Source organism: Gossypium raimondii, chromosome 7 (genome assembly GCF_025698545.1).
Source record: "Gossypium raimondii isolate GPD5lz chromosome 7, ASM2569854v1, whole genome shotgun sequence".
NCBI lineage: Eukaryota > Viridiplantae > Streptophyta > Magnoliopsida > Malvales > Malvaceae > Gossypium > Gossypium raimondii.
The window spans coordinates 28,225,992-28,298,080 of NC_068571.1; the positions used below are offsets into that span (position 1 = coordinate 28,225,992).

Sequence of the window (72,089 nt, forward strand, 5' to 3'; positions counted from 1 at the left end):
AATCAGAACCCTTACCGGAGCTCACACAAGTGTACTAAACGATAGTCGAAACCATCCATTTTCTTTAATCGATGGTTGAAACAATCCCTTTTCATATTCGATGAACACTGTAAAGATGATTGAAACCCTGGTACACGTCTCATATTGTGCCATAGTCCAACTATGGTCTTACATGTGCACTGTCACGGCCTTGCCATGGTCTTATGTTCATAGTGCCATAACTCAGTTATAGTCTTATCATTAGAATGCCATAGCCCAGCTATGGTCTTACATATATATACACTGCCATGGTCCAACCATGGTCTTACACCTAAAAAAACTTCCATAGCTTCGCTATGGTCTTACGTAAACATTGCCATGGTCCAACCATGGTCTTGTACATTTTTATGTTGTGTTGCCATAGTATCTTTCAACCTTGGTTTTATTCGTTTCCTTCAAGCTGACAAATTTGATTCACATATATACACAAATAGATAATAATTTATTGAAACGGTAATTAATTGTACTAACCAAGTTACGAATTTACCTAGCTAAATTACAGAAATGACAAAGATAGGGGTATTTTGTTAATTTTTTATTCTCCTCGACTTTCCACTCAATCTTGATCTAAATTAATAATTTTATTCAATCTATTAATTTAGATTGTAAAATAATGAATTTTATGCAATTTAATCATTTTTGACATTTTACAAAATTACCCTTAAAATTTTACTTTTATTCAATTTAGTCCTCGAGCGTAAAATATGCAAATCAACCATTTTTATTGAAATTTTACACTATTCGAATATTCATAGCCTCCCTTTCAGCCTATTTTTGCAACAATTTCACATAAAATCCTTGTACTTTTATTATTTTAGCAGTTTAGTCCCTAATCGATAAATTCATCAAAAACCACTTAACAAAATACTTTTAAATAAAACTAATATTTAAAATTAATCATTTAACATAAAAAATCACTAGATTCATCAATGGAAACATTCAAAATCTTTATCATTTTAAAAATCAAAGGTATGGGCTAGCTAAACCTAGTTGCAACGATCTCAAAAACATCAAAATTACTAAAAATCAAGTAAGAATCACTTACCATACAAGAGAAAATCACCATGGTCGAAAGCTTCGTCCTTAACTCCATGCCACTCAGTTCCAAAATAGAAGAAAGATGAAGAATATTCACTTATGTTTTATTTTTATTATGTTTTCATTATTATATTAACCTTTTATTTTATTTTATGTTTTATTAATTAAAAGAAATTAAAGCATCAACCATCCCACTAACTTTAGGATGGCTAATTTACTCAAAAATGTCATCCAATTATAATTCTTTAATCAATTAACATCTTTAAACTAATAGCGATTGACTTTATCAACTTTTACGATTTAGTCCTTTTCGTTTAATTAACTATCGAAACGTTAAAATTTTTCAAAGAAACTTTACTACCACCTTAATGACATTCCGTATATATTTACAAAAATATTTACGGCTCAGTTTATAGAAACGAGGTCTCGATAACTCATTTTTTAAAATTACTTGACCTTAGGGTTTTACCACTTAAACTTAATTAATCGCTTAAATAACATAAATTATCAAATCAAAAACTTTTTTAAAATTATATTTGACTTGTAAATATTAAATAATGATATTTACGACCTTACTCGTCGGATTTGGTGGCCTCGAAACCACTATTTTCGACACCACTAAAAAACGGGTTGTTACACTAGATGTCAAATTGGTGTAATGGTTGGATTCGTGTATCCGTCCGAGTCCAAGTCAAGTTAATAGCAAATTAAAATATGGAAGTGAAACGAATGAAATCGTGAATAGATTCAGTATGAAAATTTACTATGTTGATTGAAATGGAAAGTTTGAAATTTAAACAAGAAATATGATAATAAATTATTGAAGTAACATTTATAAGATAAAATTATCATGTATTGAATTGTGTTTGAACAAGTAGTAGATAATATTGGTTATTATTAATTGACATATGGATCTTATCAACTTAATCTATGTTCTATTATGATTTATAATATAATTTACTTTTAAAATTATAGAAATACCACTGGGTTATACTCAACGTATGGTTTTGTTTTTCATGCGCAAGTTAGGTTCTTTTTGGTTTAACCGTCAACATCAGCATCCAACGACAATCCCAGACTTAAAGTGTTGGTGATATTTCTAGTTGTTAATGACATGTACCTAGGAGGGTTATACGTTTATATATGTTATGCTTTGGATGAAATTGACATTTTGAATGTTATATGTATATGTGTATATATATAAGTGTCAGTAATGATCTTTGTAGTTGATGATCTTGTTGAATTGTTTAGGTATGTATACTTAATTGCTTATATGGTGATTAGGCAATATGTCTTTAAATAGGCTTGGTGAAATAAATGGTATGCATATGTTAATTTTGAAGGAATTTCGTAAGGTTTAGTATATGTTTGTATGGTTGATATTGAATCATTATAAGGTGTTATAAATGGTTAAATGTTAAATGCCATGTTGATTGTGTTGATGTGCCATTTGAGGCATATTGGAATGGTTTGAATGTAGCATTTTGGTTGATATATTAATGAGTTATATGCACGTTATAAGTAGGTTTTGTTATGCTCTAAAACATGCTTGTGTATGGAACTTGGTTTAGATGAGTTTTGGGACTTATAGGTCACTTTTGGTGCCACACACGGTTTCAAGACATGGCATTAGGTTGTTACATAGGCTGGCACACACCTGTGTGACCTATTGAATTTGGGCCTATATGGTTGCACACGACCACAGCCTATTACACAGCCCAGCAACACGGTCATATGACAAAATTTTTGAATAATTACACTTTTGACCAACACAGCCTTAGTGAGTTACACGGTTTGTTCGCACGACCGTGTGACTCTAGCTCCACACGACTTTAGTTTGTTGCACGGTCTGCCTACACGGTTGTGTGTCCCATCCTTACACGGCTTCAACCTTTCACACGATCAGGGACACAACCATGTGACCCCTATTTACAAAATTTTCCCATCTTTTTTGTAATTGTTTCAAATTTATCCCTAATTTATGTCGGGTTAATTTAAAGCTTTCGTAAACTTGGTTTAAACTCGAATTTGGTTGTATTGTATATTATACTTGATCATATGTGATTAATTATTATTGAATTGAGACTTTGAACTATGAATTGTATATAAATGTTCTATATTTGTCTGTAGCATTCTATTACTTAAGTTCGGCAATCGAACCGGATAAGGGGTGTTATAGCTTTCATGTTTGGTGGGTATATGGTGAGATGATATTTGGATGCATGAGGTAGGTTGATTAGGATTGATGCTTTAAATAGGATTGTTGAATGATGATTAGTGTTGATTAATGATAATGAAATATGTCTTTTAACATGTGTTAATATAGTTGGCATGCTATAGAATTTTTTTGTGTTAATAGGAGCATTTGGCACTGGTGTGCATTTTATTGGTTGCTTGTGTGCATATATACATATTGGCACTTATGTGCACCTTTATGGAGTGTTAGGGGAAATGTGCTAACATGTTTCAGAGCATTTATGCCCGTTTGGTGCTTGTACGCATCATTGTAGAGTGTTAGGGGAGTCGTCATTGTATCTGATCTTGAATCCATATTTGGTAAATAGAGGTTGTAATTCTATCTGATAATAATGTCTTATTACTTTAAATAATTGAAATATGTGATAAATTGTGAATCATGATAGCATATAAGGTAAGCATGATGATTGAGACTAATGAATGCTAGTAAAAATGATCCTTTGATCTATTAAGGTTGTTGAGTATGACTCCTATTTCAGTCAAATTTGAGAAATAATCTTTCAGTTAAGCTCTGTTTATTTGTTTCAATCAACCTTTGATTAGTCTAGATTATTTTATTATTATTTGACCTATAAATTTAGCCTATAAATAGGCTCTTTTACAACCTTAGAAAACACACCCATTAGAGATTAGAACTCATAACACATTTAAGAGAATTTTGTGTTTACGTTTTGAAGGTTCTTTGTTTTTGGGTTTTTGGGGTTTAGTTTTTATCTCCATCTTTTGTACTCTTCGTTCTTTTGCCATTATAGTAAAATTATCTTTGTCCATGGTTTTTATCCTCTTTGGAGGGGTTTTTCCACGTCAAATTTGTGTGTTCAATTTCTCAATTTATTCCGCTATTTTTTTACTTGTTGCTTAATCGGGTCGATCCCAATAAGTGGTATCAGAGCTAGTTCAATTTTCATAGATTAGCCCATTCAGAGATAGCAGCAACAAGGTTTGAAATTGAGAAGTTCGATGGTGAGACATTTTAATCTGTGGCAAGTTCGGATGATGGCAATTCTAGTTTAAATCGGCTTGAAAAAGGTTGTTACCAGGAAAAAGCCTGAGAATCTAAATCAAACAGAATGGGAAGAGCTTGATGAAAAGGCATTGTCTGCAATCTAGTTGTGCCTAGTGAATACGGTATTGCAGGAGGTACTGATGGAGAAGACCTCATCTACCTTGTGGAAAAGGTTAGAGACTCTTTATGCGACTAAGTCTCTGGCTAACCGTTTAGTGTTGAAACAACGTCTATTTATGTTTCGCATGAACGAAGGTGAGCTTCTTAGAGATCACATCAGTCAATTCATTACTCTTTTAAATGATTTAAATAACGTTGGGGTTCGTTTTGACGATGAAGATCAAGCTATGCTATTATTGTGCTATTTACCCCTTTCATACAAGTCTTATAGGGAGACCCTGATTTATGGCAGAGACAAACTCTCATTCGAAGATGTGAAGGGTCATTTGTTGAGTAGAGACAAACTCGACAATGATTTTGGTTTGGATAGCAAGGAAAATAGGCAAGCTTCTGTTTTGGTAGCATCAAAGAAACGAGACGAAATGTGTCGTTATTGTAAAAAGTTAGGTCACGTCAAAGCAGATTGTTATAAACTGCGAAATAAAAAAGTTGCTGATAGTAACGAGGAAGATGTAGCTGGTGTTAATTTGGCTAATGAAAATGGTGATGATTTCTTGTTAGTGTCAACGAGAGATAACTCCAATCTTACATTCGAGTGGATTCTAGATTCGAGATGTTCTTTCCACATGTGTCCCAATAGAGAATGGTTCTCCACATACAGTTTTGTTGAAGGTGGAGTTGTGCACATAAGAAACGATTCATCTAGTAAGGTAATTGGTATTGGTACTGTTAAAATTAGGATACACAATGGGACGATTAGGACACTCTCAGATGTCAGGTATGTACCTGATTTACGAAAGAATCTCATCTCCTTGAGTATTTTAGACTTGAAAGAATGCAAAATCCACATTGAGTTGAGTGACATTAAAGTATATTGTGGAGCTCTCGTTTTGTTAAAAGGTAAAAGAACTTGCAGTCTTTATATTCTGGAAGGTTCTACAGTGACCAGTGAAATCGGATGTCCCTCATCTGTTACGGAGTCGAAGTCAACTCGTTTGAAGCGGAGGCAACTTGGTCATAGGAGGGAAAAAGGTATGACCATTTCGTTGATGGACGCAGGGTTTGAAAAGTTAGGGCACTGTGTTCATGAAAATCAGACTCGGGTTAGTTTTAATTTGGTAGTGTACAAGTTGAAGGCTAGAAATCTTTCAGTTTCTAAGCATATCGACTCAATTAATTCCTTGCATAGTTCAAGATAGGCCGGTGACGGGCTTTGGCAAAGATGACATTATGGAAATATAAGTCAAGGTGAAGATTTGTTTAGTATGACTCCTATTTCAGTCAAATTTGAGAAATAATCTTTCAATTAAACTCTGTTTATTTGTTTCAATCAAACTCTGATTAGTCTAGATTATTTTATTATTATTTGACCTATAAATTTTGCTTATAAATAGGCTCTTTTACAACCTTAGAAAACACACTCATTAGAGATTAGAACTCATAACACATTTAAGAGAATTTTTTGTTTACGTTTTGAGGGTTCTTTGTTTTTGGGTTTTTGGGGTTTAGTTTTTATCTCCATCTTTTGTACTCTTCGTTCTTTTGCCATTATAGTAAAATTATCTTTGCCCGTGGTTTTTTATCCTCTTTGGAAGGGTTTTTCCACGTCAAATTTGTGTGTTCAATTTCTCAATTTATTTCGCTATTTTTTTACTTGTTGCTTAATTGGGTCGATCCCAACAAAGGTGAATCTTGTTCATATGATGTTGCATATTGTTATACGGTTGAAATTATGGAATGCTTTATACGATTATGTTACATTTTGGCATGCTTGATTGCTTAATGTTTTTATATTACAACTTGGTTATACTAGCACCATTGAGTTTCATTACTCAGCGTGCAAATTGTTTGTTCCATGTGAAAGTTATTGAAGTATTTCTGAATTCTTTTGGCATATCTGCTCAGCATCAAAGGTTTAATGTCTCAATTGGTCACTTTATTTGTAATGTTTCTTTTATGTTCAAATCGAATATGGCATGCACCTAAGTCCCTAGGTGATTCTCTTGTCTAAATGTTTTGGATGACAGTATTTTGAATGTTTTGGTCACTTGATATATGTTGGTTACCTTATGGGTCTCTTGAACACTTTTATGAGGAACTTTCATAAAGGATTATTATGCTGTAGACATGTTTTTACAATTATAAAGTACTTGCCTAGTTATATTTTGATGCATGAGTTGTATGCTATAGAATCTTGAGTTTTAGATTTGTTTCCAAAAGTCAATTATTTGTGTAATGAATTGGTTGGATGTTGGACGTGTTTAAGAGCCTATATGGGATCATTTGCATGCCTTGAAATGTCATTTTTCTACATTTCTGCACTATAGTCACGATACGCCAAGAGCATATCTCGAGACCATATGAGCAAATTCATGCATTTTTGGGCAGAAGTCTTGCGACTTACCATGCAAGTCTTGAGACATAGCCGGTCAGGTCTCGAGATAAAAAAAAACCATCAAAGCAAAAATAATGAAAATTCAAGTTCAAGTCTTGAGACATGGTCCTTATGTCTCAAGACATCCAACTTCGAAGTAAAAATTTGGATACAGGGAAGGCATGTCTCGAGACATGACCTCACTGTCTCAAGACATTGCCATGCATTTTGACCCAGGAATCATAATGTTTTTGACCAATCTTGACTCCAAGCTTTTGTATGTGGGCCCCATTGATGTTATGCTTAATTATTGTCTGAATTGTTTCGGCAACGAATGTGGCATCCTGTATCTGGATCCACCAACTATGACTGAAGTAGGGTGTTACATGCTCCACTTGTCATGTATGCATATGTTTAAAAGGTCCATAGCTAGTGCAGTGTTGCCCACAGATAAAGTTGTAGTCCACGAAGTGGTGGTAGCGAAGCACACTCTAACAAAGTAATAATAACAATATATACAAATTTATAATATTATACAATTACTTTAATAATGATTTAAATATTTTATTAATTAATATTTTGGCACCGATAAACCTTTTTTTATTTTAGGATGGTCTATTTCCTTTCCACACCTGTGTCGTACAACCACCTAAAGCGCTTCACTCTTAGCTAGACGAATGCCCCTTAATAGATTCATAAACCCCTTTTCCAAATCTTGGGATATTCATCTAATCAGGACACAGCTCGGTGAATGGTGGTACCAAGAACTGCAAGAAAAGAGTTTTTCTTTATTCGACAAGCCTGACAGGTTCGTATGGAAATTAACTTTTAATGGAGATTTCACCACGCGTAGTATATATAATCTATTATGGTCTAACTCTCCTAGAAGACCTCTTAAGATATTGGTCTGCTTCTGGAAACTTTGCCATAATTATTTGCCCACAGTTGTGGAACTTCAGAAAAGATGAATAACTGCATCTCCTGCATGTCCAGTTTGTTAGCAGCATAATGAAATTGTGGAATGCAATTTCGCCAGAGCAGTTTTGTTCGGATGCCGATTGTCTCTCCGAATGGTTGATTTCCACCACACAACGCTCCATCAAAAAGTTCAATTCTGGCTTGATACAATTGACCCTACAAGTGACCAAGGGCAAGAATTCTTCACATGCATTCTTGTTGGCTTTTGGACTATATGGAAAGTCCGAAATGAAAAGGTCTTCAACAATGCGCATCCAGATCCTTGCAGAACAGTCATCCGCATCAATAAACTTTCAGCAACCATTCTGGATGCTTTTAACCAACACAAATTTCAACTTCCTCATCCTACTCACGATCCACAGCTGAGAAGTGTTGCTTTCCCCCTTCCTGGAAATTCATATAACAGATGGAAATTCTTCATCGGCATGCATGTCGATAGGTCAACTGGGTTCTATGGTGTAGCTGCAGTGGGTAATGACACAATTGGGAATCAAATTTTACTATGGCATACTTTGGAATGCAGTTCCATACTCCACAGTAGACTATTGTTCCTCCGGCTGCTACTCTTTAAGGATACGAGATCACAATGTGACATCCTGAGAATTGAGAGATAAATCTCGCAAATGGAGTAATATCCTTCTGCAGAAGATGCCTATACACGGGAAGCTCAAGCCTATAGCCCAAGACCTTCAAATCTACTGCAGAACATGAACCTTCAACACCAAACTGGCATATGACCTGTGGCAAAGGCAAGTTAATCAGTTGTCGTCAACAACAGCTGCTAAATATAGGATACATTACTCTTGGCCTTTGTTGTAATCCGTTATTATGTTGTCCATTTGCATTAGTAAATAAAAATATATTAGTAAATAATTAATAATATATCTTTAAATAATTATCAGGTTGATAAGTAAATAAAAATAACTAAAGGCACTTAAATAACTTAATAGAAATATATAAAAAGTTTTAAAATATATATTAAAGAATTATTCACCAATATATTAAAATCTAGAAATAAAAGAATAAGAATATAACCATTAACAATTGTTAAATTAAGCTTTGATGATACGTTTTGATATAACAAACTAAAATGTTTTTGAATAAAAGTTAAAGTTGAACAAAATTGACAAATAATTTCTCAAATGAAGTCTAAGAGATAAAATTTTCAATCTTTACTTTGAACTCTTAGAAATTTTTTGAATCAAATAATAAAATTTTAACTAGTCAAACTATTTTTAAAAACAAATCAGTAAAGCTCCAAGCCAAAATATATTGACACTTTTTGGTCAAGTATTGATAGTTTTCAAAATATCGATGACTATTTTAAAAACATTATTAAATTGACATTTTGTTTTTCACAAATTCAACTAAGTATCGATCCAATATCGAAACTTTTCATATGGTATCGATAAAATTTCTCTGGTATCGATATCTTCAGCTCCAACAGTCACTGAATTCTGTATTTAATGTAAAAATTATCGATACCTATTTAGCCAGTATCAATATTCGTTGTTGCAAGTGAATTAAATGCATTGGTTTTCACATCCCCAACCGTTCTATTCATATATTCAACAACCACAACGGTTGAAAATCAATTAAGGGTATAAATATTAGCTTTCAAAAATCCTACAACAACAAGAGAGATAATTCAAGCCAAAAAGATCAAACAATCAACCTTTGTGCTCAATCTTCATACTTGTAAACATTTGTGAGCTTTTATTGTTATTCTTTCGACTTATGTGAATTCTTGTTTATTAGTATTTAATTGGCAAACAATTCAATCTTGTAAGGATTTTTTCTTAGTTTGCTACTTGTGTTTACTCTTTGAGAGGTTTGTGTCTTAAAGTTTGAATAAAAACCTTAAAAGTTTGTAAGGTTAAACATTGTCCTCAAAGGTTACCAAATTAGTGAATTTGGAAAAATTTTAGTTGTGGAAAGTTAGGGTAGTGGAGTAGGCAATTGGGGTCGGGCCACTATAAATCGAAGCCAATTCACCCCCTATTGGTAATTTCAAGTTAAACTATCGAACTAACAACAATGTTCTCACCTAACCCAATTTTTGTATTTTTAGGTGTAATTTTACTTTTAATCCTTATATTTTTTACACATTTAAAATTTAATTCCTATACCTTTATTTCTAAAATCTAATGTACTCTTTTGATTTAGCGAATTGAACTCCAATTGATAACATCCTCAAAGGACTTATATTAAATTAAATTATATGGCATTTTAAAATTAAAATATTAACATCGAATAACCTTATGATCCTAAATTTAGAGTTGTAAGCTTTATAGTTTCAAATTTAATATTTTTATTTACTTATTTAACTTTTCACGTGTATAATATTGGTCAGGTGATCAAACTTTTTTTTTGAAAAATGCCATATAGAATCCATTTGATGAGATTAAATTTTAAATGCCGGAAGCAATAGAACATATGTTTAATATTTGTTTACAAAAGAAAAATTTTGGTCAATGCAGAACACGTGCAGCCAAAAAGTCCTATTAAAGATCACCTAAGGGAAGAAATCCAGAAAGCAATTCTTTTTACTTTTTAGTTGTTACGGGTTGCGGCAAATCTGTCTGCTACTGCGCCAAATTCCTCTTTCTGTCTCAAATCTTTCTTTCACTCAATTCTATATTCCCAGGTAACTCTCTCCATCTCTTTTCCATTTCCCTTCTATTATATCCCCTCATTGATCTTGTGTGGTGACTTTCATTCAACTCGCAATTCAACATTTTTCCTTTTAAAAAATGAAAAATCTTTATTTGGTTTAGTTAAAAGCGGAATCAAATCCTTTGTCCTTTTTCTTTTCTTTTTATTTTTCAGGGAATAAATGGATTTGGGTTGTTTTAGTTCTTTGTAAGCAGTACTTTGTGTTCATACGATGAAAAGAGTGTTTTAGTTTATAGGAGAGAAGTGGAATTGTTAAAGTGGAGTACTGATAGGAAGAGCTTAGGGTTTTTATTTTCCCTAATTCTAGATGGCTTCTCCTCAATTTGAAGTGGAGGATCAGTTGGATGAGGATTTCTTTGACAAATTGGTCAATGATGACGATGACTTTGATTTTACTGGATCCACCGGTAAGCATGTAGTAGAAGCTGCTGATTTTGAGGAAGTAAAAGGTTTTTCTAATTTGACTATTAGTGAAACAAGTCCTACCGGGGTTGAATCTGGTGGAAAAGATATTGATATTGGTACCGAAGCTGAAAAGGGTGTAGAAGATGCTGCTATTTCGGAATTATTGGCTGCTAATGAGGATAATGTGGCTGCTAAGGAGAGCAGTTCACAGCTACCTAGTAATGTGAAAGAGTGCAGTGTGATGGAGACAGGAGAGGAGGGTGTGTTGGATGGTGGTACCAGTAAGAGTGATGTAGCTTCAGGTATTGGTGTGAAAGAGGTTCAATGGAGCTCGCTTAACTCTGATTCAAATGTTATCAATGCTGGTGGATCTAGGACATTTTCGGAAATATTTAATGATTTGGGGGATAATTCTGAGGACCCTTTTGCTGAAGTGGGGAATAAAGATGATCTGCTGAAGGAATTTAATGGTAGTACAGTTAGTGTACCAGGGAATTCATTTTCTGATTTGGCTTCGTCTAGTCATCCAGAAAATAATGATGTTCAATACTATGGCATGGGGTTAGAACAAAATGTAGATGGGCAGGAATTTAGCAATTATCAGTCCTGGGAAAATCTTTATCCAGGATGGAAATATGATCCAAATACTGCGCAATGGTATCAGGTGGAGGGATACGTGAATACATTTATGAATTCACAGGAGAGCTTTGGTGTGACACATTCAGATAATGGCGATCATTTTTCAGATAGAAAGATGGACGTGCCTTCTTTGCAGAAAACAACTCAGTCTTCTGTGGGAACTTTAGCAGAGGACTTTGGGAATTCAAATACCTCAAACTGGAATCAGATTTCACAAGGCAATGCAGAGTACCCTGCACACATGGTATTTGATCCCCAGTACCCTGGTTGGTACTATGATACAATTGCCCTAGAATGGAAGATGTTGGAGCCTTATACTTCAGCTGTAGATCAGTCAGCAACCATGGATAATGATCAGCAATATCAAAATAAAAATATTGAAAGCTATGAGTTTCAAGCTTTAGGTAGTCAAGACCTTTATATGAATCAGTGTGCATCTGCAAGCAACTACCATCAGCAAAATTCTAATAGTTTCCAAGATTACTCTGTTTCCAAGAACGGAAGAGATTTCTCTTCTGAAACCAAACAATTAGGAAACATTTACAGTCCTGCAGATCATGTAGATAATCATGCAGAGCAAAAAAATGAATTTGACGCTTCTAGATTGGTTGCTCCTTATAAACAGCAAAGTCAGACTTTTCTACATGGTAGTGAGATTTCTAGGTTTCAAAGCTTTATTCCTGCTCAAAGTTATACGCAGTTTAGCAATCAGACAACTGTTCAGCCAGACCAACAGATGCAGTTCATACCTGCTTTCATTGATGCTCAGAAATCAGGAGATCATCCTCAACAGCCACTTCAAATAGGCACCCCATTTTCTTCTTCACCCAATGAGGGAAGGTCTTCTGCTGGGCGCCCTCCACATGCTCTAGTGACTTTTGGATTTGGTGGAAAACTTCTTGTCATGAGAAACAACAGTTTGTCTCACACAACTGCACCGTATGGGAACCAGGTAGCACAAATTATTTTCTTGCTTCATTTGAGGTAGTTCTAGTTTCCTTTTTGTTACAACTCTGTGCCTGGTAATGTAGACATCAAATCACTGCTTTTTTTATTTTATTGGGTGAAGGGCTCTGTAGGAGGTGTGGTCAGTGTACTCAATTTGGTGGAAGTTGTCATGGACAACAGTAATGCTTCTAGCTTTGGGTTTGGTGCCCAAGATTACTTTCAGACATTGTGCCAACACCCTTTACCTGGTCCTTTGGTTGGAGGGAATGTTGGAAATAGAGAGTTGTATAAGTGGATTGATGAAAGGATTGCAAACTGTGAATCTTCAAGCTTGGGCTATAGAGGAGATGTTTTGAGGTTGCTCTTGTCTTTACTGAAAATTTCATGTCAGTACTATGGAAAACTTCGGTCTCCTTTTGGCACTGACCAAACTTCGAAGGTGAATTACTCCTAAATGTTTAATTCCTTTTTTTTCTTGTTACCATGCAACTGTCTCATGGAGACACTACTAGCTTGGACCATCTTTATTTATTTATTCCTTTCTATCCTTTTTTGTTTAACTTTCAGGAGAGTGATTGCCCAGAGTTAGCTATTGCTAAGCGTTTAGGGTCTGTGAAAGGGAAGGGAGTGCAATCAGGCTTGTATAGTGCTGTCGTTCACTGCTTCCAGAACTTGCCTTCGGAAGCACAGATGCAGGTATGGATAGCTTACCCTTTCCGGTTGCTTGTAATTCAAATTTTATATTATTTTCCATACATTTCCCATAAAGAAATTGAGATTTTCTGTGTTTGGCTTCTACTATTGGTTAAGGCTACTGCTCTAGAGGTACAGAGGCTTCTTGTCTCTGGTAGAAAGAAGGAAGCTTTAGAATTTGCTCAGGAAGGTCAATTGTGGGGGCCAGCTCTTGTTATTGCATCTCAGCTTGGTGATCAGGTTATTGTGATCACATTTTACTTATATTTATTGTTCTATTGTATGTATATGTTCAGGATCTACAATGGTTGATCTATTTTTTATTGGCATTGAATAAACCTTCAAGGATTTGAGACTCGGGTTCTGCTTGCTGATAATTGAAATTATGAATGCCAGTTTTATGGTGATACTGTGAAGCTAATGGCACTAAAGCAATTAAAAGCTGGGTCACCATTGCGGACATTATGCCTAGTAGTTGCTGGCCAACCAGCAGATGTGTTTTCCACAGTTTCCCCCAGTAGCAATCTCCCTGGTTATGTAAATACTCCTCACCAGCCTGGACAGGTGAACATAATTTGAGTGCTTGCTGTGAAAATATCATTCTCCTTTTTCTATTTTTGTCTGTAGCTTTCTTGGAGTCTTTGAACCATTTTTTTTCAGCTTGTACAAGTATGTATTGTATGCTGCAGATTGCAGCTAGCATGTTGGATGGATGGGAAGAGAACTTAGCCATCTTAACAGCTAACAGAACAAAAGATGATGAGCTTGTTATTATTCATCTTGGAGATTGCTTGTGGAAGGAGAGGGGTGAGGTAATACAGTTCTTACTGGTTTAAGTCATTCTACCTCTCCCATATCTTGCCCGCTTCTCTTCCTCTCTTTTTTTTGCTCCTTTCTCTTTGTGCACCAAATGATTTCTCTTTGCAACCGAAACCAATTGCACAGGCTGCTGCTGCACACATATGCTATTTAGTTGCTGAAGCCAACTTTGAGCCTTATTCAGATGGTGCTAGACTTTGTCTTATTGGTGCCGATCATTGGAATTGTCCACGAACATATGTTAGCCCTGAGGCAATTCAGGTATCTGAGCATTACTCTTTCTTTTGATATTGGTAGACGCATTTAAATAATGATGCATCCGTAGACCTTTACTTCAGCGCATGCTTTTTACTTATAGCCTTTTCATGTCAGCCACTCTCGTATTGTCTGACATGCAAAAATGTTTTGTACTTTGATCACTTCTCTTGGGTTCTTGTAGAGTAGTTCTTAATTTGGATTTTGACCAGCTATCGGTGTCACATCTAATGTTTCACCTTTCATTTTATCCCTATCTTCCACAGTAGAACTGTTTAACTAGCCTTTTTGATATCTGGGCAGAGGACAGAACTATTCGAGTACTCAAAGACACTTGGAAATTCTCAGTTTCTCCTCCTACCTTTTCAGCCATATAAGCTTATTTATGCTTACATGCTGGCTGAAGTTGGAAAAATGGCTGATTCTTTGAAGTAAGTCTGAGGTGCTTATATTATTTGGTGATGTAACTAAATTAGGTTGAGTCTCTTTTGGTTTTACATGAAATGTCGGTTCAGATACTGTCAAGCCATTTTGAAGTCTTTGAGAACTGGTCGAACAACTGAAGTGGAAACTTGGAAACAAGTAGTGTCATCTCTTGAAGAACGATTAAGGATCCACCAGCAGGTATCTCTTAGTCCTTAGATCTGGTAAATGTTTCTTTCTTTATGGAATTAAGAAGGCAATTTAATGGACAGGGTGGTTACTACACAAATTTGGCTCCAACTAAATTGGTCGGTAAATTGCTCACATTCTTTGATAATACTGCTCATCGTGTTGTTGGAGGCCAACCTCCACCTCTTTCTTCAACATTGCATAGCAGTGTTCATCAAAATGAATTTGCTCATCAGCTGCATGGCTCAGACACATCCAACAGTCAACCTACAATGGTCACGCGATCACTAATATCTTCTCCATCAATGGAATCAATGGCCATGCCATCACTGATGCCTTCTGCATCAATGGAACCCATTAGTCAATGGACTGGTCAGACTGACCTATCAGCAATGCCTAGTAGAAGCATCTCTGAGCCTGTCTTTGGTCAAAGTGACAGAAAGGTAACTGCTTCAATAGCTGTAGATAAAAATTCTTTACACACCCAAACATGCAGAGGAATCCTTTTGCAACTGTTTTTATATGTAATTACTCATGATCCATTTGTCCTCAGTCCATGTGAATCCTTGGAACTGAGATGTGTGCCTGGGTTTTGGGAACTGATTCACAGCAGTGGAAACACCCCTAAAACTTTAGCGTAGGAAAATTTCTAAGAGTGTTGCAATAGTTAGCTCTGAAAGATTTGTTGGGATAAGTTTTATGACAAAAAATTTCTTCTGATGTACTTGAAGTTGATCATGATTTTGTTGGTTTTATGTTTTGCTCATATGACGTAAGATTAGTGTAGTTTGACTGTTACTATAGTTGTGTTTGAAAGATTTTGTGGGATAAGGTATTAGGAGAAGCTAAATATCTTTTTGGCAGCTGGGCTTTGAATTTGGTTGCAAGAAGTTCAATTTAATGATGTTGGTTTCTCTGTTCATATTATGTAAGTCTGTTGTATTTTACCAGTGTGTTGTGGTAGTTAAATTTTGAAAATTTTGGTGGGATACATCTCAAGCTTATGTTACTCAAACTTGGGTGTAAGTGTTGGATATGTGTAGCTGTTAGACATGGGTATGTTTGGTTTTTTTAAAGTTTTTCCGTGTATTTGGTGGGTCATACCCCCTATGCTCATTTGTAAATTTGTGTTAGACATGGATATTTTAAGAAAAATGAAAGAGTAGAAGCAATATAGATCTCAAGAGTCAAAATTTGAAGGCGATATATTCCTTTTTTCTCTGTCATGATGGTTTTAGCTGACAATTATGGAAATAGCGTCTGTGATATAACGTAACGAAATTACTAGAAGCATCATGAACATGGCAAATGCAAATGCCATTTTCTTTTACCCCTTTAAATTTATATGTTATCAAATATAAAAGAGAGAAGATAAGTTATCATTTTCTTTAAAGTGCTCGCCTTTAAAGAAAATGCCATTTTCTTTTTACCCCCTTAAATTTATATGTTATCAAATATAAAAGCGAGAAGATAGGTTATCATTTTCTTTAATGTGCCCTGTAAAGGCGAGTTTGTCCGTCCCCCATTTCCGCACTGCTTTTATTATCTTGTTTGGACAAAGGGTGCAACAAATGGCTGTGGTCTTATGTGTGATTCTTTGTTTTTTGATAAGGTTAATTCTTCCAATGAAGCTAACTCATCTGGAACACAAGAAAAAGCAGCAGTGTCCAGTGGGTCTTCTCGATTTGGCCGTTTTGGTTCACAGCTATTCCAAAAGACTGTTGGTTTGGTCCTAAGATCTCGACCTCATCACCAGGTAATTTGTAGTTAACTGAATTTCTGAAAGTTATTCTTAATACAGGTATCTTTTGTTAATTCAATATTGAGCTTCTACTGCATTCCGTATCTGAACATTGCAGGCTAAACTGGGTGAGAAGAACAAATTTTATTATGATGAAAAGCTCAAAAGATGGGTTGAGGAAGGAGCTGAACCTCCGGCTGAGGAATCAGCTTTGCCACCTCCACCCACTAATGCAGCTTTCCAGAATGGAGTAAATGATCTCAGTGTAAAAGATACACCCAAAATTGAAGGCTTTCACAAAAGTAGTGAAAATAAAAGCTCCATCTCTTCTGAAAGGAGCTCAGGAATTCCTCCAATTCCACCCAGTTCGAACCAGTACTCTGCTCGTGCTCGAATGGGTATCCGCTCAAGGTATTGGAATTTAATTAACTTATTAGGTTGTTATAAGCTCTCAGTATTGTTAAATGCTTATTCTTCTTAGCTTGTAGCTGCCACCATGTTTTCTTGTTACAAATTCTATTGTTAGTTGCTAGTCAATGTTTTAACCAAATTCTTTTTCTCCCTTATCTAATAGCAAACCAATTTGAAATGATTTCAGGTATGTTGATACATTCAACAAGGGCGGAGGCAGCCCTGTAAGTTTATTCCAGTCTCCTGTTCGATCTGCAAAACCTGTGGCTGGTTCAAGTCCCAAGTTTTTCATCCCTTCTACGGTTACCCCTGCTGAAGAGATAGTTCAAAATACTGGGGAAAGCACCCAGGAAGCAGTCATGACCAATGAAAGTCCCGCAACATCTTATCAGCAAGTTTTATCTCCACTATCATCAACATCAACATTAGCACTACCGCCGCCACCACCACCATCATCATCATCATCGAGTATGCAACGGTTTCCTAGCATGGATACTATTGTGCACAAAAGCACTGTAGCAGCGTCAGATGGAAACTCTAGACGTATAGCATCTTGGAGTGGAAGCCTGAGTAATGCATCCAGTCTTTCTACTACTAGGAAGGAAATAAAACCTCTAGAAGGAACCCTAAGTATACCTTACACTGACCCTGATTCTGGGGAAGACCTTCATGAAATCAAGCTTTGAGGTGTGTGAAGGAAAGTTGTAATTATACCCTCATAGCACTCTCATTTTGCCGTGGGGGGAATTAAGGATGGCAGTGGTCTGAGTTGGGTTTTTGGTGAAACCCCTTGATTATCCTGTTTATCATGTGATGTGTAATTTAGGCCAAGAATTGGTCTGAGTGCACTTGGTGTTGCGGCCATTCCCCTCATATGAGAAACCCATTAACGTTGTCCCAAAATGACTTGAGAATTCAGATGCCTGCGTTACTTCTTGTACAAGTAATGGGTCATTCATCATTCACCAAGCGACTCTTCCTCGAATAAATTTGCACTAGTTGCTACTTACTTACCATGCCAACTCATGTTGGAAATAAACTTTTTTTTTTTTTTTCATTTTGGTTTAAGTCTAAACTACTGGTACTAGTATTGTTTTTTAAAAAGAATTTTCTTTTATCAAATTTGAATAATAATAATGGCTTAATAGCATTTATTTATTTTCGGCCTTAGCCCATAGTATGCAAAAAGTCTGGATCAGGGCGAGTCTAATCTTGAAATGAGTCAGTTCGGAGTTGGATTTGAGGAGATCTATGTTGTCCTGAGAAAAATTTTATAAATTTATATTAAAATGTACTCCATTATAATTAATCGTTATATATATAAAGATATATAATATTTTAGATCGATACGATAAAAATATCAAATTGATTTAAAATTTTACATGCATGTTAAGTCCAATATATTAATAAATTTAACAATTGAGTTGTTAAAATATTAATTGTATAGAAAATTGTGAAAATTTTAGATAGATATAAGTGGAATCATAACGAGCAAAAGTTAAGGGAAAATTAGGCACATATGTCGGTTTAAAAATTTTATATTTTTCTGTTGTTTTATTTGCAAATTAGGAAAATAGGTCGATTTTAGAGATAAAAGGTAAAAATGCGCCGTGTAAGATGCACTTTGACGTGACATGGATGAGAGGGGGTGAAAATGCGTCTTACAATGCGTGTTTTTGCCATGTGGCCCTACCTCGTCCTAAAGCCAGAATTTTAGAAAAAAAAGTTTATATAAACCATTGGGACCGGTGGCTAATTGGACAACAATAACATTTTTTTTCTTATATATACCTTGCCTATTTTCAATCTTTTTCATTCAATTCTATTCATCTATTCTCTCAACTCTCTCAATCATTATCATCTTTTTTTTTTCTATTCTAATCTCTCAAAATTCTCTCAAATTCTTCTTCTTTCAATTTTCTATTTTGTAATTTTTGGATTTTATTTGATTTTCATAATTTTAAAATGTCAATGCCTCTCATTCGTTTGGATCACAAACACATTTTTGGCATCCAATTACAAATGGTAAGAAAATATTATTATATTTTTATTTAATTAATATAATTATTAAGTTGTTAATATTATTTTTTAATTTTTATATGTTTATATAATTAGGACGAAGATTAGATTATCAAAACATATATACACAATTTAAGTGTGAGAGCGCCGCATGTTATTGAACAACACTTGGAAGAGCCAGGACTCTTGCATGTGTCTCGTATGTTAAACAGGACTATATTGGAGCCCGCACTTATCAGTGTTTTGTTGGAAAGATGGAGACTCAAGACACACACATTTCATCTTCCGAGTGGTAAGTGTGATTACACTCGAGGATATGACATTACAGCTCAGTTTATCAATTGATGGGTCAGTCGTTATGGAGGTAGTGCGCGTTGGTGATTGGAGCATAATTTGCCATCATGTAACACCCCTAACCCATATCCATCGCCAAAATAGGGTTATAGAGCATTACCGGAGTTTACAAATTAATTGACAGACGTTTCATTCCATCAAGCACTCAAATTTATAACCAATCAAAATCAAAACATTAATGAGCTAACGTTGGCCAATTTAACTTATACATGCCATTTTCACCAGAATCAAATCATCCAAAATTACCGATAGAATCAATGGATAGTGTGATATATCTCCAACAAGCCCCCAACCCAATCGAGCTTTCGATAATTATTTCAATGCATCTAAAAATTATACATATTACCAATAATAATTCAATTCCAATAATAAAACACATATTTATATAATATTCATCACCAAATAATATTCAATTTAATTAAAATTATACAGAATATAGTTCATACAAACTTACCAAGCTAAATTGCGAAATACCAAAATTTAGGGACATTTTGGTAATTTTCTATTTTCCTCAAATTTTCACCCAATCTTGATCTAAATTAATATTTCATTCAATTTATTAATTTAAATAATAAAACAATTCATTTCATGTAATTTAGTCACTTTTGATATTTTTATAAATTTACCTTAAAGTTTCACATTTGTTCAATTTAGTCCCTAAACTTAAAACATGTAAATTAGCTATTTTTAAAATAATATCATATTATCTGAATATTCACATATATTTTCCTCCTCCTCCTCTCCATTCCACATCCTTGGTATATACATAATACCACTATTTACTTGTTTACTCATAACAAGCTGTTCACTTGAGTCATGGTCACTAAATTAATTATATCTTAAGCTATAGAACTCTGAATTGAGATCCGTTAATTTTATTTGAAACTAGACTCACATATAATCTTACCATAAAATTTTAATAATTTTTTGTTCAGCCAATAAGTACAGTTTATTCTTTAAATTCATCCCTGTTCTGCTGTCTTACAGTTTCGACTCTTCTTCACTAAAAATTAATTATCTCCTCGTACAGGATTCGGATGATGTTACCGTTTGTTTCTTTTGAAAATAGACTTATTAAGTATTTAAACATATAAATTTAAGACACTAATTATTTTTCTCCAATTTTTTATGATTTTACAAAGTCAGAACAGGGGAACCCGAAATCATTCTGACCTTGTCTCACAAAATTTATTATATCTCATGATTTACAATTTCATTACTTACACCGTTTCTTCTATGAGAAACTAGACTCAATAAGATTTAATTCAATATTTTTTTATCCTGTAATTCGATTTTTACAATTTATGGTGATTTTCAAAGTTAACCTACAGCTGCTGTCTAAAACTGTTTTAGTGCAAGATGTTGAATACTAAGTTTATAACTCCCTTATTCCCTTTCTCTATAATATTTCCCATCACTTTCACTTATTTTCCTTCACTAATATATCAAGAACATAAGACATTATATAAGAAAACTCTACTATAACATCATTTCCATGCTTTTTCAATAATATCAAACTTAAAAATGTATTGAAATCTTGATGTGCTTACCTTGTTCTATTAGTTTCAAACTTTAACTTGATTTTCTCTCTCCTCCAGCTTCTATTTCTTGAATCTAACTTGATATTTTAGCTCCCCATAGTCTCCTTGTTATCTTTCTCTCTTGATGGATATGAAAATTCTTTTGATTTCTAAGTGAAAATGGTGAGTATTTGGTGAAAGGACCAAATTGTAAAGAAAGCAAAACTTTCTTTCTTTCTCTCTTCTTCTCACGTTGGTGCATTGGAAAAATGGTGGGATGGTGGCTTTTTTTCTTTCTTTCCACATATATATATATGCTAAATAAAATAATAAAATATCATTAAAAAAATAAAATCAAATATTATAAACTAATATTTATTTATTTATCTAAAATATCTCCAACATCATCATTGCCTTCTAGATTTCTCTCTCCTTCTAATTGACTATTTTGCCCTTCATGATCTTTTAAAATTTCATCCTTGAGCCATCACTCAATTTGGTAAAATTACGATTTAGTCCCTCATAATTCTTCACTTATTCAATTTGGTCTTAATTCATCCATTTTCCTTAGTTTCTAAATCATTCCACACTTAAAATATTTACACAGTTAATCCTTCAACTTTTTCATATTTACACTTTAACCCCTCAAATTTTAAATATTTACTCCTGGGCAACAAAACTTTTCTCACTTTTGCGAATTAGTCCTTTCTTGCATTAATATGTCATAATATACTTCCCAATGTTGACATAAATCCAAAATTTTCTTTTTGTCACTTTATTTCCTTATTTTACTATATCCAGGATACCTACTTTCTTACTGTAGTAATTTTTGGGATATTACACATCAACTATTGGGCAAGGTGCCAAACAAGTTTAGTAGGAGTCGGATAGATATGAAATGATTAGAAGATAATTTCTCACATCTCGACAATACTTCTAGTGCGGTTGAAAGAGAACAATTCATTCAAGCATACATACTGAGGTTGATCAGGAGTCTTTTAATGCTAGATAAATCTCGAAATCTGGTACATTTAATGTGACTCCTACAACTAATTGATTTAAAAGAAGTCAAACGACTCATTTGGGGATCAACTATCTTGGCTACATTGTACCAAAAGATATGTTAGGGAACTAAAGCACAGAAAATTAAAATCAATGGTTGTATACTCCTTCTTCAATCATGAACATGATACCGTTTACCATTTTTACCTCCCTAAGTAAACTTCCCTTATCAATTCCCACTCGTAATAAGGTAAGATTCATTTAATAATATAGTTATCATATTATTTTTTCATTGTTATATTTTTTGAATAACATATTATTTGAATAGGTGGAACAATGACGTGAGTCATGTGGGTATACTGAACGAGTGTGAAGATATTTGGTTATTGTTAGATCAACTGTCAGAAGCTGAGGTTAGTTTTTGAATTTTAAAATTATATAATAATTATGTAAGGATTTGAAATTTAATATTAGATACATAATAAAATTTATAATTTTGTACTGCTATTTGAATGAATGTCATACTCTGATATAAGAATTTAAGAATGCATCTCAACCGAATTTTTAACGAATCATAATATCTCTCATGTCAAAGTGTCATTGATGGTTTTTGTAATGGTTAAGATGCATGGATCTGTCGAGTGATGCCCCATTTGAGTTTGTGCAAAATATTTCTGTAATATCCCGAAAATTACTACTGTAATACCTCAAAAATTACTACAGTAAGAAAGTAGGTATCATTGATATAGTAAAATAAGGAAATAAAGTGACAAAAAGAGAAATTTTGAGTTAAGGCAACATTGGGAAGTATAGTATGATATATTAATTCAAGAAATGTTTAAATCGCAAAAGTGAGAAAAGTTTTGTTGATTAAGAGTAAATACTCAAAATTTGAGGGGTAAAGTGTAAATATGAAAAAGTTGAAGGACCAATGGTGCAAATATTTTAAGGGTGGAATAATCTAGAAACTAAGGAAAATGGATGAATTAGGACCAAATTGAAAAGGTGAAGAATTTTGAAGGACTAAATCGTAATTTTACCAAATTAAGTGATGACTCAAGGGTAAAATTTTTAAAGATTATAAACGGCAAAATGGTCAATTAGAAGAGAGAGAAATCTAAAAGACAATGATATGTTGGAGATATTTTAGATTAAATAAATAAATATTAGTTTATTAATATTTTAATTTGATTTTTAAATAATATTTTATTATTTTATTATTATTTTATTTAGTCTATATATAAGAAAAGGAAGATGAAGAATCACCATCCCACCATTTTTCCCATGCACCAACGTGAGAAGAAGAGAGAAAGAAAGAAAGTTTTGCTTTCTTTACAATTTGGTCCTTCCACAAAAAATTCACCATTTTCACCTAGAAATCAAAAGAACTTCCATATCCATCGAGAGAGAAAGATAACAAGGAGACTATGGGGAGATAGAATATCAAGTTAGATTCAAGAAAGAGAAGTTGGAGGAGAGACAAAATCAAGTTAAAGGCTGAAACTAATAGGACAAGGTAAGAACATCAAGATTTCAATATATTTTTAAGTTTGATATTATTGAAAAAGCATAAAAATGATGTTATAGTAGAGTTTTCTTATATAAGGTCTTATGTTCTTGATATATTAGTGAAGGGAAATAAGTGAAAGTGATGAGAAATATTATAGAGAAAGGGAATAAGGGAGTTATAAACTTAGTAATCAACATCTTGCACTAAAACAGTTTTGGACAGCAACAGTAGGTTAACTTTGAAAAATCACCATAAATTGGGGAGATCAAATTAGAGGATGAACAAAAGATGAAATTAAATCTTATTGAGTCTAGTTTCTCATAGAGGAAACGGTGTAAGTAATGGAATTGTAAATCATGAGATATAATAAATTTTGTCAGACAATATCAGAATGAATTCGGGTTCCCCTGTTCTGACTTTGTAAAATCATCAAAAATTTGAGAAAAATAAATGGTAACATCATCTGAATCCCGTACGAGGAGATAATATTTTTTTAGTGAAGAAGGGTCGAAATTGTCAGACAGCAGAACAAGGATAACTTTAAAGAATGAACTGCACTTATTAGCTAAACCATAAATTCTAAAAATTTTATGATAAGAAGATATGTGAGCCTAGTTTCATATAAATTTAGCGGATCTTAATTTAGAGTTCCGTAGCTCAAGATATAAATAATTTAGTGACTATGACTCAAGTAGACAGCTTTGAATGGACATATAAATAAATAGTGAAATTATAGATAACGTTATATACATTAAGGATGTGGAATGGAGAGGAGGAGGAGGAAATATATTAATTTGTAAAATGGCTAATTTGCATGTTTTAGGATCAAGGATTAAATTGAATAAAAGTAAAATTTTAAGGGTAAATTTATAAAATGTCGAACGTGACCAAATTGCATGAAATGAATTTTTTTTATTATTTAAATTAATAAATTGAATGAAATATTAATTTAGATCAAAATTGGGTCGAAATTCGAGGAAAATAGAAAATTACCAAAATGTCCCTGAATTTTGGTATTTCTGCAATTTAGCCTAGTAAGTTCGTATGAACTATATTCTGTATAATTTTAATTAAAGTGAATGTTATTTGGTGATGAATACGATATAAATATGTGTTTTATTATTGGAATTGAATTCTTATTGGTAATATGTATAATTATTAGATGCATTGAAATGATTATCGAAAGCTCGACTGGATTGGAAGCTTGTCGGAGATATATCACACTATCCATTGGTTCTATCAGTAATTTTGGATGATTTGATTCTGGTTATAATGGCATGAATAAGTTAAATTGGCCAACGTTAGCTCATTAATGTTTTGATTTTGATTGGTTATAAATATGAATGCTTGATGAAATGAAACGTTTGTAAATTAATTTGTAAACTCCGATAATGCTTTATAACCCTATTCTAGCAATCGATACGGGTTAGGGGTGTTACAATTTCTCCCTCACCCAGGAGCTCGATGAACTTCACAAGATTGACTTGTATAGGAGAATCGATAAAGATTGGCTTAAATTTCATGCCAAGTATATCTACATCTGGGAATATAGGTACTATTTCATACCTATACGTGAGCCAATTGTCAGACAAGATTTGGTGACATCTTCGGATTACATGACATGGTTTATAGTTCACGGTAAATCATATATATTGCTAAAGGAGGAAAATAGTAGATAAATTCGTCATAAAAGGCAAACATGTCCCTTCACGAGGTTCGATCGGGAGTACATGCATTGAGTTCATCATCATCAGCTCCAACCCCGAAATTTATATCAATGGATGTTCATATTTTTTTGGTGCTTTTACTAACCTCATGTTTTTCACATAAGCACCACATTGTGCACCAGCATACCATGCATCAACACCTTCTCTAGGAATATTTTTTGCACCACCTCCATCCGCATGAGCATATTACACACCATTGTTGTCAACAACACCAATGTATTCGCCATCGCCTGTAATTCCAACATTCTATGCACAAATGGGTTATTTGACACCATATACTTCTTCGTTGATAGTGTCGAAAACACCACTAGAATCATTGTTCTTCGGAGGTGGGTCATCTTCACAACCACTTATTAGTATAACCGACGATATATGTTGACAACCTAGGATGCAAATGCAGTCTAGCACGGAAGAACAATATCAAGGTAAAGATAATGTTGGAGATGAAGATCAAGATCAAGATGGGGGTGGAGATGGAGATGAAGATGATGAGCCAAAACCCCAACCATATCTTCCTCGTACTTGACACCACCGGGTTGTCGCACACATCCGACCCGATAATGGAGATGATTTTCTTATTTAAATTGTTGACATACATTATCATTTAGTTTGTTAACTTTTAATGTGTATTGTATTGAATTTTCACTGCAATAATCTACTTATTCACATTTTATAAAAAAAATTGTTTGTTTGTTTGTTTGTTTTGTATGTTTATAAAAAAAATGACAAAAAATGTATTGTATTGTTACATCAATAATCTACTTATTTACATTTTACCAAAAATGAATAAATTATTTGTATTGTATTTTTACATCAATAATATACTTATTTACATTTTATTAAAAAATAAATAAATTAATTGTTTGTTTTTTGTATGTTTATAAAAAAGAATATTTTTTTTAATTCCATCATCGCCTCAATGTTGTCCCCAAATGTGGACATGTTGTCTTACTATGTCCTAGATTCCTACAATAATTGCATCATATTTCTTAATTGTCAAGAACCTCATCTTCTTTATCACAAATGCCATGGTTTTTCATGGACATCTATTATCATGCATTGAAAACTTTGCTTCATATTTTTCGTTTCACAGTTTTTTAACATGAAAGTTGACCCCATGCTCTATACTATACCGCTTCACTGCAGCAACAATAACATCTTTGGTGAAAGACTCCATTCCAACTTGTAAATTATCGAAATTTCTAGAAGAACTCACATGACCCAGTCTTCTGTGAGGAAGTTTTAGAAATTCTAACTCATATTTAGCATCAAGGTTGACATTAAACATGTGGGGTGGAGATTCATATGCCGTAAAATCTGGACGGGTTCCTCCAGCATTGTCCAAACCTTTATTGTCAAAACCACTCCTTTCTAGTCCAGCAGGAATGACCTTTGGTTCAAAAAATAATGCAATTTTCGAACCATCCAGTCTAGACTCCCGGATTGGATCATTATTGGTTTCAGCTTCCTCTTCGTTATCAATCCCAATTGCAGTTACATATCCAAGGTTGGATGTCCTTTCGTTGGTACAAGCTATAGGGAGAACATCATCTGTTCTCGTCAACCCTATGTTAAAACCAATATTACTTGTGGATTGCCCACCTATGTAACTTGATGGCATACTCACATATGTGTTTCCAGCATAAAACATCGGCGTTCTGAAGTTGAAATCAAAAGCACTCACAAAATTTTGTGCCAAGTTCTTTAAGTTCGGGTTACCAACTAATCCCGACTGTATGCCAAAGTTGAAATCGAGGGTTGAAATCAATAAATAATTTCCCATTGATGATTCTGACATTTCTTGATACGAGCTTTGTAACAATACCGTGAAACCATAGTACAATCGTGTGATTGGACTTTCTGTTTCCTATTTTTGAAACACATTAATTGGAATTGTTGTTGAACTCGGACCACCTTCCTCAACATCGACAAACTAGACATATAACTCTAGTATAGCATTTCCACTAGAGCAATGCGTATCGAGCATTGCCTCAACATCCATGTTGCCTTTGAACTCAAATGTATCATATCTAATAGGGCCCATTGATGTTAGATATCTATATTTTAAACTCGAAATTCTCTTCCGACTTGAAGTTGAGACTTTCCTTCTAATTCTTGATCGAAGCTCGTTCAATTCGATGCTCTGGCTCAAAGTTAGTTCTGTAGGTTGGGCTAATACAAAAACAATCACAATTTCAGTGTCATAAATTTGACCATTGTAATGAGTAACAGTTCTAATTCATCTACTCATCTTCACCAAAAAAACATGTTTCACATGTTTAAAATGAAAAATTATACAGAAAAATAAGTACTTAATAACCAAATTCAAACAGCAACATTAACTTGAACTAATTTACTTTGTTGGGTCAATTTTTGAATTTCAGATTTTTGACATCAATAATCTTCTCCTTATGCAAATCTTCTGCTCAAATTTTAACAATGAAAACCTTTCCATATCAATATTCATTTTATAGGAAACTCTATCACCAAATATGAAACATAATTTCAAAATATTGGAAAAGTTTGGACATGACAAGTAAAAAAAGTGCTTCCAACAAGAAGCGTTTTTCTGAAAAGTTTTTAAAGATAATATTCCTGTTCTACCATAGAAAAATGAGATGTAATCTCGGGTTTCAAGAAATTTATTCGAGGATTCTTGGGTTCTCAAAATTTAATTAATTTTTTTTTACAAAAAGTGGTACGAGGCAGGACAAAAGTGCATCCTATAGGCATGTTTTTGCCCTGCCTTGTGCCACATCACCTGAAAGTGCGTCCAACATGGTGTGTTTTGCCTTTTCTCTAAAATTAACTTATTTCCCTAATTTTCAAATAAAAGGACCTAAAAGACTGATTTTTTTAAAACCGACACATGCCTAATCTTCCCCAAAGTTAATGATCTATTTGATAAAAATATTAAAAAATTAAAAACTGTCACATGGAGTGGGATATCGATGGGGATGGAATTGGGTCAAGTTACTGGGCAAAATACCAAAAAAAGCCAATTTTTTTTAAATTTACAGAAATGAGCTCGGTATTTTATTATTTTTCGGAATGGGCCATTTTCCCCTAAATCGCGTCCACGTTAGCGCAATGTCAGGGGACATGCCAGAAAATCGTGGCCACGTCAGCGCGCTTTGCTGACGTGGCAACAAATTGCGTCCACGAAAGCGCGATTTGTGTTCACATCAGCAAAGCGCGCTGACGTGGCCGCAATTTGTTGCCATGTAGCGCGCCCCTGGGGACGCGATTTGCCCCTTTTTCCCACGTTAGGTTTTTGGATTTTAAGGTTTAGGGTTTAGGATTTTTAGGGTTTTAGAGAAAAAGTAAACAAATAAGGGATTAGGGTTCCTAATTAAATTAATTATAATTTATTCAAAAATGGATTACGTTTCGTGTTTATGGGTTTTTAAGATAAAATCAAAGCAGGATGCTTTATTAGAAGGATTTCTGAAGTCGCGCCCACGTGTACGCGCTTTTGCTATAGTAGGTCCTGGAAATATAATTTCGAGTTGACGTTTCTGAGCAAATAGTATAAAAACGCTTCAAGCAGGATGCTTTATGAGAAGAATTTGTGAAATCGCGCCCTCGTGGACGCGCTTTTGCTACAGTAGGTCCTAGAAGAAATAATTTCGAGTTGACGTTTCTGAGCAAATAGTTTAAAAAACGCTTCAAGTAGGTAGTTCTCTACCAACGGTGATGGAGGAGCATGCATATTCCAGATATTGCATTCCAATATCCGATCTACAGACTTTTATAACAAATAATAAATTAATAATTATCTAAAAATGCATAAATAAAAAATTTTCAAATAATATTTAAAAATTAAATTTAACGCTTACCATTTTCATTTGTTCCACCGATATGTGCTGCTTATCAAGACGAGTCAATTCTCCGGCCATTGCTGAAATCGTACAAATTTTTACGGTTTAAAAAAATTTAAAAAAAAAAATTTTTTTTTAAAAATTATTTAAAAATAGGGATTTAAGAGAAATTTAAGAGGAACTTGAGAGCAAATTGAGATTAAATATGGATTTGAGAGAAATTTGGAAGAAATTTGAGAGCAAATTGAGAGGAAATTTAGAGGAAATTAAGAGAAAATTTGAGAGAGGATTAGTTTGTGAAAAAAAAAAGGGTGGGGGTATTTATAGTTTTTTTTTGGACCGTTGGGGGGGGAACGGTCAAAAAAATGACCATTGCACTGTTCACACGCGGGGCAAATCGCGTCCCCAGGAATGCTCTACACGTCAGCAAATCGCGTCCACGTCAGCGCGCTTTGCTGACGTGGACACAAACCGCGCTTACGTGGACGCGATTTCCTGACACGTTCCCTAACTTCGCGCAGACATGGATGCGATTTAGGAGAAAAAGGCTCATTCCGGTAAATAATAGAATACCGGGCCCATTTCAATAAATTTAAAAAAAATTAAACTTTTAATGGTAAATTGTCCCAAGTTACTTCGTTGCCTTACAAATGCTGAAAAATAAAGTAAAATGTCTTACAAATGCTGAAAAATGACAATAATGTAAATTTCGACTTTCGAGGTATGTGCTTGTAAATTAACAATCCTCGAGGATACGGATGCAAATATGTTAAACAAAACAGAATAAGTGATCTTCACCGTCTATCCTGCTCGCGAATTCTTGTTCCTCTAGGGCGGAGATTTTTGTTTTTTTTGTATTTTGATATTATTGGATGGTTTGAAAGAAAAGGTGCGGAAGAACAATGGAATACACGGCGGAGCAGCAACAGTACCAACAGCAATACCAGAATCAGCCGCAGGCGTATGGATATGATCCTTCTCAATACCATCATCAATCAGCCGCTTCATACTACGCCTACGCCTACGGCAATCAGCAACATCAACAACAGCAATACCCGTATTACCCTCCTCAAGATTCTTATCCCCAACAATATTCCCAGTTTTATCAAGAAGCCGCTCCCATTCACCCTCCTGGCGTTCCCTTGGACCACCACAGTCAGCCCACCGTTTATTATCCACCTCAGCCTGCGGTGGACCCTCAACATCAGCAGGGAATTCCCGTTTCGGGTTCGGATTCCTCCGCGGTGCCGGCGAATTATGCGGGGAATGTGGTTTCGGCTCAGAGAGATACTCGGCCTCGTCAGGTTAGGGTTCTTTTGTATAAGTACGTCTATATACGTTTTCTTTAGCGCCAGAGGGATGAATCTTGAACATTATTTTCAAATTATCTGATTTCATTTTTCTAAAAATAATTATTGTTTGAGATGGAGATATTGAAAAGTTTTTACTTTGAGGATGTTCATGGAAGAACAAGATTTGTTAGTGGGAATTGGGTTTTCCCAGTCATGGTGTGAAACACGGTTTCAAACATACTTTCCTTCCGAAACTTGTTCTTAGATGAATCACCAATGTTTGTTGATTGATGATATGACATGGTGTTAAGATTTGGACTATGTCAGAATCAGTTGCCTGACTTGGCTCAGTTTAGCACATGCCCAATTTCTATGTTAAATGAGCTTTGCTCAAGCAACTATATGTGATCTTGCTAAAATCTTTGCTGTGTTGAGTTCGTGTTCGTCTCTCTGTAGTGTACCAATGCTACATTTGACTGGGCCTAGATTGCTTATTGTTTAAAAGTGCTAAGAGAATTGTCCAGCAAATACTTCTTAGAGGAGCTCGGCTGGTCCCAGTCGTGTTTGGCTCAGAGAAGATTTTGTTGGAATCAACCACTTCTTATTTTTTTTCCTGAGGAGCTCAAAGATGTCAGTGCTTAGCTTGGTTCAAATTTTAGATACCGATTGAAGATGTTGTCTATTTTGTTAATCACTGTCTTTGTGCTAGATTGAAGGTTACGTAATTGCTTGGCTTCCATAATAATGCTGTCATTTATTTTGAGGTAAGTGTCTTGTCCTCCTCCATCAGGCTTATATGTGAATGTCCATGGGTCAGCAGAGGTACTGAATTCTTGGCACTCATCCCCCTTTCTTGCAAGATATTAGAAGACAGAACAATTTAATGGTCACAAATCGCTAGAGCAACCAGATAAAGACAGTGATATCTAGCCTAAAAGTTCACAATAGCTGTAGCTTTGGGTCCATTTTATGCATGAATACTGATAATTCTTTACTGGTTGCTTTAGGGCTCATGTGGCCTGAGAGCACCATTTACTGATGTGCTCTGTTGAATCAAGTGGTATCTATCTTTCCCGATCTTTTCTGCGAGGGAAAACAACTTTAATATTGTGTACCTCCATGTTGGGTTTGATTGCTATCATTTGGTTTATTTTGTGGCTCATAATTATAATCATAATGAGCCATCTCTATGCTTCTTCTGCTGCTTATTTGTGTGGGAATTTTCAATTGTCATTTTGCACCCATGCAGTTAAGTATGCTGTATTTGTCCTATTTTATTTTCTTCTGATTAACATCCACTGTATCCTGAGGCAATTGTTTACTAATGCACTGTTTCATTTTTTTTTTCTACACTTGGTTAAATGTTGCCATTGTTTTAAATTTGAAATTCTCATGCGTTGCTAGATCACCTTCCATCTTGATGCTTACCAAACTTTAGATGGGAAGCACTTTGAGATCTTTTCGCGTAGGGTTTCTGGTGGATCTGTTCAATTTATTATTCTCCCTTTCCCCCAAACATTCCCTAATCATTGATCATAGGTACTGTCTTTTGCTTATTTATATGTCTTTATCACTATATAGATCCTGTCGGTTCCAAGTCATTGTAGATAAAATAGGACTTCAATCGATTAATATCTAGGGTGTGTATAGAAAGTTACCTATATTTGGATTTGGGTTTAATTGCTTGTAATTACATGTGTGGCATGTTTGGGTAACCATTACAATTAGTGGGTCCTACTGAATTGAGTGTAATTGGAGTACCCCATTTATAGAGTGTGTGTGTGTTTTTTTTTTGGGGGGGGGGGGGGGGAGCGTTGAGAATTGGAGGACTTACATGGTTAATTAGCCAGATGACTTTCATCTTTTTAAAAGGATTTTTTATTCCTTTTTTAAGATGAAATTACACACTAGGAGACAAACTTGTCTATGGAATTAGAATTCCTTATAATTATAAGGCTGCGTAATTACTACCATAGTAATTATACTTTCTTTCAAACTTTATGGGTCCAAAGACACACCTAGTGTTCGTTGTGCAGTGTGGCAAAAGTACTTGCTGGAATTTTTTAACTCTATTATGGCTTTGAACAGCACATCTTGTTATGACCTTGAAGTATTTGCTTTTATGTTTTGTTTAATGCTAGATTTCTCCGAGTTCTCTCTTGGTAAACATTCTTGAAAGTGTTGTTATAGTTCTAATTGTTTAAATGTTTTTACAGTATCTTTAATTTTCAGTTTGTTGAAAAACTAATATTCTATAAGTATAGTGTGATTAATGTGTGCATTAAAAGTTGGATATTTTCTTGTTGGTGATATTTGTTTTTGATATTGTTCAAAACCTATGTCCCAATTTATTGCACCTGAGTTGTTAGCTTGTTACCTGTCTGATTACTTATAAGGTCAGTTCAGCTGCATGTTGGCACAACATGTATGTCCATACTCTATATCTATGTTATGTTGCCGCTTCTGTCTGATTGAGTTAATTTCACATTGCTTAGTTGAGAATGTTTTTGGCCTTATTATTCTGATTTATTTGATCTTGTTAGTATCTGATAACTATTTTGATTTCACATTGCACCTTATCTTCGAATGTATTCTACAGATGCAATCTGCATATAGGGGTGGAAGAAGGGGTAGGAGGCCTTTTAGAGGGGGCAGCTTGGGTCATGCTGGTCATGGCCATAATGGCAGTCAGCATATTCCTTCAAACGGTGCAGCATCAGCTATACCAAATTCTGCTTTAGATCCAAATGGAGCAGCTGCTGCAATGCTACCTTCAGCATCAGTTCCAGGTCATGCAACATTACCAGCGCAGGTGCCTGCTGCTCCACTCCGGCCACCTCCACGCATGGCTTGGTGTGAACTTTGCAGGGTTGATTGCAACAGACCAGAAATCCTGGAGCAGCATAAGAATGGAAAGCGGCATAAGAAAAACTTGCAGGTACGTGAAGAGCTGCAGAAGCGGAATGGAGTTATAACTGGACAGCAAAGTGTGCAAGTGCCTAATTTGGGATCAGAAATTGTTCAATTGGAGAAAGTTGAGGGATCTGAGGAAAAACAACATCAACAGATGGTTCCCTCCTTGGCTGCCACTACTGACAACAAGAAAGAAAATGAGCAGCAGCAGGACATTGTGAATAAACCTGAAGCATCGACAACTGGTCCTGCAGAAGCTAAAAGGAATTTAAGGAATCCCTCTGAAGCTCGGGGCCGTGGTTTGAAGCGTAAGATGAGAGGGGGACGAGGGGGTAAATATGTGAAAAGAAATGAAGGATCTAGAAGACCATCTGAGCCTCCCAAACCAAAGGGAGGTATTCCTTTTATGTGTGAATTGTGCAACGTTAAGTGTGAAACTCAGGTGGTTTTTAACTGTCATTTGGCTGGTAAAAAGCATATTGCAAATATGAAGAGGTTTCACGGGCACCGGGCTTTATATGGAGAAGCTGGAGTTCAAGCACTTTATCCACCTAATATCAGTGCTCCACCACCTCCCTTGGTCCCTCAAATTCAACAGGGTGTTACGGACCCACAAGTAGTTTTAGCTCAGCTGTTGACTTATGTCCTTAGTCAAGCCCAAGTTCCAGGGTTAGCGGGCCCTCAGGTATCTCTACCGATAGCAACATTGGAGTCAGCACAAGCACCATTATCAAGTTCAGGAAACCAGTACCAGCATGAGTTTCCTCAAGGTTTATTAGCCACATCAGAAGTGAGGAATGGATTGGGTGTGATGGCAGAAGCTGAAACTTGGCAGCAACATACTGCCGCGAAGTCTGAAGCCTTACCATCTGCAGGAGATAGGGGAGCAAATAGCCAAGGTTCAGAATCTGAAAAGAATGAAGTGAGTCAGCAACAATCTTTCAGCGCTAAGACTGAAGTTCCAACAACTGTTAAGATGGAGAGTGGAGGTTTAGACACAGAGATTCCCCCCATGGACGACCCTATTGCAACATCAACGTCAAAAAGAGAAAACACAACAGTTGATGAGTCGGAATCTAACAATAATTTGGAGCAACCTGAGGACCCTGAGGAGGACCCCGAAGAGAATGAGCAAAATGAAGCGGCCTAAGTTCCTACGCGTTTGTCCCTCTTAGTGTGGCAATAATTTAGGATTAAACTTGAACATGAATTGGTAGACCTCTTTCTTGAATTTTATACAATAAATTAATGCCATGTCAAGAGGTAGAGAAGTGGGGGATGATTAGGATTATTGAGTAGAATAACTTTATTATTATTTTTACTACTACTATTATAATGAGAAAGATACATATGCGTTCTTTCTACCGTGTCAGCTCTTGCCATAGGTCCAAGAGATCAATTCAAGGCATGTAATTGGCGTCTCTAATTTCTTTGAGAGCCTATCTTTTTCCATTTTCATTTTGATTTCAAAGAAAGAAATGCAATTTCCGTAACCACTTTGGGAGCCGAACCTAACCTAACCGTTCCCGTAAAATCCCAAGAAAAAATAGCAATAAAAAATAAAGATAATAAAACGACAAGTCCTCTCGAAAATCCCCATCCCTCAATTCTACAATCTTCATTCTCAATCCAACAACTACAACTACGAAAATATGACTCCTCATTTTCTCCGTTAATAATTATAGAACACATCCCTTTTTTTCTTTTTGCTTCAAATCTTTTATGGCCTCTTTCGTTGAAATCAGTCGGTACAATCTGATTCCACTCTCTGTGACTTCTCTCTGCGGTTGCCCATGCCGTCTCTTATCCAACAAAACCCTAATTCCCACTAGAAGAACCCCCAAACTCAAGCTTAACTTTGTCTTTCATGGATCGAAATCGGTCTTCCGGGTTCGTCCTACCAGTATTTACGTCAACCGGCGGTTAATTACGGCCGTCGCCCGTGCTGAACCCGAAAGTATCGACGAAAGCAATGCCGAGGAGGTACCTTTAATTATGGTTGTGTTCGGATTTGTTTCCGTTAAAATCATATATATGCATATGTTTTAAAAACTTAGTACTGTTTTAGTACTGCATTTTAAACGTTTGATTAATCTGTTTGTTGCTGTTGATGTGTCAATATAAAAGAATCTGAAATCTTGAAGAGTTGAATTCATGTTGAATTAGCGAAAAAAGAACTTGGGTGGTCAGAGATTTAAAAACTTCTGGAATTTTTTTTTTAGAATTGCTAATTTCAAGTAATTGATAGATGATAGAAATAGTCATAAACAACGCATGAGCATTTTAATCTATGTTGAGATTATCAACTTTTCTCCATTCAATTGAAGGGAACTTTTGTTCAAAGATGGTTACTCAAACAGTTATGTTGTAGGAAGTTGACCAAGGCACTGTCTTACCAACGACAAAGGATTCTTTTTCTGAGTTACAACATAAATCAAGTCAGTTGAGAAAAAGGATCGTTTTCGGACTTGGTATTGGGATCTCTGTCGGAGGTGCTGTATTAGCTGGAGGATGGGTTTTCACTGTGGCTTTGGCAGCTGCTGTTTTCCTTGGCGCACGTGAGTATTTTGAATTGGTTAGGAGCCGTGGAATCACAGCAGGAATGACACCTCCTCCACGATATGTCTCGCGAGTTTGCTCTGTTATATGTGTGTTCATGCCCATTCTCACATTGTAAGATGGTAACCTTATGTTGTTGCGTGCATTACAATAATATCTACTAATGTGTTGGTTTCTGTCTTTGTTTAAAATGCTACATCTTGCCTTCAAAAACTTGTAATTCCTACTTTGCTGGTGAAAATTTTTGAAAATATTTCATGTAATTTATTTCGAGGTTGTGTTGTATTGTCAGATACTTTGGGAATATTGATATTTCAGTGACATCTGCTGCATTTGTTGTGGCTACGGCATTGCTCATGCAAAGAGGAAACCCTCGTTTTGCTCAGCTCAGCAGTACCATGTTTGGGTTATTTTATTGTGGCTACCTCCCTTGTTTTTGGGTTAAGCTCAGATGTGGTTTAGCAGCTCCTGCCTTGAATACTAGTAAGAATATGGGTTCTCGCTCTTTTCTGTTTGCAAATCTAAATATTGGACAAATCTATGACTGGTAAACAGTAATATTTGCTAAGCTTTAAGGATAGAGCTGAGAATTGCCTTTCCTTAAAGTAGCAATAGCTTATTTACTGCTTTTGCTAAAATTTTGGTGGTTTAGCTAAGGTTTTGGTGTTTCTGAATGATGAATCTCGTAACTTTTTTTATTCCCTTTATGTAATGTAATTTTAAAATGCATCAAGGAATTTTTAAACTCCTTTTATTTCCTTATATGTGGAACTTTATTCATCTTTATTTTTGGCATTTGGTTCTTTTGCATGTTTGGTTGCGGAAGGGGAACGATTATGACTGTTCACCAACCTGTTTTACCATGAACTTCTTTTCGACAGGAATAGGAGCTGGATGGCCTTTTCTTCTTGGTGGCCAAGCTCATTGGACTGTAGGCCTTGTGGCAACCTTGATTTCTTTCAGCAGTATAATAGCAGCAGATACATATGCTTTTTTGGGTGGAAAGGTATATAGCCTTGATCAACAAGATCTTGTTTTACTTGTTTAAAAACTTTAAGATGCCCTTAATGCTGCATTAGCTTCAGGCTTACAGTTCAGTGGTTATTTTCAAATAAATTAAAATTTACAGCTATTTATTGGGGTGAGTGACTTTTTTGTTACATTTTTAAATGGTGGATGTATCATCAAAGGACCATGATTGTGTTTGACCCCCTGTTCTGATGCAGGCCATTGGTAAGACCCCACTTACTAATATAAGTCCAAAGAAGACATGGGAAGGAGCTATTGTTGGCTTGGGTGGTTGTATAGCAACTTCTGTAGTATTATCAAAGATTTTTAGCTGGCCAGCTTCGTTAGTGAGGTATTCAATCTCTCTTACTAGTAATAATGCACACTAAGGTACAAATCGCACTGGTATACATTTCCATGCAGGGCAAGTTGTCTCAACTCTAAAGATCAAGAGTCAGATTTTTGACTGTTGATATAGCTTACGAGTCTATTAGGTTTGAAGATGGTACAAACTCTAGCAATAGTTTATGTTATCCCCATAAGAGAACACCAAAGGGTTACCAATTGATTTATTTTCATTAATGATTGATGCATCCTTTGGTATTCATCCACCTGCATGCATGAAGAGATCCATTAGTGAATGTGCATGTCTTAATTTGAATTCTGAAGTTTTCTATCTGTCCTTTCACACAAGTAACAATGATGACTGAAAATTGTTGATTCTTTTGAAATTAAACAGATCTCTGGCTAGGATTAATGCAAGTGTCAATTGTTAATCACTCCAGGAGTTAAACATTGGGATGACTGGAATTATGTAAATGTGGTTATCGAAAAAGGGACATGGATTTTTGAACTCTACATTAACCCGGAGCATTTTATTTTTTATTTTTGATAGGAATTTTAATTTCACTAACTTTACATGTTCTTTTCATTGGTTTAGTGCAATAGCCTTCGGGTTTCTCAACTTCTTTGGATCTGTTTTTGGTGATCTTACTGAATCGATGATCAAGCGTGATGCTGGTGTTAAGGACTCTGGCTCCCTAATACCTGGACATGGTAATTATAGTTGGTCATGATTATGTGTTCATTTTGATTTTCCAATACACTTGAGGGTGATCAAGAACTTTTCTTACCTTAAACAATTGGAAAAAGATGCTGTTGTTGGTTTGGCTGGAGTTATTTGGTGCTTAATATGAGATTCATTGATCATATCCCCTCCATTTTGTGTTAAAAGTAGGAGAAACTATTTCTCATCTCTATATTAACACTTTGTTTTTGACTGTGGACCAGGTGGAATACTTGATAGAGTGGATAGTTACATATTCACAGGTGCACTTGCATACTCTTTTGTCAAAATCTTGTTACCGCTCTATGGAGTTTGATACGTAAATTTTTTGATCAGTAGTAAGTAAGGATACCAGATAGAATTTCTTCAGTGTTTATATACATATATATATTATTGAAAAGGAGTGCAGAAGCACATTTGATGGATTCATCCAAAAGAAATCAGTTTCTGCTTGCTCTTTAAGAATCTGACAGAAGCAAATTGAGGTTCTGCTATAGATAAGTGGTGGAGTACATTTCTTATACGAGTTCTTCCAAGTTCAATGTAATGATACTACACAGGCCATTTGACTTTTATGGGGCTTTCCTTTTAACTTAAAAGGTTCATGTTCATCACGTGTTTTGGGATTTTGAAAAAAATATTTCATCATCTCTTCCCACCACATCATCCATCCACTTCGAATACAAATAACATGAAAAAAGAGTGAAGTGAGGTCGTTTGAATCGGTGGAGATCATGGATGATGATGTGGTCACAAAGGTTACTGAAATAAATTCTGACTCTGAATGTTGCAGTTTTAGCTCCTTGATTTATGAAAACTTTGCTTTCAATTATTATGTAAAAAGAGAATTGCATTTTGGGACGAATGGGTAAATTAATCTGTGTCTCACATAAAAATGGCAGAATAGTCAATTGTCCCTTACCTTTTATATTTGAAGAAAATGGGCTTTTAAACTTTTTATCACATTATTTTACCTTTTATATTTTTCTTGATTAATATCCCACAAGCTTGAGCATCTCAAGTAAATTACGCCTATGAATACATTTGGAGGCATTAGAGGAAGAATGGATAAAGTGGTTAAAGGTGGAAATCCTTTTAACTTCATGATTTTGTTGTATAATCCCCTATTGAGCATTGTGTAAGATGTTTTGTTTTCACTTGTTTATATGATGTAAAGGGTTGTAGGCCTATCATAAAAGGAAGCCTAACCTTACCTTTAGTAAAAGTTTGGGAAGCCCTAATTTCTCAAGAGATAGCAAGTCATCATTTTGGGAAATTAGTTTAAATTTTGTTTGGAGATGGTGAAGTCACCATTCTGTTATCAAACCTCGTGTCAACTTTAGTGTGTTTTTCCTTTATTTGGTTTGGTTTGTTTAATTTTAATATTGATTAGTTATTGAATTTCGTGTGTTGGCTTGATGGTTAAGGTGTTCATCGCCTAAGGTGTGACTTAGATTCAAGTTGTGCTAATCGCTTTGCTGTTAAGGCTTTAGCCTAAAAAAATGATTAGTATGGACTATATAAAAAAAGTGAAATGTGAAGAGCTAAATAATAAATATTAAAAAGTTGAGGGATTAAATTGAAACTATGGAAATGTTGAAGAAATAAAGTTATAACTATACCAAAAGTGGGAACGGCTCAATTGTAAATGTCACAATTTGTTGGAGGGGAAATAGTCATTTTGCAAGTGAGATAATTTTTGGTAAAATTAGCAAAATGCTCGTGGACGTGTGTTGAATTTAAGCAATTGGAATTGCTTTATGATGAAGATATAATATGGGCCATTGGATAAAAAATAAATATATTTTTTACACATATTAATTCATGAAGTGTTGGCACATTATGAGCATGGAAAGTAGGATAAAATATTTGCCATTGGATTTTTTGCATTATTTTATAATTATAAAAAGAGAAGAATGAAGAATTTTCTTCATTCATCCATGCACCAGACGTCCATTGCATGGAGGAAGAGAGAAATTTGGTTTTCTTACAATTTCATCATTCTCCATTAAATTTCAACTTTTCAACCCAAAATCTTAGGAATTTCTATGAAAACCAAAGAGAAGAAAATGATGAAAGTATTGTAGACAAAGGAAAGAAAGTGATAAAAGTGTGAAAGGAAGAGAAGAGAAGCAAAGGAAGTAAAATCTAGAGAGGTAAGTAATCCTATGAATTCTATCTATTTTTCAAAGGATTAAAGTGAAGCCCATGATAAAAATAAGTGTAGTGAATGCAAAATAAATTAAAAAACATATTAGTATGAAAGAATACATGAGAAATGATATTTAGTGATATAAAATTAAGGTGAGAAGGTGATATATTAAGTGAGATGAAAGTTGAAAGTGTAAACAAGTTCATATGTACATGCTATACTACCTTGAGGGACTAAATTGAAAAAATCCATTTGTGTAGTAAAACTTGTAAAACAAGTGATTTTGTGGTAAGGAATTATTATGTGTTAATAAGCGAATTAATTTACAAGTGCATGAAAGGTTAGTAACTAATACTTAGTTGTGAAAATTGACAAACAAATTCTTTTAACAACAAGCAAGCTGTTGTGGGAAAAAACAACAGCTATGGCTAACTTTAAAAATTTGCCAAACATTGTATAAAGTAAATTAGAAATATATATTTATATGCCTGGAAATCTTAGTGAATCTAGTTTTATAGGAAACAAATATAACTAGTTTCTAAATTTTGTGCCAAGAGAAAACCAAAAGTTAGTGAAGAAGACCCAAGCTACCAGATAGTAACTCTTAGTCAATTTTCTTAAAAAATGGTGTTAACTTGCTTTTTGAGTTAAATTATGAATTTTTTATGGTCAAAATTTCATTGAGCTTAGTTTTATAGAGAAGAAATGGTGTAAGCGATTAAAGTGTAATTAATGAGAAAAATTGAGTTTTCGTGAGACAGGGTTAGGATGATTTCGGGCTCTCCTGTTTCAACTTTCAAATATTATTAAAAATTAAAAAAAAAAAGAAATAGGATATGAACTTTAAATGTATAAAAATCTCAACGAGTCTATTTTAAAGAGAAATAAACGGAAACATTATACAAACTCTTTATTAAAAGATAAACATTTTTAGTGGAAGAAGGTTAAAGTTATCTAGCAGTAGAACACAAGAGAATTTAAAAAAAATGTATTAAATGACTTGCTTAAAATTTTGATCATAATGTTTTTTATATTACTGACCTGATATTTAGTTTCAAGGATTTTAGATAAAATTTGATTATTAATTCCGATGAATGAGAAATGAATAAAATGTAACTGTTATATAGGGATCGTTCTGTTTTAAAAGTTAAGCATTAATATTTATAGAATAATTGTAAATGGAATGATATGGAAACTAAATTAAATATATATGATATTTTGTGTATTTTGTAAGTGGACTTCGCAAAGCATAAATAGCAAAGAAATCATAAAAGGAAAAGAAAACAAAGATTACATGCAATTTATCAAACAAAGCCTTAACTCACATTTTTTCCATTTATTCTCTCTATCCTTATTCACTATTGGCGGCATCTTTTTGGTGTCTTGAGCAGTCATGATTGAACGTATTTTTCTACTTTGCGTGGTAGCACTTTTTGGGTCAAGATGACACATTGAGTGGGATTTGTTTGGCCTTATCAAGGATTTTTGGATGGATAGATATCCCAGCACTCGTTGGTCCCATCACAAGGTGTAGTTGCATCGACTAGGACTACCGACAATAAAATTAATCATATCTTAATATTGGACAATCCCATGAATAAAATTGGCTTCCAAACGTAATGAATTTTCACATATATTTATAAGCTTTGTATGATTCTCAATTTTTTTTTTAAAAGCCTTAAATTAGTGTGATGTTGTTATTTATTTATTTTTTTGTTTGCAAGTTGTTTCAAGATTTTTAATCCAAGTGTAATATATTAATTGTTTCGTGTGATGCCAACATTGACAATATAAATAAAATATAGATTATTAAATAGGTTAAATTCATAAATATGAAAATTTATGGTACAAGTACGCTACCAGTCCTTGTATTCTACCCAAGTTGTATTTCCGGTCCCTCTACTAAAAAAATTTGACAAATAGGTCCTTATATATGTTAGGTGAATGAGCAAAATAGTCCCTCCTTTAAAATCGTGCTTTTAAATGCTTATTTCGGGGTTTTATGTATAAGGAATAATAACGAATTTCACTCTCAATCATTACGAGATATATTATTCAATTTGTAGTTAGTAATTAGTTTAAGTAATAGTTAGATTAAGGAAAATACTAAAGCAAAGTGCAACGAGGTGTTGGCTAGATTTTGTTGATGTAGTTGAATAATTACAATGCAACTAAGAGATACGCTAGCTCTTAGGGTTAGCTATAAGATATATACCAAATTGGGTAGTGGGATGAATGAGATTGATGATTTCAAGCCTAAAAGATATACACAACCTAAGGTATTCTCTAAGCACTTGTAAGCTCTACACTAAATCAGATAGCTATACCTCGATGTCCATTTGCATTACGAACCCTTAATCGAATATTAGCCAAAATATTTTATTAGGTTCCATTAACTGAAGATTTTTGCTAAGAACTATATATTTGATATTCTAACTCTTACGTGGTCTTGAGTCTTTGATATCGAAGCTATTATGTCTTGAGCAGTGGCGAATCTAGAGGGGGGCTGGCATGGCCCCGGCCCCCCTAAAATTGTTATTTAAGCTCTTAAATTTTTTTAAAAACTTTAAATTAGTAAATGTAAAATTGTACTTTGGTCCCTCCTAAAATTATAAAAATTCGATTTAATCCTTTAAAAATTAAAAAGATATAGACTATAAAAAATTAAAATTTCATTCGGCTCCCCTAAAAGATTGTTCTGGCTTTGCCCCTGGTTTTGAGTATTTTTTTTATGTGTCGAAGAATTTTAATATTCAATAGTTATTTTTCAAGATTATTCACAGTGCCTGAGTAAATTCATTACGATTTCGGTGTGTGGTACTGAAGTTACATTAGAAAGAAATTTATTTGATTTCTCCATGCACTTCTGCAATCTTACCCTCACCGATGTAGTCTTTTCAAACATTGCTATATAGAAGAATGGTTTTACTAGTTGTGCACGAATTGCTGGAAATGTGATAATGGGAGGATAAAGTGAGATGCAATTTGTACAAGCCCAATTTTATGCCCGGGCCCATTACAAACAAAACCCACCTAAAACCTACCCAAAACCCAAAACCCAAAAGACCCAACTAACACAACTACACCCAGCCTAGAAAGATCAAACCCAATACCCTAAAACATACCCAAAAGACCCAATTACAAGCCTAAACACCCTGGCCCAACGACTTAAACTAACCCAAAGACCAATCAGCAAAAAAACCCTAGGTGCGCCGCACCTAGGTCTTCTGACTGCTGCCACCGCCCTTGTCGCATCACCTTTGCCACCGACCCACCACCGCCACTTGCCCACATGCGCCATCGAGTGCCTGCAAAACAATAAAAGAGACAACAGCAGAAAGAAAAGGGGCAATTGGCTATAAAAGCCGAACCTTTCTGTAGTTTCTTCTCTCTTGCTAGATTTTTGTACGAACACATTAAAAAGAAAATACAAAATAGATTCAAAAAACAAACAAATAGATTCACTCCAAGGTGATTTTCATATATTTCTTTTTCTTTTTATTACTCATTTACTTTTATCTTTATTTTATTTTTTTCCTCTCCAAAAAATAGTTCATATACGTGCAAATATATAAAGAGAAAAATATAATAATTTTTTTTTACCTTTTTGAATTTTTCGGCCACCGTGTGACGGCGATGCGGTAGGGCCTTGGCCGGAATCTAGACTTAGTCCAGAGAGACAACCCCCTCCCTTTTTTTTTTTTTTTTCTTTCTCAGTGTTTAAATGATTTTTTTTCTCAAAATGCCAACTTTTATACCTTTGTAAAACGACGCCGTTTTGGCCGGCATCCTTAAGCCCCAAAACGATGTCATTTTGACTTGAATTGGACCGATTCGACCAGAACCGCCTAGGATCCGCGTGTTTTTGGACAAAGGAGTTATTTGCGCCCTCGGTCCTTCCGTTTTTGAGGCTGGTTACAATGGGGTCCTATTTTTTTTTATGTTTTTTTAATTTTGCCACAGATTTTCACTTTTCTTTCAATTTGGTTCATAGACCCTGCGCATAGACCTCGCTAGAACGACGCCGTTTAATCAAACGTGGGAATATTTCCCTCCTCGGTCCTCTTCCTTTCAGGCGCGTCGTGATTTAGCCCTTTTTGTACTTCTCATTTTTAATTTTTGCCCTAAAACCTTGTTTACTTTTTGATTTAGTCCGTAACCTGCTATTATAATTATTCTTCCTATTAAATTAATTATTTTAAGAGTATTAACATTATTATACTGCATTATTATTTATTATTAATATTATTATCCTTATCTCATTTATGCATTTTTTATGCTAAAAGTTTTATATATATTACATATACGCATATATTTTTCTAATACATATACGTATATCTTTTAAAGTTGTTATAAATTTATTTTATATTTCATTTTTTATATATACATACATTTTTATAATATATGCATATACGTACATGAATTTTACATACACACATACTCATATATTTTTATATTATATAATTTACATACGTAGTTATATATATCTATATACCATTTTTTTAATTTTCATAAATACGTATATACATATTTATATACTTATATTTTCATACTTTATAATTTATGTACATATATATATCTATATACGTATTTTAAATTTTATAAATACATGTATAAATATATGTACTTTTACATATTCTTTTCTATATTTCACAATTTTATATACATACTCATGTATATGCATATTTTAATTTATCTATATATATATACATACTTACATATTTTTATATTTAATAATTTTAAAATATGTATACATACATACATACATACATTTTCATATTTTCACAATTTTATGTGCATACACATATATACATCTTTTACATTTTACAATTTTATTCATTATTCATTATTTATTTATTTACTTATGCTTTCATTATTATTTTAAAAGAATGCTTGACCTTTTATTTGCTTATTTTGCATGCTATTGATTTGTCCCTTTATTTATCTTATTTTCGTTGCTATCGCTCGTATTATTTTTACACTATCATATTTATTATTGTTTTGTTATGCGTATCAACAATGTAATTTGCTTTTGCATTTTTTTATTATTACAACATCGTGTTTCATTTTACTCGATATGTCAAAATTTGTTTTAAATAAATAGCATTTCGTATTTTGAGATTCGGAAAAGTCGTACCCTAACTTATGGGGTTTCGATTTTTACGATAAATCTAAATACACGAATCTTTTCAAACTCAAAGTTTTAAATGATCTCGGGAATTAAGAAAAGATCGTGTCCTAACTTACTAGGCATGATCCTTTTTTTTTAAATTCGAGATAGCTAAATATATTTTAGATAAGTAAATTTTTGGCATTCATTTGCACATCGGGAATTCAAGACATTGTGTCCTAACTTACTGGATATAGTTTTCTTTCTCGATTAACGTGAAATATGCCATTTTCTCGAAAATTTTTAACATTTCAATAAAGAATCGTATTTTTAAAACTCTTCAAAATTTTCTATTTTCGACACTAAAGACACCAAATAATCAACTAGGTACCAATTTTGGGCGTTTCAAGGGTGGTAACCCTTCCTTGTACGTAACTGACTCCCGAACCCACCTTTCTGAATTTCGTGGACCAAAATCATTGTTTTAATAAAATCAAATTGTTTATTAAAAGCAACCACTTTTCGAGGTGACCCGATCACACATCATCAAAAAAGATTAGTGACGACTCCCGTGTTTGTTTTCGTTTTCAAAATTAAAGTCTACCTCGTTTTCAAAAAAAAATAGTGTCAACACAATTAGCATAGGTGAAATATTGTATGATACATTACTGAAAAGAACATAGATAGTTGGATGAAAAGAATGTCATAATGGAAACGTTTGCAAGCATTTATATATTTGTTTAGTATCATTTTCATCATTATTTCTACTTTTATGTATTTATATTTCTTTTATAATCTTGAGATGTTTGTGTTATTTATTATGCGTAGTTATTCATAGTATTAAATTCAAAGAGTAATATGTTTGCTTTGATCATGTTCCAGATGTATTTTAATTTCTAATATTTTCTTTTTTGCAAAAAAAAAACGGAGTGTTTGTCTAATGCTTTCATTTTTTCTTATATAAAATGTTCTAAATTTATTTACTTTTTATACCCAAGTAATTACTTCTACTTCAATGTTTTTATTTTTATTTTATGTATTTGAGTCATGATTATTTTTATATTCTGTAGTATCATATATGTTAATTACTTTGAACTTTTTGAGTCATGGTTGAGTTTATTCCATAATTTATATAGGTTTAATTCAATTTTAACTATAAATCCATTTATTTTTATTAAAAAAACAATATTCATTTGCTTAATGATTGAATCATTACACCAACATTATTGATGCGAGCACATAAACATGAGGGGTTTAGCTTTCCTCAAGATCCAATTACTCTCTCTAAGCTTACACAGATTAGAGCCCAATTGAATGTATTCGTCTAAGAGCTTATGACAAGAGACCTTTAAGGAAGTGGTATTCAAGACCCCACTTTGAGGCAGGCTTGCGTCCAAGTTGGTTGGTAGATATTAAAGTATATGCACACTCTATTAAAATTAACTCATTTGGATCATTTGACGATTTAGTTGTTTTATTTTTGGTCTATTTTGTCAATGATCCAATTAAAAAGTTTATTTTATGTCCAAGTTAATTTATTTTTTTGTAAATTTGGTCCATGCACAACTCTCATAAAGCTCGCCAAGTTCACTTTTTCTTTTCTTTCTTCCTTTAAGTTTCTTAGGAAGAAATAATTATGTTTCATAGTTGCCCACATTTTCAGGCTACATTTCAAGGATTTGTTTTTTTGTTTATCTTAGCTATCCATATTTTCTAGACTAATTTTTAGGGATTTGTTTATCTTTTTTTAGCTTTATTCATGTATTAAAAGGGGTAGCCACCCACCATAGAGGGAAACAATTTTGATTTGAATAAAACTAGTTTTTGAGTTATGATCCTTAATCTCTTTGAGATAAATTCGTTCTCCCAATATGATCCTATTTTATCTCATGGTAACCATTAAACTTTCCTTCATGAAAAGTCAATTACTAACAAATAATAATTAAATAATTTATCTTTAAGACAAAGGACTCGTGACCACATAACTTTCCATCTATCATATAATGTCGATGAGAGGATATCATTTGCCCTTTACTGGGCTATGAATTACACTATTGTGGAATGATGCTACATCGTGTAGAAGTTGTGTACACAATGTACCAGCTTTCGGTTTTTTATCTATTTGAACTCAAACTTTCCTTTACATCAAAGTATACATTCACGCATACATAGTCCATCATCCATTCAGGATTAAGGTATACCACACTATATATATCACAAGTTGATAAATCCATAAATGGATCTAGGGTCTATTCTACTTTGGTTCTATCCGATGTACTGTTAGTCTAATTGGTCACATCTATATTTCTATATTCTGCGCGTCATCCTCTCCAATACTCAAGACAAGGTTTCTCCACAATTGGGCTTGATAGATGACATATTAGTCTTTCAATCGATTTGCTCAATTTTAATTAGACTAGGAATGTGTTTAGATTATCTACTAATATAAGTTGTCTTCTTGCATTACGTTCCAACCACGTAATGTCATTTGATATTAGTGTAAATATTAGATAATTAGTGAGCCAATATTTGTTTTTCATTTTGCTTTGGGCCAAAAACCATTAGAGATATTATACAAAAGATATTAATGATAATGATGAAATTTTATTGAACCAATTTATTGAAAAAATTATAGGTATATAGATGAAATCACTAAACTAAGGGCATTGGATCCCAACATATACTGGGGGCCTCTGATGCCTTGAAGTGCCATGACTTCTCAATGACTCTTGCACATACTGCCTAAGCATAGGACTTGGGAAAACGTGCAAATCAAATTTTTTTAGAATTAGGATCAAATTGACAAATTGTGCAAACATTGTGGGTAAAATTTGTTGATTTTTTAGAATTAAGATTAAATTAACAGAATGTGTAAAACGTTAATTACTAAATTTGTTATTTCATCAATTAAAAAGATGACCACGTCAGCATTCCATCTAGTGGCCAAAGATATTTTTAATGATAGAGTGACTAAAATTTACAACTTATCCAACGAGAGTGACTAAAATAACAAATTTTTTAAATGAGTGACCAAAATAAGAACATGAATAAACTCGAGTGACTATCTAAATAGTTTACCCAAAATTTTAAAATTCTATCTCACACAACTTTAGTAATTAGCGAATGAAATGATGTGACATTTATTGGTTAGTAACTTAATCGAAAAATAGGAGAAGCGCACCATATGGGAACCCCAAACCTATATTAAACAAAGAGGTACATGTCATCTCCCTCATATTTACCATTTTTTTTTTCTATCTAACGATCTTTGAAGACAATAACTCAGCTAGTCTATCACTCAGTTGATTTCTTCGTCTTTCTCTCTCTCTCTTTTTTTTGAAAGAAAATAACACAAATACATTAAGTTAAGCCACGATGAGCTATAAAGTCATTAATCTTATTTGCACGTAATCCTACTTCCAGTTGCTTAAGTACTTCCTCAAAAAGTTGTACATCAAATGTCGTGTCAGAAGTCATCTTGGTTATGCAATCGGCCACTTGATTCATCTCTCTTGGAACGTGTCTAATACCTCATCGGTCCATATTTTTTATTAATTTATTCATCTTTGTCTTTTTTTAAAAATCTATTTGTAAGCTTTTTTTTTTCCTTTTTTTTTCCAATCTCTTAAATTATTGATTTTTTTATATCTGCTTAGGAACGAAAAACAAAAATAAAGATAAAAGAAACAAAACATTAAAGATTTAATTCCTTTTGCCTTTTGGGTTCATGTTCATTCCTTATGATGAAATTTGGGTTTTCTCTTCTGTTGAGTTTGCGATGATTGGACTCTTGATTTCCTCATTCTATTTTACATGAAATTTATAAAAAAAAGTTATCTTTCTTGTTATTTTAAGTTCATGTTTATTTTTTGGTCTTAGCTAATATGTATGTGATAATAGAATGTCGATAATGACAATATATAAGAAAGAAAAATAGAACACATAGATTTTATGTAAAAACCTTTTCGGGAAAAAACCATGAGTAGAGGAAAAGAAAATTTATTATGTCAAATCATTTATGAATCCTTAAGAAACAAATAGTGTGGATTGTGGAGGATCGTTCAAGGTTTCGAAGCCCATGGCAATTGAATGAATCACATCGGTAAGTGACACATGTCATGCATGGTTTAGGGCACTTGCTTTTAGTGTTTCGTGCAACATGAACAAATAGGAGGTGGTCCAAGTACCCTTGCCTTCTTTCTTCTATATATGCTCCTACCTACACATGTTACTTTGCAGATGATCACTGATTTGAGGTTTGGTTAATTCCTATTAAGTCTCTTTATATCATTTTCCTATAGTATGAGTTAAATATAATCAAATAAGTATTTAAAAATAGACAAAATATCTCTACTCTAAAGCATGGTCTGTTGTGTTGCCTGCTTGAAATGGAAACTTGAGATAAATAAATGCTACAGTTTCATTAATTAATAGTTCAATACATTTGAATAGAAAAGATACTCTCACACGCATTACCTTTCATGAATTTCTTGGTCATATTTCAAAAGAAAATCTCTATCTTGGAGTCAGCCTCCCATATGTAAGTTTATTTTTTCCTAAAGGAAATTGTTTTAGTTTTCCCTTGTGAAGGGGTGTGCGTGTAGAGACCCCAATTGATGAAAATATTGAGAAAGAGGACATGAACGAGGTGACCCATATATCAACTTTTCTTGTCTATTTTCACCCATACATCTGTATGTTCTAAAAGAGATCCTCTTCAACCTATCGAGATACCTGCATTTAATGCTCTAACTACATATACCACCATAGGCTATACTTCTGCTGCCACTTTCACTTCTTCTATCTCCCATGTCCCAACACTGCAAACGAGTTTTCGGCTATTCGATCGTAGCTGTCTCCCAGTTATTTGCCTTTCTCTGCATGCATGTAATGCTTGTTGCCTTGGTACGGGTTACACATAGAATAATACGCTTGAAAAGAAGCTTCACTTGACTATCAAGTTTGGTTCAAGAAAAAAATTATCATTCATCACTAGCTATAGCCTTTAATATATGTTTTGTTAGTGGCTTGGAGCTATTATTTATTAATTAATTTTCTTGGGGTGTTTGGCTGAGTGATATTAAGAAGGGTTCTGAAAAGAAGTTAGTTGCAGTAGTACAGGCAATATCTACCACGTGGAAAGAAATTCTATCAATAAAAGAAGAAAGCATCAAGGAATCTCATAGCAGATCATGATAATGTTGATACTCAAAAGTTGGAAGATGATGTTGACGTCAACCACATGTCTATACTTTCTATTTCTTGGCGTGTGCCTCATGAGAATCGTGGAGGAAAACATCCAGGTTTTAACCTGGATTACTCACCTTCAAAGGCACACCCTCCTTCTCACAACTTAGATCATTATCATCATCATCATCCTAATCCTCTTTCCGAATGTAAAGTCTCAACTCAAGGTCTTACTTCTCAAATCTTCCTCTTTCTAGCATAGCCATAACAAACCTACATATTTTACAATATATATAACATAGGTTGATGCTGTTAGGAATGAATTATACAAGTACGTTCCCTCTAAAATTTACTATACATTGATAGTGGATCATCTATGTGTCTTAGATACGTAGAAATATTTGGTTTCATTAATCTTCTTATACGGTAACTATATAGTATCCTTCTCCATGTTCTTTTTGTAACACTCCACGCCCAAGCCGTCTGTCAAATCCAAGTATGAAGCGTCACAAATGGATCTATACTTTATTTTACTAACTTAACTTCTATAAAGTAGACTAATAATAAAACCAATCAAATAATGAAATTTAAAATAATAATTCGCACATCTAAGGCCTTAAGCCACTAAATACTTAATTTCTCAAATTTCTATCTCTAATCAAACTGTTTGATTACAATAAAACTCTTAAAATCTTATTAAGGACTATTTGTCCTAAATATCTAGATTCTAGAAAGGTTATCTGGCTTCGTTGTTGTTGATCCTGAGGCTAAGCCTCCAATAGTACCTTCTTACTATGTACATGACTTGAGCAAGTAGTGATCCCCAATCTTTACTACTAGCTTGGTCCCTCCCTTGAGTCCTCGATCAACCTCATAAATCCTGTGAACATATGCCAACCACTCATAAGTTTGAATTAACTTAGTAAGTTCCTTGGTTGTACCATAAATTAACCCTTACATATGAGGGTAGCAAACATAAAATAAACTAAACATAAATTAACTCCCTGATCATTCAAGGTGAATGTTCTTTATTAGAGAGCTGGACTCCACACGGTCCTTCGAGCTACTCAGCTCGCCATGAGACCTTTCTCTGGTCGAACTCTCCTCTTGATTGTAATCCAAGTAACTCGCCATATCAGCGAGTCATATCCTTACTTCTCGTCTATCTTTCCTTTCTTTCCTTGGTAGACATCCATAATCGAACCAGCCTAGCGGGCTCCTTCATTTCCATACCATAGTCCCAAAGTATTGGGAAATGTACCCATATTGTAGTAAACATGTAATTCTCTTCTATTTATTTGAACGATGAATAAATAAATAAAGTTAATTTTGTATTTCACTATTATGTCTTTTGTATTTCTGTCTTTCATGTTTTGCATGCAAAGCGAAATTGTGACAAGAAAATATTAGCTCATAAATTGTCTAAGTTCAAACTGATGATAAGTGGCATTGTAAAAATGTTTACATTGTGAAAAAGACAACTTACTTTAGTGGATAATCTAAACGAGACCGTAATATTGTAAAAGAATTAAAGTGAGAATTTGATTCAAATACTGAGAAGGATTATTATGTCGTCTACAATTCCATTTGGGGAGATGGACAGTCTTGGTACCGGAGCAGTTGACTCCACTGGTAGATGTTGGGAAATGTGCCAATATTTTAGTAAACATGTAATTATTTTCTTTGTATTTGAAAGAGGAATAAATAAATTTCACATTTTACTATTATGTCTTTTGTATTTCTGTCTTTCATATTTTACATGCATAGCAAAATTGTGATAAGCAAATATGAGCTCATTGATTGTCTAAGTTCAAACTGATGATAAGTGGCATTATAAGAACATTTACATTGCGAGAAAGACAACTTACTTTAGTAGATAATCTAAACGAGTCCGTAATCCCGTAAAAGAATCAAAGTGAGCATTTGATTTAAATACTAAGAAGGGTTATTATGTCGTCTAAAAATCCAATTAAGGAGATGGCTAGTTTTGGCTATCGAAGTAGTTGATTCTACGGGTAGAGACATAGATGTATTCCTTGGCAGAATGATACATTGGACTGGACCCAAGATGAGTTAGTTTTGAATTCGTTTGTGAATTAATTCACTTGTGACATTCAATAAGCGTCATAAAATAAACAAGCTACAGAATACTCATGGAAATCATTCTTTAATTTGTAATGGATGGATAGAAAAAAATCTCTACTTTATCAAACCAAATAACTACTCGATGTTTCAAACTGAAATAGTGAATAAAAAGTTTAAATCTTCTTACTTTAATAAGGGGTACCTATGTCACTTAAGACTTGGTCATTAACTAAGAAATAATCATTAGACTCGTGAAAGATTGTCCCTTAAGTATGATTAAGGAAGTTAGTCTTTCACAATGTGAATCTTGCTTGGAAGGTAAAATGACTAAAAAGTCTTTTAATGCGAAAGGTACAAGGGCCAACCAACCTTTAGAACTTGTGCACACTGATGTATGTGGTACCATGAGCATTAGCGCTTGAGGAGGTTACGATTATTACATGACTTTCATCGATGACTATTCTCGATATGGATATGTTTCTCTAATGCACCGCAAAAGTGAAACCTTCGATAAATTTTGAAAGTTTTGTGCAGAAGTAGAAAAGCAATTAGGTTTATCCATAAAGAATCTTAGATCTAACTGAGGTAGGGAATACTTGTCCGATGATTTCTTAGGATACCCCATAGAGAATGAGATTTTATCCTAGTTAATTGCGCCGGACAGTCTATAGTAGAATGACATAACTAAGATAAGGAATAAATCCTTGCTTGACATGGTTTGTTAAATGTTAAGTTATTCACAACTCTCTACTTCCTTCTGGGGATATGTGATACAAACAACTTACTATATTCTGAATGATGTGCTAATCAAGTTTTCTTGCAAGACACCTTATGAACTGTGGCATCGAAAGAAACCTGATAAGTTGTAAAAGTAACATCTTTTAATCCCATTCTTAATGCATTTTTGGATGATTAATGATGTAAATTAGTGAATTTGATGCTCCTAATCCTTTAAATTCATGTTTCTATACTTATGAGAGCATTTGGGAGGAAAAGGAGCGAAAAACGAGAGCCAAAATCAGACAAATAGAGTTGTTTCTAGGATCCACACGGCCTAAGCATTTCCACACAGCCTGGCCACATGCCAATGTGCCAACTCGTGTCGATATCGCACCCTGTTTCCCAAACTCGCGGAAAAACATAATTTTTAGGCTTTCTGAGCATTCTAAAGTCTATAAATTACTCGAAGATCTAAGAGGCCACTCAGAGAAGATTGAAGAAATTACTCGAAGTATACCATCAGAGCCGACTCAGAAGTGGATCTCCTTCAAGATTGAAGATCTCCTTTTAACTTCTTTCGAAGTTTTATTGAATTTCTTTATGTCTTGCGGTTTTTCTGACTTTAAGATATTTTCATTTCAAATTACAAACTAAATTCCCTGGATACCATTGAACCCTCACCCCTCCCTTCTCCCTTTCTTTCCCACCCCGTCAAACCACCAGCACGACCAACCTCACTCCCCTCCCTCCTCGCGCAGTAGCCCCACCCCAACCCACCACCGCTAGCCTTCCTCACCTCATTACACAACTGCCCCCTTCTTTATACCTTTTTCTTCCCCTCACCTTGCAATCTAGCCCACATTCAACCCCCACGCCACATCTATTTTTCGCGTACCACCGCCACCGTCGCCTCCCGGTTGCCACCACCATTTTCCCGTCGGTCAACCACTGTTTATCCAATTTTATTTATTATTTCTTTATTTGTTTCTTGTTTATTATTATTATTAGTTATTTTATTCTCTTTATTTACTATTTATTATCTAGTATTTTCTATTCTTAGTTATATTCTTTTATTTTTCTAGTGATATTTGTTTATTGATCTTATTATTATTTTAATTCACTTTGTTTATCATCCATTTTTATTCTTAATGCTACTGTTTTAGTTTATTTTATAGCCATTATTATATCTCATCCTTGGTTTATTATTTTGACTTCCTCGCTCACTATTTCTATTACTACTATTATTTGTTCTTAGTATTAGAATTATTTATTTATTTATTTATTTCTGCTTTTTATAATTCTTAATTTCAGAATGTCATGATTTGTCTTTTAGTTACGAATTCGTTATTTGATTTATTATTCCTTACTGTTTTCACCACTTTGATTCATGATGGCTTCACTTTCTGGTTTTTGCATGCTTGGGTATTCGTACATACTGTTTTAGGAGTAATTTGCTATTTAGGACTATTTGGATTTTACCTTCTTGTCCTTTGTTTGCATATTTGGTGATGCTTTATTTATTGATGAATTCTTTCACTTTTTCAGGCATACCATGACAAACACTCGTAGCAAGCCTCCTCCTCAAGCGCCTCCGCCGAGGCCCACCACCCTTATCTTTGATTTTCAGTAGGTCCCTAGGAGGAATTATTGATTGGGCCGCTTTGGAGCAGGTTTAGGCAACTGATCTTGTTTGTGCCTTTATTGCCACAGCCCTATGGGACTGGTTTTTCTCCATCATCGAGTCCACCTACATGGAGCTGACTTTGGACTTTTGCTCGACCTTTACTCTCCAGCATACGGTGATGACTCATGACAAGCCGAGCACCATCACCTTCAGACTCGGTGGCTTGGTGCGCCATATGAGTGTCCCTAAGTTCGGCGGTGGTTTGGGACTATACACTGAGGAGTTTATGATTGCCGAAACTTCCTCTACCTGTATTAGCACATCCACTACTCGCCAGCTAGTTGTTGGACAGATCTTACGGCAAGTATGACACCTTATGACGTGAGTCGCTCGAAGGTGACTTTTCTCCCTTCAGATTTACGGTACATTCATGCCCTTTTAGCTCATACTTTGACAAGTAGGAGAGAGAGCACTGGAGTCGTCAGTACTACCGATGCCTATTTTTATGGAGTATGGCCACTGGGCATTTTTTTTATTTAACATACTTAATCGCCCTCAGTTTTCGCCATCAAATAGACCGCAACAGGAAGGGTCCTATCTGTTTAGGCCCTTATGTGACTCGACTAGCTCGACACTTCAGTCCTCTATGCTTACACTCGCTGGCCAGATGTACCCACAGGGAATATCGAGCATGACACATATGAGGATGATCGAGCAGCTTCGTGGAGTAGATCCACCTCAGTACCGATTATTTCATTCTGACTCTTAGAATGACTCCGAGGACTTCACTGATGATGTTCCTTTGCATCATGAAGACCCATCGCATCCTCTACCTTCGAGCCACCGTCTTGTTTCTTCTATTGCTACTTTAGTAGACCTGTCCGAGCGTTTGTTGTCGCCAAGTCAAATCATAATCTAGTATTACAGTATCCTGTGGTGGCTGAGAGGGATTGTCTTCAGTTTCCTCATTTTGTCTCTACTGAGTCCTTACCCTCTATTGTTGCCTCCAAATCTCCACACCCTTTAGGGTTTCCTCCATTGGCTTTTTATAAGCTTTTTCCTAGAGTAAATCCAACAGCCCATGATATCTTCTCCTTTTTTTTAGGCAGATTTTTCTAGTACAAGTAGAGTTGGGCTGAGACTGGTATGCATTGAGTGTTGACTCGGTTACCTTCTTAGAATTTCCACGGCATACAAGTTGGCAAAATTTCCAACCTTTTGCCCCAGCAAAACTTAACTCATTTATTTCTTTCTCCACATCCTGTACTTGTCAAACCACCAAACACAACCCTTCCACATGTAATTAAAAGTAATTAACATTTAAACACAGTCTAAGCTCCTAATGCAATGATAAAAATACTAATGAAATGTCCTAAAATACAATTAAAAGTACAAGCAATTAGCTAGGTTTAAAGGCATGAAATATAAATCTTTTCTAGAGTTATCACCTGCTCATGCGCCTTACGAACCCAACGCCTCTCACGATGATGATCACTGATCTGTTTCATTTTATTTGCTTTATTTATATTATTTTCGGTTGTACTTTTATTTTTATTTTTAGTTGTTTTATTTTGATTTGTAAGACTTTTTTTATTTTTATTTTTCTTTTGAACTATGTTGTTGTTTTTATTATTTTAATAGTTTTTTATTCGAGTTTATAATTTCTTTGTCTTCTTATTTATTTTTCTTTATCTTCTTATTAGTTTGGTCGGAAACATACACGTCATTTATATTTGCTCACGATCCTAGTTTTCACTCTTCTAGCAATTTCATCCAAATTTAGGGCAGTTTTAGTTATCTCCCTCTCTTTTGATATTGTGTTTATTTTGTGCTTATATCTGTTTATACATTGAGGACAATGTACATCTTAAGTGTGGGGAGGTTGTTTGTATATTTGTGATAAAATCCCTAAATTATTTATTGTGTTTAAGTGATTTTCTCATACCCTCCATTAGAGTGAATTTTTTTATTTGGAATTTTTATTGATTTTTTTAGAATAATTTTGGATGTTTATGCATTGTGAGGTTTATGCATTGTGAGATTTATACTTTAGGACAAGAGAGAGTCAAGCATGATAAGTTGTTTTCCAAAAAAATATAATTTTAGGTTGTCTCCCTGAATTGAAAATTTGTTTTAAAATTTTAAATTTGCAAGTTTGACATCAAAACCATAATTTTTTGTGAGCTTTTGAGCCTATAAAGCATATATTTTGTTCCGTGCTCATTTTATTTTTGTTTGTATGTATGTCAACTTGATTTGTTATTCTAGAACTTGCTTCAATTATTCATGTTAAAGCCACGTTATTGATTTGATACTGAGATGATAGAGACACTTAGGATTTAACCCACTTAACCTGTAAAAAGCTTACCTATTGAATTAACCCCTAGTAAACCCTTTTGATCCTAACACATTTTTAAACTCGCTAATGTTAACCCATAACTCATATCTATGTTGTAAAATCATCCTTTTTATTGACCCCCTTTTTGTCGAGATTTGATTTGGTTAGTTGCCTAACTATGTTTTATTATTTGAACTGCTGATTTTTTTTAAAGAAAATAGATAAATAAATAAGAAAAAAATATATCAAAAAAAATATTTGATTGAGCTTGAATAATTAGTTTCATATTCTGTCGAAAAACTCAATTCCATTTGTGATTATTCTTGTTGATGTAATTTCTTTTAATTCAACAACTGGTTGTTTTTTTCTAGTTTGGTAACTTATCAACTCGATCTCGATTGTAACCAAATTTTCTAGCATTTTTCATACCCCTAACCTAAGCCCTATTACAACCTCTTAAAGACCTCTTAATTTGTGTGTCATCTCATTTTATAGTGGTAGAGATTTGATTTTCAAGCAACCTTATGGTAATAGCATTTCTCGTTCAACTGTTGAGTGCATATTATTTGAACCTTAAACGCTTTGAGTGAATCTTTAGTGAGGATGTCAATTCTTATTGATTTTGAATTTAAGGTAATTATTTAGATAAGGGGAGACACTTATGTTTTTTTTGCTTTAAAAATTTTAGCTTGGACTACTTAAATCTTTAGTGTCCTTTTGGTTGAATTTCCAATGCATGATTATTTTTGAACTATCTTGAAAAATTATTGATGAGAATGACAAATTGAGAAAGTTAACTTGAATGTGGGTTGAAGATTTTGCTTGAAGACAAGTAAACGCTTAAGTGTGGGGATATTTGATAAATGCCAAAAGTAACATGTTTTAGTCTCATTCTTAATGCATTTTTGGATGATTATTCGATTTAAAATAGTGAATTTTATGCTCTCAATCCTTTAAATTCAAGTTTCTATACTTAGGAGAGAATTTGGGAGCAAAAGGAGTGAAAAATAAGTGAAAATCAGAAAATCAGAGCAAGTTTCAAGAGACATATGAGCTGCCAGACGGCCATGTGCCAGACCATGTGGAAATCGCAATCTACACTCCAAACACGTGGAAAAACACAATTTTTTAAGTTTTTCAGACATTTTAAGACCTATGTATACTAAATATAAGAAGAGAGGAGTAAGCCGTCAAAGAATATTGAAGAAAACAACTTAAAAAACACCATTGAAGCCAACTCTGAAGCAGACTTCCATCAATATTGAAGATCTCTGAAGCAGACTTCCATCAATATTGAAGATGTACTTTTAATTTCTTTGAAGTTTATTATGAGTTTCTTTATTTCTTATTGTTATACTATCTTTGAGATATTTTTATTTGCTATTATGAACTAATTTTCCAAATACCTAGGGAGATGAACCCTGGATGGACTCTATTATTTGATTTCTATTTTTTTACACAATAAATACTAGGATCTTATTCTCAATTATGTGTGCTTAATTCTTGGTTTAATATTTCTAGACTATTAATCCATGTTTGATGTGCTTGAATCAGAGGAAGAATAGACCCTGTTTAAGAGTAGATCTAGCATAATTGAGTGGAGTTGCATGCAATTCTGGAAATAGGACTACATAAATCTACCGAATTAGAGTCAAATCTAATAGGGGAATCCATAGATTGAGTTAATGCGATAATAGGTGTTTTAATTAAAAAGAAAATTCAATTAATCAACCTAGAGTCAGTTGTTCTTAGTATTGAAGAGAGATATTAGCATAATTTAGGGATTTCTACGAATCAAGATACTAAGTGAAGAAATTGCGTAATATAAATTGATAATGACAGATGAAATCTAGGTGAATTCTTTCCTGGGTATTGTCTCGCTTCTTGGTTGTTAATCGTTTCTTTTCCTGATTTGTTCTTTGTAGTATTCTTTAGTTAATTTTAGTTTTAATCCATCACTCTGATATGTTGGTTAAATAATAGATTGACGGTAATCACTAGTACTTTTAGTCTTTATGGGAAAGATATATGTGCTCACCGTAGCTATACTATTAATTGATAGGGGCACTTGCCTTGATCAAATTTTTAGTTGGTTTACGACTGCAATTAAAAAATTATCTTACAGATAAAATATGAAATTGATACCAACATAAAATTTTAACACGTATATTTTATGGCATCATCAATGATTAAACAATTTAAAAATATAAAAAGTACAAAATGTGAAATTTAATTTAATAATATAAATAGTAGATATAAATAAAATTATTACTATTTAGATTTAGGAATTTTTTTTGAATGATTTTTTATTTGGGGATAAAGGGTGATAAGTAAAAGTTTAGGGGGGAAATAAAAAGGTTTTGAGGGTTAGGTGAGTTTGGGAGGAAAGTAAATAGGAGTAAAATTTTAGGGGGAAATATTAAAAAAAATTAAGGAGAAAATGATTTTGGGGTAGACGGGGGTGTGGGATGGGAGGAGAGTAAAAGTTTTTGGGAGAAGTAAAAAGATTTATGGATTTGGGGCAAAAATGTAAAATATTATAGTTTGACATTTAGTTTATTCGAATTATTCGAATTTGAAAACTAAACTCGATTCGGGCTTGAAATTTGAAAGAAAATTCGACTTGACTGGAATAACTCGATTCATTTAACCTGAAATTTGAATTTTCTTTTTCACTTTTTTCGAGTCGAATCGAATTTTGCTCACCCTAATTAAGGTCTCAATACTAAAAAAGCAAAAGCTTGATATATTGGGGAAATGGTAGTGGCGGTTCGCCAATGAGCAAAATTCTTTATGGTAAAAAAATATTTGTTTCAAGATGTGGGGTTTGCAAGCAACAATGGTTACCATCTACCCAGAAACTGAGTAAGAGCTCAATTACTTGTAGAGATATTGTTAACTAGCAGAATGATTAATGGGCAAACGCTTTGATTGTACTCAATAGTTGCAGGTGGTCTGGTGGGCAATGGTAGGAATACCCTATTATGGTGGGATAAGTGGAGCGGAGATTAGCCTCTTAAAAACCGTTTCCATAACTTTTCATACAAATTCGATCATCACTTAAGCAAACAAAATTTCAAAAGAAATTTATACGCATAGGGAGGTGATTTGCTTGCGGAGATGATTGGTGTTACTATTAGGTACATGTTTTACGCATGCAAGATAACAAAATTGTATGGCAATCAAAGATAGTTAGTACCGTATTAATTAATATATTATTTTTGTTCTGCTACTAGTATGCATTAATATAAGTGTGTTTCAACCTACTATTTTAGATTGATTGATAATTTTTAATATTTTTCATATACTAAATATACCTTAGTTACACACATAAATATATTTATATGCAAATATAATTTTTTAAATGTTTATGTTTTATTTTAAATATAATTATAAAAATATAAAATAGTTGAGAAAAAATTAAAATTGATTTAAAATATTGTAACAAACTATACCTATTAACTAAAATGGATAAAAAAACACCGAAATGGTCAATATTTTTACTGAAATGGAACTTACGCTATTTAGTATCAGTTTAGATTTGTTATATACCAACAGATACCGACTAGCATGATGGCAGCATGATTTTCGGGGGAAGATTTTAAGCAACACATGTTCTGAACCAATTCTTAAGTGGAGTACCAAACCTCGAAATTGGTATGTTTTGGAGTATAAAGCTACCCCCAAGGTACAATCATTTATCTGGTCGTTGATGTTGGATAGAGTCGCTTCTAATTTGTTCTTTCTAGGGAGAGGGGTTCCATTGTCACTACCTTGCACTGCTTGGGTGTGACTTGATTACAAAGTTCTGGTCTGGTCTCTTTAACTAGTGGAACATTAAAGTATGTAGACCTTAGAGCGTGAGAGCCTTGTGCTCAATGTGTTTTGAGCCACTTTTCTCGATATCTTTAAATTCGGTTGGCTACATTGCCTTTGGGCAACCTTGTGGTCAATTTGGCTTGCGAGGGAATGATCATGTTTTCAAGGATAGGGACTGATCTACTGTGGAGCTATTGTTCACTACTAAGACAGGGTCCCTGTTTTGGTTAAAAGTAGAAAAGGAATTGAGGCGGTGGATCAATTCGAGTGGTTGTTGAAGATTCAATTTGGAGAGACCCTGACAGTGGCTGGGTGAAATATAATGTTGATGCATTGGTGCAGGGGGAGGGAAAGCTAACTGGGTGTGGAAGCGTGTTAAGAGATCATAATGGTAGTAGCATCTTGGGAATTTTTTCAGGCCCCTTGAAACCTAAAAATATATTGAGAAGGCAAAATTGTGTGCAATTAAAGTGGCCAATTGGAACTTTTTTAACAATGGTACCGGTAGGACAAGGTGGGAGTATTGATTGAATCTGATGCAGTTTATGCTGTCAAATGGTGCAGTGATGATACAGCAAGACCGTGGGACTTGGCAGGCATTTTTGGGAATGTTAAATCGTGTGATGTTTTGAGGGAAACGAATATAATGGCAGATTCTTGATTTGGTGGTCAAAGGAATTGTATGTTTTATGTTTCCTGGAACTAAAGGTGTATGGTTTTTGTAACAAGTTGAGCGCTTAGGTATGGTGGTTGTACATCTAACGTTTCCTTTCTTTACCAATAATAATACCTACGTCTCTTTGATACTAGTAAAGAAATTACAATCAGAGTAATAAGAGGAAATTTTTAATTTTTATTATTTTTTATATCCAATTTTAAAAAATATGTCCAACTTAAATCATTTTTGTTATTATCGCATATTAATAACCACTACATAAATAAATTATTTTTAAAATGACAATATTTTTTATTCTTCGTGTCCGCTTTACGATTCAATTTTCAAATCTATATACTATAATAAACAATAAGGGAGTGTTTTGAAATCCAATTAATTCCATATGTATGGTAGAATCAAGAAACAGGGTTTATAAAATTACTTTTTAAGAATTACAACACAGTATAATTAGTATATTAGAAACATGATTTACACAAGTGAGTAGTAAATGCAGAGGTTTGTGAAGAGTATGCAGCCACTGGGGGTAAACAGATAAAGAATTGATCGATGAAAGGAATGCATCATTTCGTCGCGGGAATGATCTGTTTCTTTTTTCTTTTTCAGTTACTTATTAGCATCAAATTTAAAGTTACTGCAGAAGGTTTGACCAGAAAGTAGAAAACATAAGGGGGTAAAAAAGAGGGTGCCACACTCAGTGCAGTGGGGGAGCTGCAGCACTAGTCGAATTGGGCTCTAAAACTATACAGTGAGGTAATAAAAGTTTGCGAAAAATGGACAAGGCGTTCATCCTACTTCAGTCCATAGTGCCATACATTACATACACAACAGCCGATGCGACTGCAACCTTACTATAATTTCTGGACCCATTTTAGATTGTGTGAATGAGAAAGAAAATCAACTTCTGTCTTCACTCCTTTTTCCTGTCAGAGATTTTGAACAATTAACTGCTCCAACCACATTAATATTTGCAACAACTGAGATGCAAGCTAGAGATGGGAGTAAGAAGAAGGAGAAGAGCAAATTAAGTGCATTGTGGTCCCATTTTGTTTGTCAAGCTAAAATCCAGGAGTCGTGACGCTGTAATTTTTGTTTCTTTAAATACAAACCTCGCCATGCATGCTTCAAACTTCAATTTCTATTCATGTGTAGAGATGAGAATATGACAATAGATATCATGCTACGTGGCAGAAACCCACAGCAGGGAGGGAGTAGTATCAAATAAATGCCAAAGCGGTTTTTTGTCCTTGGCCTTGATTATGCTGACTAAATCCTTTCCATCTACCCTTCCAGATTTCCTAGACGATGTTTCTCACCTTCCTCAACTAACCTTAAAAACAGATTTTCCTTTTATTTCTTAAAAACAAAGCTTCTACCTGTTCATCCATGTCTTCTCCTACTCATTATCAGTGTTTTCCTTCATGAATGAGAGCACCAGCTATTTCCGACCCACTTTTTAGAAAAAGTTTGATACAACCCGAAATGACCCCATAAACTGTCTAATACTATTGCACTGTAAAAGCAAATATTTCCTGGAAAATTTTAATGAAAAGAAACAAGTTTTATGTTATTGTTATTATTTGTATTCCTAAAAATATTTTTTTAAAAAGAAAATGTAGTCTTCATTGTTTAAGCAGAACGGTGGAGTGGGGTACACGTATCTCAAAAGTAGCTACATGTACGTACAAAGATACCCCTAAATCTGTAATTAAAAGTAAGAAAATGAAGGTCACAAGTTCCAATTAAGATTGAAATGCAAAATTAGTATTTTAGACTAGTCAAGACCTACCCCCTTTTCTCAAATGGAGAGACATCGGACAAGGGGAAACAGTAAAATAATTGATGCATGGCATTGCTATTTGTGTTCCAATTTTGTCCCCATTCTGTCCATTGATATTGAAAGAGACGGTTTCTGGATTTGTAATTGCGCCATTATTTCATTTAACACTCAACACCTGTAGGCTAAAATTGAGATTGATAAATAAATAAATAAGGTTTCAGTATAAGAATCTAACCCAACCCTATTCAAGATTTAGTAAGAGATTCATTGTGACATATTTAAGCCAATTTGAAATTTGACCCTCAACTACTAAAACAGTAAATAACTGGAAATATAAATTTAGAAAAAAGGGGATAATAATGCAATACTACAGTACTTTCTGTCGGTATTACTCACAATAACTGGGTAAAATGGAAAATATATATAACCCAAAGGGAGTGGAGAGAGAGGTACAAAAACAAAATTGGGAGATGTTAGTGGATGATCATTTCATCCGTAAATTACCCTAATTGAAAATATAAAATGCCAACAATGTCCCAATCTCCCCCTAGACAAGGAAATTCAGTAGAGTGGAGCCCGGTGTGGAGGTTTCTTTCTCCGGTTCATCAAACTCCCGGATACTGAAGGGCAGGTTAAGCTACTCCTCTTTTTTCTCACAATCTCTGTGGTAGCAGTGCAAGAAAGTGCCCTGCACCACGCTTCTTCACCGTATCCATCAGACCCGGAAGAGGTTTTGGTCGAACCAGACGGCTCGAGGACCCACTCAGGTGTCACCATACCATCATCCAAACCCACGTCAGGTAATGGCAAATAATTGCAATCATATAGGAACTTGGAAAGCCCGTATTCTGTTCTTAATAGATTATCAATCTGCGGGTAGGTCAAATGAATGAGAAAATGTGGAGAATCAAAGAATGGGATTGGGAGGTGGTGGTTATGGGGTAAAAAGGAAACCTTGCAGGAGAGAGAGCAAAAGAGATACGGGTGTTGCAGGCATCTGTCGCATGTGGTGCAGAAGTTGCCGGAGCCTCTGAACTGCCTTGTCTGTGGCCTTTGGTTTATAAATATCACTTTTGCACTGTTTATTATGTATGACTAACGAAAGAGAGAAGAGAGACAGTGAGTATGAATTATTGATTCATTATAGAATAACAAAATAATATAATTTGCAGAGCATAGAGAGAGAGGACTTCTTTTCTGAAAATTTCAGCTTACTTTTATCAAACAGTGCTTTACCCAGAAGTTGACTGATAATCAAGCCAAAAGAGAGGTGTTTACATCATTTGAAATTTCCTAACTCCCAGTTTTTCTTTTATTTGAAACAAGTCTAAGCTTTGCAAAATTCATTCAATTTTGTTGGAACTAAGGAGCAAACTTACTTGGACAGAGGCACAGTCCATCAACTTAGTTGCATCATCCAACCTTATAACATCGTGATAGACATACCTTCTTATCTAAAACATGACATAGGGAAAACGTGAAATCATGCATAACAAGGAAAAAAGAATCAAGGTTATAAGGTGAATTTTGGAAGGGAGAACCTGTAGGAGCCTGTGAGAGCTGTGAGGGGACAAGCAGTGAGGGCAGATACTAATACAACAGTCCAAGCAATAGACGTTCTTTTCATTTTTCTTGGCCTCTTCATGAATTACACAAGCATTAAAGAATTTCTCAGTCAGAAGAACTTGAAGCCAACGAGGTAAATGAGAAGAAATCAACTGTAGAACATATCAAATACAATTAATTTTCGCAACTAACAAGAGAGAGAAGAGAACAAAAGAATAAAATTGAGAGAAAAAGTAAGACTTACCATGATTTTCTTGTTATAATTTTAAAAGAGTGGTTGGTTTCAGGACTTATGAAGATAATAATAATGGTGGAACAACCATTATTACAGAGAGAGAGAGCCTGGTGACTGTTTTAGAGTTTACCAATGAAATAGCAGAGGGAGAAAGAGAGAGAAAAGTAGGGATTAGGGAAAAACTAAAGGGAGATTGGGGGTTGGCCTCATTTAAAGAGATGCTCTGCCCTCTTTCAATTGTGTATTTTAAAAGTACGTCATTGTAGTCGTCTATTTTGTTAAGCAACGATTCCAGGAAAACGGATATTTTAATTACAGGCTTGGAAACTGGAACGCCAGCTCCAGGTCCTAAAAATTTAAAATAGAAAAGACTGGAAATTCAATTGAATACTAATGAAGATCCCAACTTTCTCCTTCCATATTGCTTGCTGTTTACAAAGAGCCCGTGCCCCGAAAACACCCTAAAACCCTAACCATTTGGCTGTTTCTTTCTTTGTGGGTGGTCATGGTTGCCTTGCTGCCACACTTTCTCTCTCTCCCCTCTGCTAAGTGCAAAATGACAAGACTCGAAGCAGTGGCTTTTCACAGTTCTCACTGGGAACCGTAAAAGACAAGTGACAAGTGGCTTTACGGGGTTTAGAAAGTGACCTTTTTTTATTTCAATCACTCTCCTAAGTATTCATCAATCCTCTGCCCATATCTGTCTTTCCATAACCAATAATAAACGGAAACCAAAATAAAAAATAATAATATTTTCTATTATTTAATAGATTTCTTAAAAGGTTATCTCCAATAAAACATATATTTGAAATTTAGAATAAAAATTTAAATAAAATAGTGAATTAATTACAAAGTGATGTTAAGGTGAAATTATAGTAAATAATAAATTTTCATGATGTTAAGTATTAAAATTTAAACTTTTGAAATTTATAATTGAAATAAGAGAAGTGATATGCATGAAAATTTGTTATGTGAAATAAGATATTATAATGAATCATTTGATTAAAGTGTTTATATGGTGAAAAATAAATTACATGGCAATAAGGACTTAATTGAAAAATGTACAAAAGTTTACGTGTGAAACAATTTAATATGTGAATAATGAAATTATGATAAAAGTTTAATGAATGTGTTATGAGATAATGAAATATGCATAAAGTATTGTAAAAGTGAAATTGTGAAAAATATGGAATTTTTATGATGTCAAGGATTAAATTGTTAAACTTGAGAAAATATATGGATGAAATAATAGAAGTGAAATACATAGAAATTTGATATGTGAAACAAGATAGACAGATAAATTATGTGATTAAAGTGTAACAAGAAAGAAAATTTATTTAATATAAGTAATTAGTGAATATTGAACTTTTATAACAAAAAGGGACTAAATTGAAAAGTTATGAAAGTTTATAAGAACATATTTGATAAGTGAATAATGTATTAGAGAACGTAACATCCCAGTGCTTTGACTCGATGTTCAGGTCAAGTATGGGAGTGTTACAATTAACAAAGCCTTATCAATTTGGAAAATGTCTTACGAAAAACATTTTGATAAGACATTTTATTGGAATAGGGGGTAATTTTACGTTGACTGAAAAACCGTTTACGTTGACCATCCTATTTTACATGAAACAAACATCGGAAAATATTAAAAATATTTTATATAAAAGCTTTTACGTTGAAACAAATAGAGCTTAAAAACCCAAAGGGGGCATATGTAACTTATGGCTTAATCAAATTTTTAGTTTTAAACTATATAAAAAGTAACTTAATTATCACCATGTTTTTATTTTCGTATTTAAATTTTTTATTTTAGTTATTAACGTTGTTTAAATTTAATATTTTATTCATTAATCGTTAAATCATTAATAAAGGTGATTGATTTTTTCACTAGCATAATAATAAATTTAGCTCTCTAAAATTTACAAATTCTATCAATTTGGCCATAATTTAAAAAATTCAACAAATCCAAACCTCAACTTTGCACATTATGTCAGTTTAGTTTTGATTTTAAAATTTAAAATTAAAAACTTTAAAAAATTTATTTAAAAGTTTTTTATTAAATATTTTATAAAATACATACAAAATTATAAATAAACAAACACTCATTTTTCTTTTTTCTAACATAAAATTTAATTTTAAAAATAATAATTTTATAAATAAAATAAATGTTTTAAATCCCAAAAATAAGATTTAAATCAAAATCAAAATTTCCTTATTTTTAGTTTTATTTTATAGATAATAGCTTATTTAATATATACTTGTCATTGTTCCTTAGTTCTCGCCAAATTTATACTGGGCACTGCCTTTGCCTAAAACCATCGGCACCAATAACTCTTACTCGGGACTCTTATTTTCACATCTTTTGGCATTAAACTAAGACTCGATTGTGGAGCTGTTGGCATGGCCTTCCACCTACTAGGTCTCCAAGATCTCATCCTTACTTATATATCCTCAATCATGTTCGCCCTCAAGTATAACCTCAAACACAACAAATTAGCTCTAAGCAACAACCTAAAGATATCAATTCTTACCTTTTTCAATCTTAGGCTATAGTATTTTACCCAATTTGAACATGATGGTTGTTAATGTTGAAAAAAAGAGAGGAAAAGTTGAATCTACTCAAGTATTTGTTATGTTTACTTTCCTTTAATTGTTTTATTTATAAAATTATTATTTTAATCAATAAACATCATGTTAGAAAATGAAAAAATAGATATTTATTTATAAATATTTTGTAATTGTGTATGTATTTTTATAAAATATCATGTATTTTTATTGAAAAATGTATGTTTAAATAATTTTCTTTGTTTTTCAAAGTTTTTTAATTTTAATTTTAAGAATCAAGATTAAATTGACATAATGTGTAAAGTTGAGGGTTAAATTTATTGAAGATTTTAGAATTATGACCAAATTGATAAAATTTATAAATGTTGGAGGGCTAACTTTGTTATTATGCTAATGAAAAACAGTTACGTCAAAAAACTGTTGGTGATTTAACGGATGAGTGTCCAGAATATTAAATTTTGACAACGTTAGTGACTAAAATAGAATTTTTAAGCTCGAGTGACCAAAATAAAACACACTAATAGATGGTGACTATTTATATAATTTATCCCTAAAAATTAAGTTTATTTTGGTATTTTACTTATTTAATAAAATTTTATTTTAATTTCATAATATGTTTATTTTTATAACACATGGCAAGTTTTGATTGGTCGATAGAATTGTTTTAAACAGATGCTAATGGAAGTATCTAAAATGATTAAAAAAAGAGATTAAATACCTAATTAAAAAACTCTACAGTTTGGGTTTTTTTGTCATTTCAGCTTTATTTTTATTTTCAGTTTCAGATGTTTCTACTCGTTAATATCTATTATAACGCATTTATTTATTTATTTCATCATTTTGCTGTAATTCATAAAATTGTAATCTTGAAGTAGTAATAAAATATTTTGTTTACTCAAAAAATTAAGCTTAAAGTAAATTTCCTAATTTTCGTTTGGTTAGATAACGAAATGATTTTCTAATTATATTTTTATAGAATAATTTAAGTTAAAGGTTAAGAAGATCGAATATTTTATATTAAAAACTTTGTTTTCTTCTCATCTTTACTCCGTGGAGATAAATAGAAATTTGTTTTTAATAGTTTGGTTTTCCTTTATTATGGTAAATATTAATATATTTTTTATCATATGTTTCTAAAAATTGTTTTTCAATATATTCTTTTTGGAGTAGTATTTTGACATTTACCAATGTTTTCTCACAAGTCAAGTGACAATACTGTAAAGTATATGCAGAAAACTTCTACACTTGTAAAAATTGAGTTCAAAATTAGGAGGCTTGACTAAGGTTTTTATTTTATTATTTGCTCCACCTTAACCTTAAATTCTAAACCCTAAATTTCATAACTCTAAAAACTCTCAGTTTTTTTTTTTTTTTTTGGGGAGTGTCAATTGCATTGTTAATATAGTGAAATCTTCAACTCAATTCTTTTAATTTTAATTTATTATGAAAATATTTTTATAATTTTCATAATTTAATATTATTGTTTTGTGTTTTTTTAGTAGCAAGTAGATTAAGTTGTTTGGACCCGATACAATTTACTTTTTCTAGAGCCCAATTATCGTATCGAAGAATGCTTGAAGGATGTTGGTGTTTATGTGGTATTTACGATGGCAAAGTTGAAAATCATTTCGGATTTGGTTGCTTCTTTAGTGGAAAGATAGAGGTAGAAAGCATTTACATACCATTTTTCATGTAAGGAAGCAACCATTATGCTCAAGATGCCACTTTAATAAGTTGCATTCAATCAACAATAAGGCTGTAATAGCAACTACTAGCATCAACCCAAAGTATGAGTGTGCTTGGTTGCTAGGTGTCATGCCATCCAAGGAGAAACCAAATGATGATTTGGATGAGTGCCAAGTGAAGTGTACATGTTTGGACAATCTTGTCAAGCTAACTCCTACACCGCATACTACTAAGAGGAATGCCCACACCACGTATCTTTTTCTATTCGACGATTTTAAGGTGGCCAATAGGTTAAGCTGAGGTTCTAGTGCTCCGGCATAACTGTATAAGACGGTTGCAAGATGGTTTGTGATAGGTTATAATTATATATACTTCGTTGTGTTTAATTCCATCATATTCTAGTTAAATTATGCACTTAATTGTGGAAAATTGTGTTTATCTTAATTTATGAGGTGAAGTATGGATGCCATGGTGAAAATCAATTAAAAAGCGTGTTTTGCACTTTCCATGTGAAAATCAAATCTTTAGGAAGGAAAAAGAAAAAGGGCAGAAGATCATTTTCAACAAGGGTTGACCAAGTATTGTGACTGATGACTGACTGGAAACTGATGAGATGAAAGTTGGACTTTTGGAGCTAAATTCGTGATGGACCCATTTTTATGTGATTTTCATTATTTTGGAAGAGTTGGTCAAAGAAACTGTCTCCTATATAGGATTTTACTTGTTTAGATTTCCCGTTATTTTTAGCTTTTCTTGTTGGATTAGAATTCTATTATAGGAAGATTGTTTTGATTAGGAGATATCTTTTGAGGTTTTAACTTCCTATATAAAGAGTTTGTTAAACTCTCCTAAGGGATGACTTATTTTTTATTCTTCCAACAATCCATGTGAATTTTTCCACTACGTGTGGCTAAGCTTTTATTTCTGATTCAAGGGTGAATCAATTCAAGTATGATTTCGTGAGGCTTGTGTTAAATCGAAACTTCTTCTTTAATCCAAGTAATATTTATTTCTTATTCTTATTCTTATGAATTTTTATGTTGATTAAATTGACACGTTAATTTGATATTGAATTTTCTATTGATATCCATGAGTTTGTAATTCGTAATTGTCATGAATGATTGATATAAGTAGCAAGGAGTTGGCTCATGTGTGTATTGTTGTAGCTTTCTCAATTATATAGCTTGCATGATAGACTCTAAGAAAATAAAGGTACAAGATTAATTTAATTGTGGCTACCTAAATTAATTGATTTTGGTTTAGTCTTTCTCATGATTCTTAATGTTGTCATTGAATTTAATATGGAACGCTATCGTGCCTCGTTGTTTAGTGCTAAGTTTTGATCCAAACAATTGGTCGAATCAATTATGTTAAGAGAATTAAACTTGTTGCGGCTTTTCGAATATTTGTCATTTCAGCTTTATTTTTATTTTCAGTTTCAGATGTTTCTACTCGTTAATATCTATTATAACGCATTTATTTATTTATTTCATCATTTTGCTGTAATTCATAAAATTGTAATCTTGAAGTAGTAATAAAATATTTTGTTTACTCAAAAAATTAAGCTTAAAGTAAATTTCCTAATTTTCGTTTGGTTAGATAACGAAATGATTTTCTAATTATATTTTATAGAATAATTTAAGTTAAAGGTTAAGAAGATCGAATATTTTATATTAAAAACTTTGTTTTCTTCTCATCTTTACTCCGTGGAGATAAATAGAAATTTGTTTTTAATAGTTTGGTTTTCCTTTATTATGGTAAATATTAATATATTTTTTATCATATGTTTCTAAAAATTGTTTTTCAATATATTCTTTTGGAGTAGTATTTTGACATTTACCAATGTTTTCTCACAAGTCAAGTGACAATACTGTAAAGTATATGCAGAAAACTTCTACACTTGTAAAAATTGAGTTCAAAATTAGGAGGCTTGACTAAGGTTTTTATTTTATTATTTGCTCCACCCTTAACCTTAAATTCTAAACCCTAAATTTCATAACTCTAAAAAACTCTCAGTTTCTTTTTCTTTTTTTTTGGGGGGGAGTGTCAATTGCATTGTTAATATAGTGAAATCTTCAACTCAATTCTTTTTAATTTTTAATTTATTATGAAAATATTTTTATAATTTTCATAATTTAATATTATTGTTTTGTGTTTTTTTTTAGTAGCAAGTAGATTAAGTTGTTTGGACCCGATACAATTTACTTTTTCTAGAGCCCAATTATCGTATCGAAGAATGCTTGAAGGATGTTGGTGTTTATGTGGTATTTACGATGGCAAAGTTGAAAATCATTTCGGATTTGGTTGCTTCTTTAGTGGAAAGATAGAGGTAGAAAGCATTTACATACCATTTTTCATGTAAGGAAGCAACCATTATGCTCGAAGATGCCACTTTAATAAGTTGCATTCCAATCAACAATAAGGCTGTAATAGCAACTACTAGCATCAACCCAAAGTATGAGTGTGCTTGGTTGCTAGGTGTCATGCCATCCAAGGAGAAACCAAATGATGATTTGGATGAGTGCCAAGTGAAGTGTACATGTTTGGACAATCTTGTCAAGCTAACTCCTACACCGCATACTACTAAGAGGAATGCCCACACCACGTATCTTTTTCTATTCGACGATTTTAAGGTGGCCAATAGGTTAAGCTGAGGTTCTAGTGCTCCGGCATAACTGTATAAGACGGTTGCAAGATGGTTTGTGATAGGTTATAATTATATATACTTCGTTGTGTTTAATTCCA

At 33.5% G+C, this 72,089-nt stretch overlaps 4 protein-coding genes across 5 annotated transcripts; 3 read left to right on the forward strand and 1 right to left on the reverse strand.

Annotated features, from left to right (window-relative positions):
• The first annotated feature begins 10,291 nt into the window (after window positions 1-10,291).
• Window positions 10,292-18,023, forward strand: LOC105797688 (protein transport protein SEC16B homolog). Its single transcript, XM_052633072.1, has 14 exons — window positions 10,292-10,458; window positions 10,641-12,483; window positions 12,601-12,918; window positions 13,047-13,175; window positions 13,290-13,412; window positions 13,569-13,736; window positions 13,862-13,984; window positions 14,118-14,252; window positions 14,550-14,677; window positions 14,762-14,870; window positions 14,942-15,301; window positions 16,471-16,614; window positions 16,718-17,010; window positions 17,198-18,023. Exons 2-14 carry the CDS (start codon window positions 10,795-10,797, stop codon window positions 17,694-17,696), a joined length of 4,218 nt encoding a protein of 1,405 aa, XP_052489032.1. The 5' UTR covers window positions 10,292-10,458; window positions 10,641-10,794; the 3' UTR covers window positions 17,697-18,023.
• An 11,736-nt stretch (window positions 18,024-29,759) lies between these two features.
• LOC105797655 (hypothetical protein) lies at window positions 29,760-34,532 on the forward strand. The gene is made up of 2 exons (XM_012627594.2): window positions 29,760-30,267; window positions 32,855-34,532. Exons 1-2 carry the CDS (start codon window positions 29,866-29,868, stop codon window positions 34,316-34,318), a joined length of 1,866 nt encoding a protein of 621 aa, XP_012483048.1. The 5' UTR covers window positions 29,760-29,865; the 3' UTR covers window positions 34,319-34,532.
• A 134-nt stretch (window positions 34,533-34,666) lies between these two features.
• Window positions 34,667-38,412, forward strand: LOC105797674 (phosphatidate cytidylyltransferase 4, chloroplastic). 2 transcript variants are annotated; one of them, XR_008197849.1, is made up of 8 exons: window positions 34,667-35,151; window positions 35,540-35,841; window positions 36,020-36,210; window positions 36,609-36,733; window positions 36,954-37,087; window positions 37,475-37,555; window positions 37,676-37,791; window positions 38,026-38,059. XR_008197849.1 is itself a non-coding variant. In XM_012627617.2 (7 exons), the coding sequence occupies exons 1-7, from the start codon at window positions 34,891-34,893 to the stop codon at window positions 38,115-38,117; spliced, it is 1,221 nt and encodes a 406-aa protein (XP_012483071.1). In that variant the 5' UTR covers window positions 34,667-34,890; the 3' UTR covers window positions 38,118-38,412. The 2 variants fall into 2 exon arrangements, 1 of the variants encoding a protein (XP_012483071.1); XM_012627617.2 differs by lacking the exon at window positions 37,475-37,555 and having other exon boundaries at window positions 38,026-38,412.
• Window positions 38,413-63,627: 25,215 nt separating this feature from the next.
• On the reverse strand, window positions 63,628-65,624 carry LOC105797646 (hypothetical protein). Its single transcript, XM_012627587.2, has 5 exons — window positions 65,100-65,624; window positions 64,831-65,007; window positions 64,669-64,743; window positions 64,244-64,384; window positions 63,628-64,159 (listed from the first exon to the last, which is right to left on the reverse strand). The coding sequence occupies exons 1-5, from the start codon at window positions 65,100-65,102 to the stop codon at window positions 63,851-63,853; spliced, it is 705 nt and encodes a 234-aa protein (XP_012483041.1). The 5' UTR covers window positions 65,103-65,624; the 3' UTR covers window positions 63,628-63,850.
• Window positions 65,625-72,089: the final 6,465 nt, after the last annotated feature.

What these genes read in the sequence shown, in the direction of transcription:
- LOC105797688 (XM_052633072.1), top strand. Translation starts at nt 10,795, where the DNA reads ATGGCTTCTCCTCAATTTGAAGTGGAGGATCAGTTGGATGAGGATTTC. An exon ending in AAAATGGCTGATTCTTTGAA is followed by an intron (nt 14,678 to 14,761) that starts GTAAGTCTGAGG and finishes ATGTCGGTTCAG; the next exon opens with ATACTGTCAAGCCATTTTGA. An exon ending in TTGGTCAAAGTGACAGAAAG is followed by an intron (nt 15,302 to 16,470) that starts GTAACTGCTTCA and finishes TTTTTTGATAAG; the next exon opens with GTTAATTCTTCCAATGAAGC.
- LOC105797655 (XM_012627594.2), top strand. Translation starts at nt 29,866, where the DNA reads ATGGAATACACGGCGGAGCAGCAACAGTACCAACAGCAATACCAGAAT. An exon ending in GAGATACTCGGCCTCGTCAG is followed by an intron (nt 30,268 to 32,854) that starts GTTAGGGTTCTT and finishes TGTATTCTACAG; the next exon opens with ATGCAATCTGCATATAGGGG.
- LOC105797674 (XM_012627617.2), top strand. Translation starts at nt 34,891, where the DNA reads ATGGCCTCTTTCGTTGAAATCAGTCGGTACAATCTGATTCCACTCTCT. An exon ending in TGGCCAGCTTCGTTAGTGAG is followed by an intron (nt 37,088 to 37,675) that starts GTATTCAATCTC and finishes TCATTGGTTTAG; the next exon opens with TGCAATAGCCTTCGGGTTTC. An exon ending in CTCCCTAATACCTGGACATG is followed by an intron (nt 37,792 to 38,025) that starts GTAATTATAGTT and finishes ACTGTGGACCAG; the next exon opens with GTGGAATACTTGATAGAGTG.
- LOC105797646 (XM_012627587.2), bottom strand. An exon ending in TGGACTGTGCCTCTGTCCAA is followed by an intron (nt 64,385 to 64,668) that starts GTAAGTTTGCTC and finishes CTCTTTCGTTAG; the next exon opens with TCATACATAATAAACAGTGC. An exon ending in TTTGCTCTCTCTCCTGCAAG is followed by an intron (nt 64,160 to 64,243) that starts GTTTCCTTTTTA and finishes ACCTACCCGCAG; the next exon opens with ATTGATAATCTATTAAGAAC.